Source organism: Xenopus laevis, chromosome 7L (genome assembly GCF_017654675.1).
Source record: "Xenopus laevis strain J_2021 chromosome 7L, Xenopus_laevis_v10.1, whole genome shotgun sequence".
Taxonomy (NCBI): domain Eukaryota; kingdom Metazoa; phylum Chordata; class Amphibia; order Anura; family Pipidae; genus Xenopus; species Xenopus laevis.
In genome coordinates, this window is record NC_054383.1 from 92,026,753 (window position 1) to 92,086,061 (window position 59,309).

The 59,309-nt window shown below is 38.6% G+C and overlaps 1 protein-coding gene and 1 long non-coding RNA gene across 3 annotated transcripts; both read right to left on the bottom strand.

Moving 5' to 3' along the window:
- Window positions 1-2,140: 2,140 nt before the first annotated feature.
- gpr157.L (G protein-coupled receptor 157 L homeolog) lies at window positions 2,141-23,514 on the bottom strand. 2 transcript variants are annotated; one of them, XM_018224469.2, is made up of 5 exons: window positions 23,135-23,456; window positions 18,143-18,543; window positions 6,782-6,995; window positions 5,388-5,579; window positions 2,141-4,581 (listed from the first exon to the last, which is right to left on the bottom strand). In XM_018224469.2, the coding sequence occupies exons 2-5, from the start codon at window positions 18,523-18,525 to the stop codon at window positions 4,399-4,401; spliced, it is 972 nt and encodes a 323-aa protein (XP_018079958.1). In that variant the 5' UTR covers window positions 18,526-18,543; window positions 23,135-23,456; the 3' UTR covers window positions 2,141-4,398.
- A 17,015-nt stretch (window positions 23,515-40,529) lies between these two features.
- LOC121395563 lies at window positions 40,530-45,002 on the bottom strand. Its single transcript, XR_005962554.1, has 2 exons — window positions 41,878-45,002; window positions 40,530-41,771 (listed from the first exon to the last, which is right to left on the bottom strand). It is a non-coding gene; the product is annotated as an uncharacterized LOC121395563 (long non-coding RNA).
- Between the last annotated feature and the right edge of the window lie 14,307 nt (window positions 45,003-59,309).

Below are 59,309 nucleotides of genomic sequence, written 5' to 3' on the forward strand. Positions count from 1 at the left end.
AAACGTACTGCCAGGCCCACGAACCTGCGAGGCTATATATTAACCTTCAAACTGAACATCATGATGTTGGCTCCAGAACCTTAGCATCACTAGACACAACTAAAGCTGAGTGACCATGCGTACGAAAAATGCTTGAGAAATTGGGATATGCCCAGTCTTTATATCATGGATTAAATTACATTACCAATCCCAAACTGCACAGATCAGAGTCAATAATGTCCTCTAAATCCTTCTCCCCATCTCCGAGTACAAGACAGGGTTGCTCTCTGTATCCCCTCCTTTTTTCACTTGCAATAGAGCCATATGCTATATTGGTTTGACAATCTCCAAGGGTTCTTGCTTTCAAATGTGGAAGGCTGGAGGAGAAAATAGCGCTATATGTGGACAATATCCTCCTGTTTTTGGCAGATCCCAATGCCTCTTTGGAGCATGCCCTTGAAGAGTTTGGCACATTTAGTGGGTTTACCATAAATAAGAAGTAACCCCTCTTCTTCTTGGAGGCACACCAAGACGTGGGAGATGTCTAGAGACTAAAATGGGTCACCAAGTTTAAGTACCTGGGTATCAATATTTTGCAAAATGCTAGTGAATATATTACTGATGACATTGAACCAGTACTGCTCCAGTGCATTGATTCAATACTGTTCCACTTCATATCACTCCACAAGCCCCCCATGGTAAATAGACAAACACTACTTTTTATGCCAAAAATATTTGTAGAAATGCACCAACTACCCACCAATGGGTTCAGCTAGTAAATAGCAAACTAACTGACATATCTTTCAAGGAAATGTCCCCAAAAAAAAAATCGATAAGGTCTAGGATCCATGGTTGGAAGCCTGTCCTGAAGCAGACCCCTTGGTTTAGTTGGTACTACACTGACAGTTCTGATACCTATGTTCATAAAGCATTGGTCTACTTTGTACTATTACCATATGTTCCATTACTCTCTGACTTGCTGTAATATTGTAAAGCTGTATGTCTCTTATTTCAATGTCATAGCAATGCCAGTTTTTGTTTTGTTGTTATAAAAATGCATAAATATAAATCTTTTAAATATAAGAACTAGGTGGAAGTGTTCAGGGTACAGGCAAGCAATGGAGTTATGTAGAAGCTATGCATCTGTTTTTGGTTTAAAACTGGGTTAATCATTCAGAAAGGAATAGTACCTTCTATTAAAGTTCTTTAATTAGAAAAAAAGGTATTGGCATATTTAATATAGGCATTTGATTGCCAGAAATACTATCACAGAAAGAAAGGTACCATAGAAAAAACTCACATATACAACGAAAGGCGAAGTAAAGGAACTACAATTTTATTTCAGGCAAGAAGTAGCCTTACGTGTTTCATGCACACAGGCACTTAATCATAGTAGGCTTAGTCAAGGGGGTTAGCACAGAACATATATACCCCTAATGTTAATTTTATATATGGTATATATATGTTCTGTACTACCCCCATTGAATAAGCCTATGATTAAGTGCCTATGTGCATGAAATAAATCAGGCTGTGTAGTTGTATACTTCAGATATATAAATCTGAGCTTTTCGTTTAGAGAAGGGTTGGCCTAAAAGCCAGACACGGCCCTGCAGAGGATTATTCTGGCCCTTGGCCGAACCAAATGCCTCCACAATTTTTAGGTTGACAGTTTATGAATTTATTTACTGTAATAATCTCTATCACATACATGGGATCCATTATCTGGAAATGGAAGACTCCATTTCATGCAAATAATCCAAATCTTTAAAAACGATTTGCTTTTTTCTCTGTAATAATTAAACAGTAACTTGTACTTGATCCAAACTAAGATATAATTAATCCTTATTGGAAGCAAAATCTGCCTATTGGGTTTATTTAATGTTTGCATTATTTTCTAGTAAGACTTAAGGTATGACGATCCAAAGGAAAGATTCGTTATCTGGAAAACTCCAGGTACCAAGCATTCTGGTTAACAGGTCCCATACATGTGAATGATATATCGATCAAGATATCAGGACCTGGGCTGATTCATTTCTTTATCACACCGACGCAAAAAAATTTCAGGTCTTCATGTACATTTTATGGATTTGTATTCAAATAAATAATCAATATTACCTTTAAAAAAACTGAACCCCACTTTAGTAAAGGAACAATACAAAAATCTTTATAAATCACTTTGCTTTAATATTTTTGACGAGTAGACCTTCAGCCAAATATAAACAAGTACAAAAGAACAGGCACTTCATAATTTTAACCCAGTTTAAAGGACATAAAAATGTATTTCCATTTTTCTCCCACCCCTTCAGCTACAACATTGTTTTCTCCTAAACCTTCAATAATGAAGTTGTCCTACAGATCAGGCATACACATATAAAAACAGTTACAGTACTAGTTTGAAAAGACATTACTAGGCAGTCCCTTTGGTACATCTCACCACATAGCGAGCACCTACTGATTCAGTGATTTCAGGGACCATTAAGGGCTTAAAGGCAGTGTGGCCTTTTGTCAGTGACTATAAAATGTAAATGGTAAATGTGTGTTATTGCTGTACTGCATGATAAAATGAGTATGTAGGCCAATGATCAGATCCCAATAAGGGTCTATGCAGACCAATCAGGAGAGAGCTGCATTGACAAGCACATGCAGTCCTTACTTCTATTCTGACCAACAGAAATCCAATTTGCATTCAGCTATTCAGTCGGTCAGGCTGTAAGTAGCCCATACCTGGGCCAATGAGCCAGCTGATTTTATCACCCTGAATATACGCTTAGCTAACAGTCCATTCATTTGTAACATTAACTCCATGACATCTGGGTAAGTGGAGAGAAGCCCTGCAACCTGATTCAAGTAGGTAAAGGCCACTACTGGAAGACATTATAAAAGGCATTATGGCACTAGCAGATACTTTTAGTTAGAGTGGATCTGTAGTGTATTTGTGCACCTTTATCATTTGACACCAATACATAATTTCCACATCATGTTGACACGGCAATATGCAATAAATATATATATTTTTTTAAACATTTTAAAAATTCAGCACTGGAAGCATAATATTTAAACCACAAAGATATAAACTGTAAACAGTACCTGGCATATTGCTGGTTTACATTTGTACAGTATATTTAAATTGATCTGTGGGAGTGCAAATAACTGTGGACCTCTACCTGCATGAAAAAATATTGATATTGATAAACAAAAGTGCACTTAAAAAACACTCAACAAACTTTTCTTATTTCTATGGCAAGACACAACAAAAGGCAGATTTACTAATGTAGCATCTAAATTGCACCAGTAAAGTTACCCATACCAATCAGATCAGAGTTTTTCTTGTACTTAGAAGAAGTCTGGTCAGAGCCAATTGCTACTGGCAACTGCTCTACTGGGATTTACTACTGATATTAGTAAACCAGTCCCTGATAGATGTATTGTATATGGCTAGGTCAGATACTGTCAAACAGATCATTAAAGGTGGCGGGGGACGGAATTGTTTAAAAGATTAATTTTACTAAATATAATGCAAATAGTGCGCATATCAATTTTTAAAAATCCATTGTATGATTATAAGCGCACTGGGCTATAAATAAGTTTTAAGAAGAGGTTTTGGAAGAGTTTCAAAATACCCAGCAACCAATCAAGAGGAAGTATTTACTGGTCATGTGTTAGTCATGATAGGTAGCTATAAATCATGATAAGTGGCTAGGAGTTTGTGGACCTGGGAAAATGTTGTGCCTTTTATTAGCTCATTAGAGAGTGTAATCTGGAACATTTAGGAAAGGGCCAGATGATGTAAGTGATTGCAGTTTCTCTGCTGCCTTGCTGCTTCCCTTTTCTTATGAAGGCAAGGTGGATTTTGGCATAAAATACAAAATGTTGCGTTTCGGTGCCGAAAACTGCTGCAGGCAGAGCAGGAGCGGAACAGCAGTGAGGCAACGGATTCTCGACCTGCAGAGAAAGCAAGCCAAAATCTTCAGTCGTCTGGCCCTAGCCCTAAGGAGGTTAAAAATTCCAATTCTGTGTTTTCTATAAAAACACTACTGCTTGGCCACAAATGTCATACTAGTACAAGCCATTCATTGTGCGCAAATGGCAGGCTATTGCTGTTTATCACATTGTCAACAAAAGTAAATGTACTGTAAACTTACAACAGATGTTTCAATGGAGAACAAATGCATATCATTGCAATGTATCATATACGATTGGGTTTTATGAGCAAAGAACATGAATTGTAACACAGCCAAGAAAGAAATACCAAGAACATCAGGGATTACGGTACTTTTTTCAGTATTGCAATGGACCATGGCAGACAATTTGCATTTGAAAGTGGAAAGATCAAAGCCACCATAACTGAACATATCTGTATTTCTTGGATGCCCAAAGGCCTCACAGAACTGCAAGTCAGTCACTAGCTAGGTGGCTTGATCATGTTTGGTTCCCTTGTGTTCTTTCTGTGGATCCGTATGTTCTTCTAGATGATGTCTCATTGTCTCTGCGAGAGGATCTGTTGCAGACATTCAGACAGGACACTAATCGAGACCTAATGACGGGTGTGCATAAAACAAACATGATGCAGTTGGCGCCTCCCTGAAAAGTATTTCCAATGCCCTGCAATATAAAAAAAAAAAAAAAAGAAAATATTAAGATTATTGTAGAAAGTTTTGGAGCACGACACAAGTTTTTTTTTACCCAGCGAGTAATCTATCCCAAATCTCTACACCTTTGCCAGTTTTTTCTGTAGAAAACCAAACCTGGTTCAAAAACGTAGAAACATGGCAGTGCAATATTATCTCTGGAAGAGAAAATCATTGTGTTTCATTCTTGTAATGCGATACAGATCTCAGTGACTGGCAGTGACAGGTGTAAACTACAGGGATCCTATGGAAAACAATCATCTAATCCCTATTTAACTATAATACACAAGTTTCAGGCAGCATAACAAATCACCATTATAAGGAAATATTTTACAGGTTATTCATGGCTCGTGTGTTATAAACTTAGTATTTACAAAACAGACACTATGAATACACATTTCTTCAGATGTACCATGTCAAAAAATAGGAAATCATAACTAAAGAACTAGTTGACTAGTTGATTAATCTGTGTGGAAGTAGGGCTATCACTAAAACTGGCACTTGGGTATGCCTGGCACTTAAACAGTACTGCTGGTCTGATGCTTCTATTGATATTCCCTACCTATGGTAAAAGCTGAACTGTAAAGTGCTGCTATAGCTCCTGAAAATTCACACTGCTGTATTTCAGAGCATAATCTAATGATCTGCTCACAGAAATATTCATTTGTTACTGGTAAAAGTCCCAAATATCACCTTTCAATTTTAAAATCTTGGACAAATATCAATGGTACATCCATGTCTGTTTCTAACACTAACATGTGTATATGTGGGGCCACTTACATGAAGGGTGACGAGGATGGGATTGTGCACTGCTGGAGAATCACAAAGTGTCAGAATGAATCGTATTGTACTCCAGACACGAAGGAAGATAAAGATAACAGGGATGAAAACAAGCTTCTTATCTGCAATTGTTCTGGGCTGGTTCACTGGTGAAGTAGCCAGTATTGGACGGTATTCGGCCAAAGCAGCATGCTGGGAAAAGAACAACAGAGGTCACAAGACTTGCTTTACAATAGCCATACATTAGCTTGCTAGTGGGAGTAAAAATAAGGATATCTATCAGAGATGAATTACCTTAAAGTACTTATTTACATACTTAACGACAGACATGAACCAAAACTTTTAAAGTCAGGGGGACACCGTGCACTGCCACAAGCCCCCGATGAATATAGTAGTGCCAAGTGCAGGCTGATGCACTGTATTCCATGCCTTAACTTAGGCAATGAATCTCAAAGCATTCAGAAGATGAGAAAGAAAAATTGCCATGTTTAGCCAATGACTTCCACTAGGTTGTGCTGTTCTCACACATAGACCTTTGTTATCCAAAACAAACAGTGATGTTGCAATGAATATTATGAATGATATTTCTCTTTTGAATACTTTTGTAATGTATATGCTTTTTAAGGTGCGAATACCTTGCTTGTAGCATAGCATCTAAGTCTCTCTAGATACTACACCGGACAATTCTCTCCCTCCTCAGATGTCAATCTAAATGAGCTGATCATATACAAAACTATTTTGACCTTTCCAAATCAATTTCTGTTCAGAGGTATGCCTTTCACTGATCCCTGTGTGTTAGGCCAGGGTGTCTTGTATTAGAATAATATTAAAAGAAAGTTGGGAAGGATACACATTGGGCACAGAGCTAATACACAAGGTTGGAGATAATATACAGGAGCGGCCCCTATGCAAAGATCTAAGTCTTCGCCCCAACCTTGGACTATGTCAGACACTAAAGAGTATGTGTGTTCTCTTCACAATACACGGGAAGGAAAATAATGTGTTGCTCAATGGAAAGGACCAGATGAAACATGAAATGTCCCTGTGTTATAAATTTCCCATTTATATTGCGTAGGAAATCATGTGGGTATATAATGTGGGTATAAATGTCAGCTTCCACTTCTATCACCAAGAAAAGTGAACAGCCACAGGCATTCAGCTCCTGTGCAAATTAGGTGCATTCCATTACGAACAGAACAGATTAGGAGGAAATGAACAGGAAACAGACATGAAAAGAGAAAGGCTTTATATATATATATATATATATATATATATATATATATATATATATATATATATATATATATATATATATATATATATATATATATATATATATATATATATATATATATTTATATATTTATATAAAAAACAAAAGAACAGAGTTATACCGCTCTCCCGATGTGTTTTTTGATAAGAATGTATAACACTGGCAGTGTGAGATAGGCCAAAATTTCCCATGCTTTTCCAGCAAGCAGCATCCACAGCAGCTTATCCTCGGCATCTATATCTATCCAGCACCAGCCGACAGACACATAGGAGGCATCGTAACCGATCTTCTTCAGGCAAACTGCAGACAGCGTGATCACTAGAGGCACCCCCCAGCTGTGGAGACAGGGAAACTTGTGTAAGGCATGGGCACAATGTTACACCATAACAGACAATGGCTGGTAATAGTCCAGTTCCTTATTAATCATAAATGGGCTTTAAGAGGTTATTATTATTAACATGCATATTTAGAGCGCCAACATATTGCGCAGCGCTGTAAAATAAATGTGCTTATACAAAGAAATCACATGAATTACATACATAGAACATACAGAGTTACATATGTTACAACCAGTACCAGTAACAAAAGGTGATAAAGGCCCTGTGCAAAAGAGCTTACAATCTAAAGGGGAGAGGAATGAGACACAAGGTGTGGGAGTGGGCAAGATCAGGAAGAGGTCTCCCAAAGACTCCATTATAATCAAATAACCCACATTTTTAAAAATAAATTTTGTTTTCTCTGTAATAATAAAGCAGTAGCTTCTACTTAATCCAAACTAAAATATAATTAATCCTAATTGGAAGCAAAACAAGCCTATTGGGTCTATTTAATGTTTACATGATTTTCTGGTAGACTTAAGGTATGAATATCCAAATTATGGAAAGATCCATTATCTGTAAAACCCCAGGTCCCAGGCATTCTGGATAACAGGCCCCTTACCTGTACTTTGTTTCCTGTGCCTAGTACATGGCATAGCACATGCCATATGTAATTTTATGTTCTTGCTCTCTAGGGACAATAAGGAAATGGCCTTTCCAGGCTGCTCTCTACCACTGCCAAACATTTTGCTTCTCACAAACAAAAAACGCTGCATCGTACACAAAGAAGAATCAGAAATCAGAGGTACAAACGTCCAAACAAAATCTCTCCCTGTTAAATATGCTCCACCAATACTAAATAATACAAAGGTGGGCAGTGTGTGAATAAGAATGGATACATGTAAACCAGTATTTCAGATTAAAGAGTATTAAAGTGGTCAGTTTAGCTGCTGGAGCTCATAGGTCGGCTCTAAGGACTTGTGAGCAGGAACGCAAGATAAATAACAGGAGCAAAGTAGATGCACAGGACTGGAATTAGTAACTCTTGGAAGAATCTCTTCCAGACTAGTTATAACTGCAAGAACAGTAAATTGTGAACTAGGGATGCACCGAATGTAGGATACAGTTCGGGATTTGGCCAGGATTCCGCCTTTTTCAGCAGGATTCGGATTTCGGGCAAATCCTTCTGCCCGAGCGAACCGAATTCTAATTTGCATATGCAAATTAGGGGTGGGGAGGGAAATAACGTGACTGTCACAAAACAAGGAAGTAAAAAATATTTTCCTCTTACCACTCCTAATTTGCATATGCAAATTAGGATCCGGATTCAGTTCAGTATTCAGCCAAATCTTTCGCGGAGGATTCAGGGGTTCGGCCGAATCCAAAATAGTGGATTTGTGCATCCCTATTGTAAACACAGCATATCGTGGATCTCACTGAACAAGGACAGAACCCAATGGAAGAACAGATATGGGAAAGCCAAGGTATTGACTAACCCCCCCCCAAAAAAAACCCTCATATAAGCATAAACGTTACCTATGAGCATCAAGTAATAAGCTGCAGGACAATTCTTCATTATATCCAGTCAAGGTGCTTGCGGAGCATAGGGCACTTTTTTGGGGTATATTTTGGACTTTGTCATGCACACTGGAGACATGGAGAGGAATATGATGCAACTGGGACCATAATATGCCATGCAGAGTGGTTATATCTTAGGACAGTTGTTCCCACACAGAGGTGCCTGAGGTTTCCCAACGGGTGCCCTGAGCAGTAGCTGGGTGGCCTTTCCCCATAAATACTCCTGAAAGAACAGCTTCAGGGGGGAGATTAGCAGGTGAATACTTATTTTACTGGATGTAGGACTTAATGGCTGATACAACAATGTTCATATGTGCAAAAGGCTTTCTAGCTAAAGTGGCCAAGACCAAATGTGGGACCTCAAACAAGAACTGGAAAAAAAAAAAAATCAGAAAGTAACTGCTGTACTAACTTTGGGCACCCCCAAGTAAATACAGCATTTCCCTCTCCTGTACTCTTCCACTCTGAGAGGTAGCACACGCTGTTAGGGTAATTTTGGACAATATAAAACACACGGAAAAAATTATTATTATGGGTCAGCTGATCTGTTAAAGGGTATCAAGCTTCTTGTGATGCAACACGATACATTTTGGAACATGAAATACAGTCCGAATACAGGATGCTGAACAAACCTTGAGAAAATGATTGGAAATGGAAATGCTTTTAAGTCGCAGGGTATTAATAAGGAATATAATCTTGCTTGCTTAATTTATGACTACTATTCCCCTTTGCATCTCAGGAATACATAATAAGAAGATGGGCTTTATCAGCTGCTGTAGAATAAAGGCTTGGTAAGGCACTTTTTGCGTTTAAAGGAACAGTAAAATCAATAATGAAAGTGTTTTAAATTAATAAAAATATAATGCAGTGTTGCCCTGCACTGGTAAACCTGCCGTGTTTGCTTCAGAAACACTACTATAGTTTATATAAATAAGCTACTGTGTAGCAATGGGGCAGATAATCAAAGGAGAAAAGGCTCAGGTTACACAGCAGATAAGCTCTGTAGAACATAATGCGGTTATCTTGTTATCCACTATTTAACCTGTGCCATATAGTCAATTTCTAACATTGATACACAGCTGCTTGTTTATATGGACTATAGTAGTGTTTCTGAAGCAAATAGATCAGTTTTACCAGTGTTGGGCAACAGTACATGATATTTTCATTACTTTAAAACACTTTCATTTTTGGTGTTGCTGTTCCTTTAAATCTGGATGTTGAACTATATAATGTGAGTTGAGCTATTAGGTATATTTACAATTTGAATGCAATGCACCTCTACAAAACTTGAAACATAGCCATATTTGGACTTTTGAAGACTGAAAGGATCTTTTTGGGACTTTTTGATGACATTAATATAATGGCCTTTTTAACCTTGGGAGGCCCCTGAAGAGAGTAGTCATGTGGGATTTTTGGTATAAAAAGGTTGTATGAATTAGTCACTTGTCACATGAAGGTGGTTTATTAAGCCACAATATCTGCACAACCTTTTTCACATTAATATGTCCCTGTGCCTTGCACTTTACTTTTATTTATCGCCCCATTCTTCTTTATATTAATTGGGGACTTATATAAAATGAACCTGGGCAGTTGGAACTGGGAGTAGCAGTAAGAAGTACCAGGGAAGTTAGCACTATACTGTATTTAGGGTATGATTATCCTTTATTCTTGTGATCTGTGGAACAAACTATTCCACCTCCAATTATCAATAAAACTACACAGCTCATGTGCAACATATACTTCAACGTCTGTAGCAGACACAATTAGTATTTTTTATATGGTGCCAACATATTCTGCAGTGCATTGCAATGATTTTACATTATTTAAGGCCAAACTCCAGAGGAGCTTACAATCTAAAGTCCTGATCATATTTACACCACACACTATAGTAAATTTAGCAGGTGTTATTGGATTGCAGGAGAAAACTGGATTACCTAAAAGGAAAACAATGAACGCAACCTCCTTGTAGAATTGCTCTCCGCCACCATTTATGCTAAACATGTTAATATTTTGTTGCAGGGTTTGTACTAGCTCCCAGTTAGCTAAAAATACCCTAAAGACATTAGTAGGGGCTTCTCAGATTTCTGCTCGTGATGAACCTGACTCACTGCTGATTTTCTGCTAGCTCTCCAGCACCAGATACTATAATATACGCCCAGGCAATCTTTCATACTCATCATAATCATTTCATAATCCTGCACATAACTGAGTTGAAGATGTCTGTCTGCAAAACGGAAAATCTAAATGATCGCTGTTTGTATCAGAATCAGAGGCAGGAGATGCTTATAAACCCGCCTCTGTCTTTTTAATCCAAACTGTTTCATTAAAATAGAACTTTGGGAGAAATGTTTTACAAGACAGCAAAGATCTGCAGTATAATCTCCTGTAGGGAATCTGAAACATCATAACCTACTTCAGCAAAGAAAGGAAAAACGTGGGAATTCAAAGTCTTATCGGCCTACAGCAAGCAAACAATTTAGACAATTCAATGTTAAGGTCTAATTATCATCAAGCACAGTGTGGGATTCATTATCGAGAAAACCTGTTATTCAGAATGATCTGAATAACTAGAAGGCCATCTCCCACAGAGGACATTTGAAGCAAAGAATTCTAATTTTGAAAAATGAGAGGACATGAAAAGGGAAACAAGCAATAAAAATAAGACTAGCATTAAAGGAGAAGGAAAGGCCTTTTTACGTGGGGGTAATTTCGGCACCCCCAAGTGATTGTATATACTTACCTGAAACACCGGTCCAGGGGTTCATCCAGCAAGCACCATGGAGCGATCAGCTTCCTTCATCTTTCTTCAAATTTCCCTTGGCAGACACATGCACAATAGAACAAAATAGGCAACTTCTTCATTAAAGTTTGAAGCACGAAGAAGATGGAAGCGGATTGCTCCGAGTTGCTCTGCTGATAAGAGCACCAACACGGGGTTTCAGGTAAGTATATACAATCACTTGGGGGTGCCTAACTTTTGGCACCCCCAAGTAAATACAGCCTTTCCTTCTCCTTTAGGAAGATTAGCATCAAAATGTGAATTTTCTCAGACTTCTAGCTAACAGCTGGATCACATATTGGTCTATGGAGAGCATGCAGCTTTGCACTGCATTCACAGTTTCATGAGGTTCTTGCGAAAAATTTCAGCTTATCTGAATGAGCCTCGATCAGACATTAATTCATCAGGAAGGTTTAGGCCCATGCATGGGCCAACAGGCTGTTGAATTGACGAATGGTGGGCCACTTTTTTCTGCATTGGTCGCAGACACACCTAATGGTTTGTTTTCCAGATTGTCTTTAATAAAGTTAAAAGAACAGTTGCAATGACATGGCTGATATGATAGGTAACAGATGTGTCAAGTCAGCGTCAGTCAGTCAGACAGAGGAGAGAAAGGTAAAATATGGTAAAATAAAAAGGAAAAAAAGGGGATAACTAGAGAAGGGACAGCTTGAGTCAGTTCCGTTTCACAACATAATTAATAGACATGATTGTGAGGGGTTACACAGCATAGTACATATCACAGGGATATTCTAGTGGAGCAAGAGCAGGTGTCACTATTGGACTTGCACAGTGCACAAACATTTGTGTATTTGAAGGTGTGGTGTTGTCTAGAGCCTGCCATTTAGATCAGACTTTATTAAATTTGTCTTGGCAGTTTCTGGATATGTAAAACAGCTTTAATGTGTTCTACGTTGTCACTTGATATCTTTTCAGAGGAGTGATATTAGTGATTCACACACCTAATGCTTTTTTACAAACGTAGGCAACTTGTATTTTTAACAGAAAGTTACAATGTCTTCAGAGGAATCCTGTCCCTACTCATCTTATTTAAGGACATGTAAACAACAAGATACCTGAAAAGCAGGTCTATTTGGTTATGCTCCAGCCAGCAAAAATGCTGCTAGTTGTTTGTGAAAACTAAGCTATTGTACGTATTTAAAAGGAGACGGAATTCTTGTAGTGGAGGGAGCGAGGAACTGCGCAGGCACGGCTGCCTTTATTAGAGGGTTTGATCTGTGAGGAGGAAATCAGATATCAAGCCCATGTGTAAAGAATAGGAGGAAAGGAACACAATGGCTCTTTTCACTCAGAGCAGCATTACTGTGAGTGTTTATGGTTGTATTTACCTGAACCATTCAGATAAAGTTTACTTAGTTTTGAACTTTCTGTCTCCATTACGACTATTCACAAGTGATCCGTTTCACTATCCGATACCATGGCAAATAAAGCCGGTGTATAAAGGTGAGGCTGGACATGTCTTGCCTTGTTCTCCATCACCCTATTCCTCACCAGTTGAAGGGTGCTTGCACCCATACATTCAGCACAGTGGTACACCTGTGATAGCATAGATTTACTTCTCTTATACACAATAAGAAAGCTGTGGGAATTGCCCTTGCTATGGAAACTTCCATTTAGCTGGCCACACCACCAGTTATGTCATGATAAGCTGCCAACACCTAAGCCTACCCTTCTGTTTACAATTAATGGGATTTCAAAACAAAAAGAAGGCCTTTGGGAGGAACTACACCTAAACCTAATACTTCCAGTAAGATGCTGAATAGAAGTCATAAAGTACATGAGAGAAGCAACCCCAAGTTTTAACATGTGAGAGCACGGAGCATTTCCACAAAGCAGCCTTCTATATCAACATGCAGAAAATAAGAAATCTCAGTTAAGTTACCCTGGAGGAACCAGGCATTAATATCCGTTAAATTACAGTTTAGAATAAGTGCCTTTATACTGTATATAAAAGTGCATAACTAACACTGGCCAGACATTATTCAAGAAGAAAGGAATGCAAATGAAATATAAATATATTTTAGATGACTCAAATAACAGCATTACAGTAAACTATATGTATAAACAAGTACATCTTTGTTTGATTTTAACCCTCGGGTCATAGATTGGATCATAATGCAGACAAAGCCCATGCTGTTCTCACCAGATGGGATTATATAAACATATGTAAAGGGCACGTTAGATAATCTTGTCTGGTGAGAACTGCATCGGCCTGATCTGCATTATGATCCAATCACTGGCCAGAGGGTCAATCAGACAAATTTCTGCTTGTTTTCACAAATAGTTTACTATAATGCTGTTACTAATGGCGTGTGTTGGGCAGAAACACGGAATTCTTGCTGTTAATGTACACGATAGGTCAATTCTATATTTAATTTTTTCAATAAAGATAACTTGCAAGAAATTGGTTACTAACAATCAGATATTCAGGAATGACAAGAAGCTAGACAGCAACAGAGTCTACCTCTGTACGGGTTTGAGATTTGTTACCCAGAATGCTCAGGACCTAGGGTTTTCTGGATAAGGGGTCCTTCTGAAATTTGTATATCCATTTACTTCTACTAAAACATTAAATATGAATTAAAGCCAACTGGGTTGTTTTGCCTCGAATAAGGATTAAGAATATCTTAGATGTGATGAAGAACAATATCCTTTTTTTTTTTTTTTACAGAGAAAAAAAAGAAAAATCATTAATAATTTTTTAAGTATTTGATTAAAATGGAGTCTGTGGGAGAATGTCATTTGGAGCTTTCTGGATAACGGTGCCATACCTGTAGATACTACTACTCATTCATTAGAAAATGGCATGAAACCCCCCCCCACATTTCCATATTTTAAAAATTCCACATGTCCAGTGTTAAGCCGAGGATTCTGAGAGTTCAGTAAGAAAAGAGTAACATTCCATTGGCTGTAAAAGAACAGAACGTGTAACTATTCCATGTTCTCAGAGAACAACCATTATTGACATGTGCTGAGGTGTTTACTTGGGGAAGTCTGACACACTCTACAGGGCACTTAACATGCTCCTTTCCAGCCATTGTTGAATCACTTGACTCCTTGACAGCCAAACAGCGCTGATGTATTGTATAAGGTGGAAAACATACAGGCTAAAGAAAGACCAGATATTATATGTCAGTCTTGTCTTTTTTTATATAGAAGGCCATTAAACCACAGCTATACTCCACATAGCTGTGGCCCAGGTTAGAACACCAACCGCAAACATTTAAGATATTTACATAGGGGAGGAAAGCATTTTTGGAGACCTTAACAAAAACAGTAGATATCAAAGGGATTCTGTCATGGTAAAACATGTTTTTTTTTTTAAATGCATCAGTTAATAGAGCAGAACCAGCAGAACTCTGCATTGAAATTCAGTTTTCAAAAGAGAAAACTGATTTTTATAGATTTAATTAAGAAATCTGACATGGGGCTAGACATGTTGTCAATTTCTCATGAGCCCTCAGTCATCTGATAATTTTAAGCGACTCCTTAGGGCAATGGCACACCAGGAGATTAATTGTCAGCGCTAAATATCTGCTTCTGTGAGCAAAAAATCCCCTGTAGGCAATAATGTGAATTGCTGGTGATAAAACCCATGTGTCGCTTTAGTCTCCCAAAATTACTTGAAGTTGCCTCAAGTCACCCACAGAAGCAGGCAAATAATCTCCTGGTTTGCCATTGCCCTTACTGCTGCACAGAAAGTTGGAGTGATATCACCCCTTCCCTTTCCCCCCAGCAGCCTATCAACACAACAATGGGAAGGTAACCAGATATCCCAAATGTCTGCATTGCTTACAATGCTCCAATGGCTCATCTAGTGGTAAATATGAGAACAGTAGTCAATAGTAAAAATCCAAGCCCCCGCTAACCTAAGTTGCAACACCTTCACTTCCATTAAGTAGGAGAAACAATAGCCTATCTGAAAGCAATTTGATTGTGCTGAAAGTACATGACCAGGCATATTGACCAGAGATGGCTGCCAAGTGCCAACACACCAATATTACAACTAAGAAAATACATTTATTGGTTCAAGAATAACATCTTAAATAGTAAAATGAATTACTTGCAACATACCGTCATTTAGTAATACAAATTATACTCTAAAAACCATGACAAAAATCCCTTTCATGAATGATACATGGTGAATGATACATGGTCAAATATAGACCATGGTCTTAGAGTAATCTCTATATAAACAATAATACAGACTCTCGTCTCCAAAATCCAAATGCAGCACATGAGTAACACCTGGATTAATTATAGCACAGAAATTAACAAGATGGCAACCATACATAATGTAGTTCCGAAATATATCCCTACTAACAGTGCTAGGTTAACCTTATATGAAAGACTAGATACTGCAGCTACTGCAATAGTATTACCTACTATCAAAATTGAGTTAGTACAGCAGCTGAACTAGGCATTTATTCCAAATTAAATTAGGGACAGCCAAACGAATTTACTTTCCCAGGCTTGTGCAGCCAAATAGCAATACGTAGCATTTGATTTCCTTGAGAAATTTGGAAGAAATCTTTTGGTTTTTGAGCAGTATTTTAAGTGTTCTAAAAATATTTTTTAACTGGAGAAAACAGGCTCATACAGACAGCTCCTCCTTTATACTGCACAAGAAATCCACTTTTTATTGCAAAGGCTAAGGGAGGGATGTAATACAAGTTGTAAAAGGAAGTAAGAAGCATTGTTCTTATTTATGCAAAATGTTTTTTCCTCATTGTGACTTTTATTACATTTCACCCTCAGAATGAACTCCCCCCTTCTTTAGAATGCAATTCTTGTATAATTTAGCAATCACAGATGTACTAAAGGTTCCATTCCATTTGTCTGCAAATGCAAAATACAATATAGCACTCTCAATGCAGTCGCCAGTATGCTTATGAAAATCACAACTGAAAGAATTTACAGGGCTCACATAAGAAAGATATATTCAAATTCATACAAATTTACTGTATGTTGGCAGAACCAGTATTCCTCTGCACCACTCAGGTTGCCAGGATGTGTTTTACAATAATTAAAACTTGGTCAATCTGACCTGGTACATGGTTGGCAAAACAGAAACAAATACATCCAATATGCTTCTTTTTGCAGGGGGTGTAACCAACTGTATTACATTAGTATATGAAAAACGACACATATGCTGAGGTCATAGATTATACACTGTAGAGGCATGTGGTGTACTCTGTTCTCTGTTGTACTCCGTTACTATGCCAGAGCAGAAGTAAAACCAGACACTGCTGACTTGCTATAACCATTGTGTATTACGATCGGTCAACACTAAGGGAAAGTTGATGGTCTGTGGTTTCAATATTCAGACAAATTAAAGGACAAGGACGACTACTACAAGTTAGTACCCCCGCTGTACTGATTTTCTACCTTTATTTTGCCAGAAATGGCTTATTTAGCCTGTGGTTGCATCTGGTTTGTTTCTAAAAGATTGCTCTGATGCGGGCGCCATGTTTTTTTTTTTAATGATGTAATTAAGATGGCTGGAGTAAACCTAATGCACAAGTGCAAACGTTTCTCCTTGTACATCATCAGTTCTCAGGGTTTCACGTTGATAATTCCTTGTCGCCGCGAACACCAACTGCGCATGCACGGCTTTCTTGCAGAAGAAACTGCACGTGGTCTTGGTGCAGAAGAGGTACACTATGGCTATTTTTTTTAAATTACTCTGCAATTTCTTCTGAACCAAGGGGTTTCAACAGCTAAACGGTTACACAGAAAGGACATTGTACAGCACTGCAGAGCACAAGTTGGAGAAACATTTTTCACTTCCATCTCTGCAACCCTAAGGCAAGAAGCAGAATGCTCTGAGCAGTGAAAGTGGAGTGGGAAGAAGAGGTAAAAAAAGCTGGATCAAGCCATGGGGGAGTGGAGGGCAAGATCACAAGGACAATATTGTGCCCTGCTACACAAATCAATGTTTTGTTTTTTTTGCCCCTGGTAAGTTGCCACAGGTGGGCAGCATTTAACCGTGGTGCTCTCTGCCTTACTCCAACCGTTGGTGAGAAAAGAGTGACGTTATACGTTTTCAAGAGCCAGGTCCACATGGGGAAGGTGGCTGAAAGTGTAAAAGTGCAGCAGAAATCTCCCATTAGCCTTCACAAGACTATGTTGTGCAATGCACACGTGCTCCCAGCTGGTTTGTTATTCACATTTCCTCTGCTTAACCAAGCAGAATTTGACATGGGTGTCAGGGTTTCAGAATAGATTTATTTAAATAGAAAAAGGGAAGGAAGGGCATGTCATTTTTGCTTACTTTGTGCCCTTTAGTGAAGTGTTTCCCTGCAATGCATTTTCCATTTTCAGCAAGTCACAATTTATACATATACATATGCGGCCTAACTTATAAACCTGAAACTTTCAATCTGTGCTGGTGACCACCAAACAGAGATGTGGAAATTAGGATGTGGATAGGACAACAATAGTGTAATATGCAGCTGATTCAAACTCAGGACCTTGGTGTTCTGTGCCTTACTAATCTGTTGCAGAGCCAGGCAGATTAAGACCAGATCCACTGCTGGGACGCTGAATTTAGGAGACCATGTATGCTACATTTTCAAAGTTTAGAAAGATTTCAAAGATTGTTGAAATTGCAAACTGGAGAGCTTACAAAAGCTAAATAACTCAATAACCACAAATAAAAGAAAATGAAAACCAACTACAAATTATCTAAGAATATCAATCTCTACATCATACTAAAAGTTAATTTAAAGGTGAAATGACAAGGTAACAATATACAGAAAATAATTCTCTCCCTGCTTTCACTTACCTGATTAGATGCAGCCAGGGAATAAGCTGGTCAGCGAAGTTCTGCTGAGACTTTACAATGGTAATGTACAGATATACAGCCACAGCAACTGTCCAGAAGAATGAACTGGTATTGGAGAAGGTGGAAATAGCCCCCTGGGTCACGCAGTCCCATGTGGTTTCCTGGAAGTTGCGCAGGACACCATAGAAATAAGAGATGGCAGACAGTAAATCTGCCACAGACAAGAAGAGAAGAAGAAGACGTGGACGACTCCTGAGATCTTGCCAGAAGATGTAAGTTGCAATAATAAGGGCAGAGCCCAGGAAAGACAGAACACAGGACAGGAGTACGATCACCTGCTCAGACAAATACAGGTCTTCCCGAGGAACTACCAGCCAAGCCATGGAAACAAAGCACCAGACCTAAGGGAATGGAACAGAGTTTGTCAGTTAAATAGGAAGGATCAGTGACAATAACCAGGTTCCCATCTGGAATACCAATGGCATACTTAGCTTCAAACTGCTGATATTTAAAGCTACACTATATCAGAAGTATAAAGCTACACTATATCAGAAGTATAAAGCTACACTATATCAGAAGTATAAAGCTACACTATATCAGAAGTATAAAGCTACACTATATCAGAAGTATAAAGCTACACTATATCACAAGTATAAAGCTACACTATATCACAAGTATAAAGCTACACTATATCACAAGTATAAAGCTACACTATATCACAAGTATAAAGCTACACTATATCACAAGTATAAAGCTACACTATACCACAAGTATAAAGCTACACTATACCACAAGTATAAAGCTACACTATATCACAAGTATAAAGCTACACTATATCACAAGTATAAAGCTACACTATATCACAAGTATAAAGCTACACTATATCACAAGTATAAAACTACACTATACCACAAGTATAAAGCTACACTATATCACAAGTATAAAGCTACACTATACCACAAGTATAAAGCTACACTATACCACAAGTATAAAGCTACACTATACCACAAGTATAAAGCTACACTATACCACAAGTATAAAGCTACACTATACCACAAGTATAAAGCTACACTATACCACAAGTATAAAGCTACACTATACCACAAGTATAAAGCTACACTATATCACAAGTATAAAGCTACACTATATCACAAGTATAAAGCTACACTATATCACAAGTATAAAGCTACACTATATCACAAGTATAAAGCTACACTATACCACAAGTATAAAGCTACACTATACCACAAGTATAAAGCTACACTATATCACAAGTATAAAGCTACACTATATCACAAGTATAAAACTACACTATACCACAAGTATAAAACTACACTATACCACAAGTATAAAGCTACACTATACCACAAGTATAAAGCTACACTATATCACAAGTATAAAGCTACACTATATCACAAGTATAAAGCTACACTATATCACAAGTATAAAGCTACACTATATCACAAGTATAAAGCTACACTATATCACAAGTATAAAACTACACTATACCACAAGTATAAAGCTACACTATATCACAAGTATAAAGCTACACTATATCACAAGTATAAAGCTACACTATATCACAAGTATAAAGCTACACTATACCACAAGTATAAAACTACACTATACCACAAGTATAAAGCTACACTATACCACAAGTATAAAGCTACACTATATCACAAGTATAAAGCTACACTATATCACAAGTATAAAGCTACACTATATCACAAGTATAAAGCTACACTATATCACAAGTATAAAGCTACACTATATCACAAGTATAAAGCTACACTATATCACAAGTATAAAGCTACACTATATCACAAGTATAAAGCTACACTATACCACAAGTATAAAACTACACTATACCACAAGTATAAAGCTACACTATATCACAAGTATAAAGCTACACTATATCACAAGTATAAAGCTACACTATATCACAAGTATAAAGCTACACTATATCACAAGTATAAAACTACACTATACCACAAGTATAAAGCTACACTATATCACAAGTATAAAGCTACACTATACCACAAGTATAAAGCTACACTATATCACAAGTATAAAACTACACTATACCACAAGTATAAAACTACACTATATCACAAGTATAAAGCTACACTATACCACAAGTATAAAGCTACACTATACCACAAGTATAAAGCTACACTATACCACAAGTATAAAGCTACACTATACCACAAGTATAAAGCTACACTATATCACAAGTATAAAGCTACACTATATCACAAGTATAAAGCTACACTATATCACAAGTATAAAGCTACACTATACCACAAGTATAAAGCTACACTATATCACAAGTATAAAGCTACACTATATCACAAGTATAAAGCTACACTATACCACAAGTATAAAGCTACACTATACCACAAGTATAAAGCTACACTATACCACAAGTATAAAGCTACACTATACCACAAGTATAAAGCTACACTATATCACAAGTATAAAGCTACACTATACCACAAGTATAAAGCTACACTATATCACAAGTATAAAGCTACACTATATCACAAGTATAAAGCTACACTATATCACAAGTATAAAGCTACACTATATCACAAGTATAAAGCTACACTATATCACAAGTATAAAGCTACACTATATCACAAGTATAAAGCTACACTATATCACAAGTATAAAGCTACACTATATCACAAGTATAAAGCTACACTATATCACAAGTATAAAGCTACACTATATCACAAGTATAAAGCTACACTATATCACAAGTATAAAGCTACACTATATCACAAGTATAAAGCTACACTATATCACAAGTATAAAGCTACACTATACCACAAGTATAAAGCTACACTATACCACAAGTATAAAGCTACACTATACCACAAGTATAAAGCTACACTATATCACAAGTATAAAGCTACACTATATCACAAGTATAAAACTACACTATACCACAAGTATAAAACTACACTATATCACAAGTATAAAGCTACACTATACCACAAGTATAAAGCTACACTATATCACAAGTATAAAGCTACACTATATCACAAGTATAAAGCTACACTATATCACAAGTATAAAGCTACACTATATCACAAGTATAAAGCTACACTATATCACAAGTATAAAGCTACACTATACCACAAGTATAAAGCTACACTATATCACAAGTATAAAGCTACACTATATCACAAGTATAAAGCTACACTATATCACAAGTATAAAGCTACACTATACCACAAGTATAAAACTACACTATACCACAAGTATAAAGCTACACTATATCACAAGTATAAAGCTACACTATATCACAAGTATAAAGCTACACTATATCACAAGTATAAAGCTACACTATATCACAAGTATAAAGCTACACTATATCACAAGTATAAAGCTACACTATACCACAAGTATAAAACTACACTATACCACAAGTATAAAGCTACACTATATCACAAGTATAAAGCTACACTATATCACAAGTATAAAGCTACACTATATCACAAGTATAAAGCTACACTATATCACAAGTATAAAACTACACTATACCACAAGTATAAAGCTACACTATATCACAAGTATAAAGCTACACTATACCACAAGTATAAAGCTACACTATATCACAAGTATAAAACTACACTATACCACAAGTATAAAACTACACTATATCACAAGTATAAAGCTACACTATACCACAAGTATAAAGCTACACTATACCACAAGTATAAAGCTACACTATACCACAAGTATAAAGCTACACTATACCACAAGTATAAAGCTACACTATACCACAAGTATAAAGCTACACTATATCACAAGTATAAAGCTACACTATATCACAAGTATAAAGCTACACTATATCACAAGTATAAAACTACACTATACCACAAGTATAAAGCTACACTATATCACAAGTATAAAGCTACACTATATCACAAGTATAAAGCTACACTATACCACAAGTATAAAGCTACACTATACCACAAGTATAAAGCTACACTATACCACAAGTATAAAGCTACACTATACCACAAGTATAAAGCTACACTATATCACAAGTATAAAGCTACACTATACCACAAGTATAAAGCTACACTATATCACAAGTATAAAGCTACACTATATCACAAGTATAAAGCTACACTATATCACAAGTATAAAGCTACACTATATCACAAGTATAAAGCTACACTATATCACAAGTATAAAGCTACACTATATCACAAGTATAAAGCTACACTATATCACAAGTATAAAGCTACACTATATCACAAGTATAAAGCTACACTATATCACAAGTATAAAGCTACACTATATCACAAGTATAAAGCTACACTATATCACAAGTATAAAACTACACTATACCACAAGTATAAAGCTACACTATATCACAAGTATAAAGCTACACTATATCAGAAGTATAAAGCTACACTATATCACAAGTATAAAGCTACACTATATCACAAGTATAAAGTAAAGCTACACTATATCACAAGTATAAAGCTACACTATATCACAAGTATAAAGCTACACTATATCACAAGTATAAAGCTACACTATATCACAAGTATAAAGCTACACTATATCACAAGTATAAAGCTACACTATATCACAAGTATAAAGCTACACTATATCACAAGTATAAAGCTACACTATATCACAAGTATAAAGCTACACTATATCACAAGTATAAAGCTACACTATATCACAAGTATAAAGCTACACTATATCACAAGTATAAAGCTACACTATATCACAAGTATAAAGCTACACTATATCACAAGTATAAAGCTACACTATATCACAAGTATAAAGCTACACTATATCACAAGTATAAAGCTCCAGCAGCTAGTGTAGTTAACTCTACTCCCTCAAGAGAAGCCCTTCTGGCACCAGCCCAATTAATAGGAGTCCCATATTCTTAATGGTTTGCTGCGTCACTTGAGTGAAGTCGCCATGGGAAAAGCTTGCAGCAGCTGGACATTGGGTTACCTGACCACCAGGAGCAGAGCTGGACCCCTGTAAATAGCAAGGCTGAAGGAATAACAAGGCAAACTAGGCAACGTTTTCCTTATTAGAGACTATTCGGCACAGGCAATGGCAACTACACAAACAACACGTTTCAGTGAAATCGCTCTTGTATAAGCAGCTAACAACGCTCAGAGAATGGTCACTTCCAGGCGGGTATTCATGACCCTAAATCAGTGCAGCTGCCGAGCACTCGTAGGGTCATTAGGGGCTGAGTATGTACTGAACAGACTGCTTATGAGGAGACCGTGTGTAACGTGTAATAACCCCGCTCCACCAGCAGCCACACACCGACTTACCTCTGCCTCTCAGTCGCGGGGACTTTATTCCGTCGGCATTCTCACTCTCTCAACCCGAAGTGTAGGGGGAGGAGCCTCAGCGTGGGACAGCCGGAAGGGGACGGGATGAGCGTATCAGCGGCTGAGATTTGTGCTACTCTATTGGGTAAGGGTCAGACTTGCGGAATGTTGTGTTCACAGCAGCCGAGCATTGGCGGAATTAGAGGGTCCCCTTATGTTATTCCCTATTTTCATGTCATTTTCCCGCTGCCCTTTTTGCTGCTGCATCATCTCCTCAAATAGCAGTAGGGTTAGGCGGACGGAAAGGCAGTAAATACGGCTTGGGAGTCGAGCTGTGCTTGTAACGCACTTCCATCCAATTACGCGCGCGCCGTATTGACGCGGCGGCGCCTGAACTGAACAAAATAAGGGAGTCAAATATGGCGGGTATGTGGCAGGAATAAGGAAAGAAGGGAAAAACAAGTGCAGAGAACAGAATGGGGCAATAAGATTTTTTATGGTGTGGCCTGAGAAGCAGAAAAAAGAAAACTGGCAGCACCCCTGGGTCTGGACTGGGAGTCAAAATAGGCTCTGGCATTTCAGGTACACAGAGGCCCAAACAGCTTCCACCAGCCCAATAAATAGTGAGAGTCTATGGGATTTTACAGCAGCCCCTCTGGCATTTGCCAGAATCCACAGATTACTAGTCCCTGCCTGGCACCCACAGATATGTACCTAGAGATCATGCCCTGGCCCCGCCTATACTGCATCCTCCCACCATTGTTTAAACACAATGCTCATAACTAAAACAAAAAAAAAAACCTTGGATGTAAATAAAACTTAAAGTTCTGTATTGGGCATTCATCTACCCAAAGCCCAAGGAATGGCTGGGAAATGAAATATTGTATAATAGTGCACCCCAGCTAAGTACACCAGTCCTTTTTTTTTTTTTTTTTTTTTTATAGAAAAGGACATGGTGTTGAGTTTTGATGACTGGAGAGAGCCTTTACTTGTCCTTTAAAATATAAAAAGGGGAACCACAAAACAAATGTACAATTGCACAGAGTTTACACCTCTTCTGATGTTTCTCTGCCTTATCACTCAGTTGACAATGAGTAATAGAACTGAGCATAGAAGTGTCAGAAGAGAAATCTCTGCTAAGTAATTTAAAGGAGAAGGAAAGATAGGGGTCAGACCGTCAGGTGAATTCAGTAGCTAAATTAATTCCCCAGGCCCTAGGGAACATCTAAAGCTAAAGAGCTAAAATTGTTTAGTATACTGCATAGGTGTCTAGTGAGGGATGCATGGGAAGTAATGGTAAGATGAAAGCACAGGAGATTTAATTCACTGAGGTGGCTGATAGGCTGGCACCCACAGTGAATTCAGCATTACTTGTCTTGTATGGCTTGTTATTTAGACCACAAGCCATCCTTATAGATATTTTGAACAGTCTCTGATTTATAAATAGCTTTATGTAGATAAGGCCTCCAAATTCATGTAAAGGTAAGGTCCCACCAGTGACCTACAAATGTAAAGTTTAATTTATGAATTTGAAAGGGCACCTTTGGTTCTTTTTCTTATGGGACTAAAGATCCTCAATATCTGTTTATAATGTTCCATAAAGTACTTGTACATTACACCTAGCAAACTCCTTTTGTCCAGAAAAAATAACCCAAACCATGACAGTCTACCCTCATAGTCTTAACTCTAGTCTGAACTCAAATATATTTCTCTATTATGAAAAATGCAATTTGCAGGTAATTTAGAAAGCTTAGGTTGTCCGCATTAAAAATATAAAATTAGCTATAACTGACCTTGAATGAATTTTGCATGCCAGCTGATTAAAATACCTGGATGAGATCTGACTCCTGCTACATTGTTTTTGGAGGCAGATTCAGGGAAGAGAAAGGGCTAAACACATACTGTTTATTATGACCGTTTAATGTAACCTTAATCTCATGGAAATAGTAATATTTAAAAATATGTTTAAACATGTTGCACCATTTGTTAAATAATAAATATTTCTATATTCGAGAGTTAGCTCTAACACTGTCTAGACAAAAGAATCACACACCAGTTAAGTATATGACCGTCTATCAAAATCTGACTCTGACTCATGCATGATGTTTCCTTTTTATTCTGACACAAATTAGTGCATTAATAAGTTATTTGAATGAACAGCTTTCCATATCTTGCCAGTTCTAATCCTCTGGAAAGGTCATGTAATTCCTGGTTATCACAAGCAGGTTCAATGTCCATCTCTGGCCAGTAGGCGTCACTGCAATACTGAGAATAAATTGACATTTTTATTTGATGTGTCAGTTCTGGAAAGTTGCACTATTAGGGATAAACCACAAGACAGATTTTTATCAGATTTTTATCAGATTTTGTGGGTCAGATTTTATCTGATCTTGCCATGCAACAGCTCAAGATTTTGTAGGATCCTACTAAATCTGATACCCATAGCTAGAATGTAAAGTTGGATCAGATAAAGCCAGATGGTGTAGTTCATGCATCTATATCCGACATATACATGTATTTCAATGAGTAAAAAAGTCCGTCAGACACCATCTCGTTGGATGAAGCATACAGCAATTCTTCCATGTAGTTTATACATTTTTCAAGATCTCAGGCAGTAGGTGGGAAAATAATAGGGGTGTAAGTTAGCGGGTTTCGAGTCAGGTTTGATAGGGCTTTTTTTTTGTTTCCAGAAATAAAAACTCCTCTTCCTCCCTTTGTGCATAATCCTGGATGATATCACTTCTAGTTTTTTGGTGGAGGACCCATTTAAACCACTGGTACCTACAAGTGGTTGTTAATATACTTTGCACAGGGTGAAAACATGTTTAAAAAACAACATTACCCCACATGGAGCCTAACGCGGCGAAGACCTACAACTTTCAATTGTAAGGCAATATATGTGAATTGCTACCTGCAAGTCTGTAATAACAGAGAACTTTGAATCAGAGTAATTAATGCACATTGCCGTGGGCTGAAACTAGGTATTCAACAAATCCAGGATTTAGTTACAGTAGAACCCCCATTTTAAATTTTTCAGGGGACCAGAAAAAAATGGTGTAAATCCAGGAAAATGTAAAATCATGCATAATATATACAGTAGGTGGGACCACAAAACAACATGTAAAATGAGGGAAACGTAAAATCGGGGGATGTAAAATTGTGGTTCCACTTTATTTATTCAGCCAGGATTTGGCCTTTTTCAGCAAGATTCAGCTGAATCCTTGTGCCTGGCCAAACCAAATCCTTAAAATCACTTTTCGTCACACCAACAAGGAAGTGAGTGAGCTTCTCTTTCACTCTTCTACCTCTTATTTATTTATTTAAATTTGCATTTGGTTTGGTATTTCGCTGAATGTTTCACCAAGGATTCGGCCTAATCCCAAAATAGTGGATTCAGCGCATCCCTATCTGAAACACATTACAGGGTAAGTGCTTGTCCATACGTTCCCTTGTGTTGGCTGTTTCACACATTCCACCACAAGATAACACAAGTTAACGCAGCCCAATCTTTTCTTTCAGTTTGTACTCAACGTGCTTTCCACCAGCATTCAGTAATATTCTGCTACAAACTGATAGAAAAGACTGGGCTGAGTTAATTTGTGGTGAGACACATAGTTACATAGTTAAGTTGGGTTGAAAAAAATACCAAAGTCAATTAAGTTTAACCCTTCAAAATGAACCCCACTTATATGCACTCATATGCGCATACTTAAGCCCAAAACTCCTTCGATCAGTAAATTGTTAGGAAGCATATGGGGACCTTCCCCATAGGCTAACATTGGCCTCGGTAGGTTTTAGGTGACGAACTAGGGGGTCGAAGAATTTTTTAAAGAGACAGTACTTTGACTATCGAATGGTTGAATAGTCGAACGATTTTTAGTTCGAATCGTTCGATTCGAAGGTCGAAGTAGCCCATTCGATGGTCGAAGTAGCCATATTCGACCATTCGAAATTCTAACTTTTTTTCCTCTATTCCTTCACTCGAACTAAGTAAATGGGCCCCCAAATGCATAACTCACATTTATGTTCTGCACAACCAGCATCCTGCATGGAACTTTTGCATTATTTAGTACCAGCAGCAGCAAAAAAAAAAAACTCCTTCCAATGCCCACCTCGAGGTCATTAACAAGTTATAAATAAGTTAAAAAGCAAAGCGCCAAGAACAGACCCCTGTAATGCTCAGCTAATAAAACTGGTTCAGTTTAACCAGAAATCTGTGTGGTACTGTATCATAGATCATATCTACTGTAATCCCAGAATTTAGGCTTCTGCTCACCTCCTCATAGAAGGCAATTAAATTAGTCTAGCAAGAACTATGTATGACGCATAAAATCATATGACTTTCAATCCCTTATTACCCTTTAAAATGGATCTGTCACCCAGACACAAGAATCTGTATAATACAAGTCCTCCTGACAAAATGGCTCCTGACTGCTTGCTATAATTATGAATTCCCAGACTAAAGGAAACAAGATTCAAATAATTTATGCTGTGTAATTAAAGTTCATTTTTCTTGACTAATGTGAGTATTTTTTTGGGTGACGGTTCCCCTTTAAAGGAGAAGGAAAGGTTAAAACTAAGTAAGCCTTATCAGAAAGGTCCATCTAAATATACCAGTAAACCCCCAAAGTAGTGCTGCTCTGAGTCCCCTGTCAAAAGAAACACTGCATTTCTTTCCTTCTATTGTGTACCCATGGGTTTCTGTATCAGACTTCCTGCCTTCAGCTTAAACCTCATTGCCCTGGGCAAGAGCATGCTCAGTTTGCTCCTCTTCCCCACCCCCTCCCCTTTCTACTGTAATCTGAGCCCAGAGCAGGGAGAGACTCAGGCAGGAAGTGATGTCACACCATGTTAATGCTGCAGCTCCTATCCTAAACAACCATAGAGCTTCTAAAGCTTTTACTCAGGCATGGTAAAACATTCTACAGAATAAATATAGCATTCTAGCTTGCACTATTGCAGCTAATCTATTGGCAATAAAATGCCTCCGTAGCTTTCCTTCTCCTTTAAGGTCAAACTAACAGGCCCATAGTTCTCAAGCTGAGAAATGGATCCCTTTTTGAATGACAGCACTACATTAGCAGTTCACCAATCTTTCAGCACTATGCCAAACCTCAAGGAATCCTGAAAAATTAAGAACTTTCTCTTTAGTCATCCAATCTTCAATAATTATATTATTAGCTACCGCAATGGAATGCACAAGCTTATGAACAAGAGCCCTTAGGACTTCTTGGAGTAAATATGCTGAAAAAAATGATAAAACTTCTTATGCAGACTTCTTATCCTTTTTGCTCTGTAGTAGGGCCCTGCAGCAGCTAGGGTCCTGCGGGTTACCCACAAAAAATCAGGTGACTTGCAGGTTGCAGGTAGGACTTTCGGATGTGGGTATAGATGCGGGTTAACTGGTTGTGGGCCTTATCTATAGCAAGTTTTACTCATTTACACATTTTTTTCTGCCAAATGGGCAGGCTGTGATGTAAAAGGGGGTGGGCTGTGACATAGAGAGGGGCGTGTCATGATGTAAAGGGGCTGAGTCTAACACGCGATTGGCCTAAAGACAGAAAAAACAGTAAATTATGAGTGGATTGGGGGCAGCCGAGGGCTTTTGTTAGGAGTATTACAAATTTACCGGCAGCTACATTGCCGGTAAATTTGTAATACCGGCCCCAGCCTTGGCAGGTGTTTTACGGCTAGGCCGGTAAAATACTGGCCGGGTGGCAACCCTAGTTGCGGATGAGGCAGACCCTGAGATCTGTTTTCATTGTTTTCAAAGCAGCAGTCTGATATGCAGGGGTAATGTACTTTTTCCTGATTTATGATATGTCCTGTCTTTATTGGAGTAAGGCTAAGGCCATACAGGGGGCAGAAAACCTCTAGCAGAAAATCACTGACTGATTTCTATCCTATCACAGGCAAAAATCGTAGCAGAATTAGCTTGGTGACAACAGACTTGGTAGTTTACGCGAAGAACCGCGAGTCTCTGCATTTTGAGCCGAAATCTGCCAAAGTTTGTTTGTGCCGAGCCAATTGAATGAGGAAGAGAAAGGAGGCTACTGCCCGCGGTACAGCAGAAATCAGATTTCTGCTAGCGGTTTTCTGCCCCCGTGTGGCCCTAGCCTTATGCATATAGCAAAGAAGAAGTTATGTAGTCTCGCCAATCACCAAAATCACCATCCGCCCATGATCATACAGATTTAGATTTTTATTCTGGTGCAAGAATGCAGCTGTGTCTTGCACTAATGTTTCTTTTTAATAACTGCCAAAGATCGTGATTTAGTACCCCTTAGTGCCCAGCACATGCATCCAGAGCAGTAATAAATGAGGCTCCTAGCAAGGATCATGCAGGCTGCTAGGCCTCCATATATAGTAGTAGTTATAGGCAACATTAGAAAAGTGCCCAAGCTTGTCATTCAGATTCTTTTGGTAATGATGAACCTGTAATTGTAGTTGACGTTCAGTGGCTGAGGCCTGGTATTGCACAGTATTTATGACACCCCCTGTATGTGTTGTGGAGAAGAGAGCTTATAAGGACGCCACTTAGATAATCTCTATTCATATGAAGTAATATCATCATTTCTACTTTTTATGCTATAATGAATAAGCTATTGATGAAGCAGGAAGGGAAAATCCGAACCACACAGATCGCGAATGTTTGTGATCATACAGAATAAGCCACACATTCTTCTGTTAAAGGGGTTGTTCACCTTCAAACAACTAGTTGTTATCAGATAGATCACCAGAAATAACGACTTTTTCCAATGACTTTCTATTTTCTATGTGTCACGGTTTTTCTAATATTGAAGTATAAAGTGTCATTTCTCTCCTTCTGAAGCAGCTCTGGGAGGGGGGGTCGCCGATCCTGTAAACAGTTCTAAATTGATACATTTAGTTGATACATTTCTTATCTTTGTCCCTGCTGAGCAGAATCTCTGGGTTTCATTACAGGCAGCTGTTAGAATTGATACAATTGTTGCTAATACTCCAGAGATGCTGCTGAGAAATGTATCAACTAAATGTTGCAAAATTGTAACAGTTCAGAATCTGCACCTGAATTACTGAGCTGCCAGACTGAAACACCAGAGACAGGGACATTCAACTTTAAACTTAGATTTTGGAAAAAACGTAAAAAATAAATAATGGAAAGTAATTGGAAAAAGTCATTATTTCTAGGGAACAATCTAAAAACAACTAAATTGAAAAAAGTGTTTGGAAGGTGAACAACCCCTTTAAGAAATTATCCATGAGATGTATCAAGAAATATGTAGAATTATATTACATTGCTATTTTCTCAACTATAAATAGATATTATAAAGCTTCAGGATACCTAATTGCTTAATCACCTAAAAGTTATTTAATTGTGATTTGGCCGGGTACTGTTTACAGAATATCACAGAATCTTAAAAGCATATTGCCATCTTATAAGGAACTGTTGTATTATAATGAGTTGCTCCGTGCAAGCATAAACAGTGACAATAAAAAGTTAAAAAAAGTATAACAAAAAATTTTAACAGTTGCAACTTTTAAATACAATCCTCTTTTTTTATAACTTTTCGGCATACAGGATATGATGTCACAAGATTGAGAAAGATGAAGCTTAATTTTATCAGTTTGCCAGGTCTATGCTGGTGAAGGAAACTCTGGTGAAAAGGGTAGTGAATTTGCAGTGTAATGTACTCTTTCACTAGAGAATTGTCCTTTATGCCTGTTAGTAAATTTCTGATCTCCCTGTGGATTGGAGTTCTAATTAAACATTAAATAATTCTTCTCATCTGTGTATTGTTAAGCAAGGAAGAGAAATTAGGGATTCAAGCAACTGGTCTTGGAATGTAAATGTAAAAACTATTGTCTTTTTAAATAATTTGTATAAGTTTTATGGTCAACAAACACCACTCACCAAGGTGTAAAAGGTCAAGTTTTAATTTAAAACATTTAAGAGGGGCCTGTGATGTATTTTTTTTTTCCAAAATCATTTTTATTGTTTTCGCACAAACAATCACATACATCAACAGTGAAATTGTACTTAAAATTACAGCACAATATGAAATAACAATCACATAGGAGACAAAACATAGGGGGGGGGGTACCGTTTCCCATTACTCTTCCCTAATTTTCTAGATGAGATTAGTCTATGTCCAATCCTTCCTGTGTCAACCATGGCTCCCAAATTTTCGTAAATTTAGTCATGTTACCCCTTTTCTCAAATGTTAGCTTATACAATGGAAGTACCGCATTCACCTGTCTCCGCCACTTGATCATGGTGGGGTTATCCCCACCCATCCAGTGCATAAGAATTGTTTTCCTTCCATAATGATGTAAAATTTTAATCAAAGTACGAGTGCCCCTACTTGTATTGGGAAGATCACCAACGGCATCCAGTAATACCTGCTGCGGGTCTGTCGTCGGTGGTAGTCCCAGATCATTAACCATGTATCTAGCTATCTTATCCCAGTACTTTTTAATAAGTGGACAATCCCACCACATATGCATCCAGTGAGCAGGAGTCTGATGGCATCTATGACAAGCATCATTTTCCCTCCTTCCTATCTGATGTAATCTCTGAGGCGTAATATACACTCTGTGAAGGAGTTTGCATTGAATAAGTTTATCTCTCCCCGAAACCAAATGACAATATGGGTCCTCAGTAACCTCTTCCCAGTTGTCGTCAGTCAAAGTAGGTATATCCGCCTGCCACTTTAAAAACAGTGCCGGATATTTTGAGTCCTGACTACCCATAAGAGCCTTATAGAGTCTGGATACCACTTTTGTAGGGGAAGCATTCCAAGCCTGCTCCTCAATTTTGTAGGAATGTGAGGGCAAAGATAAAGTGCCAAATTGTACCCTGAAGGCATGCCTTAACTGTAAATACCGATATTGCAGGAGTCGGGGTGGTGACATAGTTTGTTGTAATTGAAGGAGAGTGGGGAAGGTATCATTTACTTGTAGCTGTTCCAGATATTTAATACCGTGTTGTGGCCAGTATAAGAAATCTGGAAAATGCCGAAAGTGGGATAAGCTATTGTTGCCCCAAAGTGGTTGTTTAATACTGATATAGGCCGTCTTTTTCCCCATGCGCTTCATCTCCAGCTGCCATATTTTAATCGGGGTAGTTATAGTGAGAGGTTGAGCTGACATATTCACCCCTAATCGGTATGGGTCGTTACGAAGGGATTCCCAGGAGCCTACCGCTGATGCTTGAAGGATCAGTAATGGACTATTCATGTCTGGATTAAACCAGGCATGAAGGTAGGAGATCTGCGAGGCCACATAGTACTGTTGCAGATTCGGGAGCGCCAGACCACCCATATCTGTAGGCAACGTGAGGGTGTGCAGTGCAATCCTAGGGGCCTTATTCGACCATACGAAAGGCCTGACTATAGCATCAATTCTACGAAATACCTTATTGTCAATGTACAGGGGGCAGTTCAGGAGTATGTACAGAAATTTGGGTAAATATATCATCTTGATAACATTGGTTCTCCCCCAGAGTGTTAGTGGTAGGTTGGGGGCCTGTGATGTATTTTGGAAGAGCTACCCTCTACATATCAGTGTAATAGTCAGTTAGCGGATGGTTGAAACAAGAGCATTGTTCATCAAGTCAAATTCCCAGTAGAACGACTGTTATTGTGGTGGCTACTGAACTAATCCTGTTTTCTGCAGAAATCCTACTGAAGTCCAAACTCAGGCTTTCATGGGGATTCACAGGTCATGAGTTACAGATCTCTCTGTACCACAGAGTTTATAGTTAGCCCACTAATGTTTGAATTAGAATGTGTAAATATTCAAGCTTATCACTTTCCAGGCAACGGCTCAGGGCCAGGTCAAATGTAACATTCTGACACAGTGTAGTGTAAAAACACCAAATATGCATTTCTATAGAAATCACTGTAGGACACACTTTACTGATACACCAGGAAAAATAAAAATCTAGTAAAACAAATGAATATGCTTGAATTGCTGGCACATGTGGTGTATAAATATAGCGTATTTGCGGATTGTTGCTGAATTACTTAACAGTGTCATTGTTATGTGCTGTTGTTATAGTATACATGTTACTCACCAACCCCTTGGATGTTGCTCCCCGGGGCCTCAAAACAGATGCTTATTTTTCAATTCCTGGCTTGGAGATAAGTTTTGATTGCATAAAAACCAGATCACTGCCATGCAGAATCTACTGTAGTCTACCAGTCCATATAGGGCTATCAAATAGCCAATCATAGCCCTTATTTGGCATTCCCAGGAACTTTTTGCATGCTTATATTACTCCCAAAAATGTTGGGGACCCTTTCTTTAGAGGACACAAACCTCCCATGGGGGGGGGGGGTTTATTGCAATAAACACCTCTTATCTCATCTGGAGTGCTGCCTGATCTTTGTGCTAAGTGGATATACACAGTGGGGACACTGGTGGCTGAGCACCCGGAGACTTGTGGAGCTGAGTGGAGGGGCACAGGGCTGCCATCAGAAATCACAGTGCCCCGTACAGCAATATTTTCTGGGTCCCCGCCCACCCCCTGGTCCCCACCCACCCCAGGCCCCGCCCACCCCACATCACAGTACAAGGTCCACTCAGACCCAACTGCTAAAAACGGTAAACTTCCTCACTCACACATTCTAAAAAGCCATTGGTTGTCAGGGCCCCCATATAATTTAAAAAACAAAAAAATTAGTGGCAGGGGTCCCCACATAAAATTTTTCAAAAAAAACATTGTTGGTCACGGCCCCTCCTTTAAGTTAAAAAAAACTATTGGTGCCAGGGGCCCCATAAAAGTTTTTTAAAAAAACATCGGTGATAAAAAAAAATTATTGGTGGTCAGGTCCCCCCTTTGAATAAAAAAATGGTGCCAGGCCCCCCCATAAAAGTTTTCAAAAACATTGGTGGTCAGGTGCCCCATAGAATATTTAAAAAATGTATTTGTGGCCAGGGGTTCAATAAATTAAAAAAAAACATTGGTGTTCAGTGGAACTTACATTAGGTTCTTCTTTAGCTTCTTCCGTAGCTTCGGGTATTTTCATGACTTCGGGTATTTTCATGCCTTTGGGTCTTTTTAGTGCGGCTTCAGGTCTTTTCGGTGCTGCTTCTGGTCTTCAGCGCCGCATGATCTTCCAGCACAGTCGGGCCCCATTTAGCCCCAGTACAGGTGTACCCCCTGTGCCCCCCTGATGGCGGCCCTGGAGGGGCACATTCCATTGCTTCCTCTATAGTATAGAAATACCCCCTCCCCAGCCGCTCTCCTACCTGAGAGCATGATGGGAGCCGTGGATGTGAGCTGCCAGGAGTAGTGATATTAACATATATAGAGTATATACTGGGTATGGGTATACTGTCCTTTTAAATTATTTAAAGCACTCCTTTGGTATCTAAGGAGCACTGGAATTTTGTTCTCTGCTTGTTGTTCCATGTGGGACTGTTCAGCAACCCAACTTCCTGAAGTGCTCCGTAACAAGTCCCATTTTTTTTTTAAGGGTATTGGGTCCCGCGCATAGAACCACTGTATTATTGATCAGTTGTACTTTTAAGCTTTCCATTTAGGATCCCACTTACCTTACCAACCAGGTGCATGAAAGAGTAGAAAACAAATTGAATAAGGCCTGAACAGAAGGAAAATAGAAATAAAATTGTTACTGTATCTGTATTAGTACAGGCAGGGGGGCTACTCATGCTGTATAAAAACAGTGATAAAATTAGCGACACATCACCAGACATTGCCATGTAAAAACATCATACTTATGAAGTTTTGTACAAATCCTGCGTATGGGAAAATACAGTGATCATCCATTGCGGCTTTTTATGCATCTTTTTCTAGAGCAACTTCCGGTGGAACTGACTTGCCTCTTGAATTTTTCCCATTGACTTTAAAGGTGTTATTTACTTTTAAAGTAAGTGTTATTTTGAAGCAATTTCAGAATTCATTCAACAATTTTCAGTTATTCATTTTTTATTTGTGTTTTTTGAGTTATATACTGTAAATTTTGATTCAGCTGCTCTCCAGTTTGTAGTTTCGGCACTCTGGATGCTAGGGTCCAAATTACCCTAGCAACCATGCAATGATTTACATAACAGACGAGAATATGAATAGTAGAGGGACTGAATAGAAAGGTGAGTAAGAAAATGCATCAATAAAAAAAAATTCAAAACTATAAAAAAAGAAATTGAAAAGTTGCTTAGAATTAGCTATTCTATAACCTACTAAAAGTTAACTTAAAGGGATTCTGTCAATAATTTTATGTTTTTATTTTTTCTAAATTACAATGTTTACATTGCAATTCATTCAGAACTTCAAAATGTAACTACTTTGAGATTTGTACTTCAATGCGACCCAAGTCATACTTCCACCTAGTGGAAGACATGAGAATAGCACCCACGCAGGAAAGTTAAAGGGTTTTCACTTTTAGTAATGCAAACGAATCCTTCAGCACAAGTGCAAGGTAGTTGCTGTCTGGTTAGATGCCCATTGTTCTGTTGATAGACTGGTTATGGGATGCGGGGGGGGGGGGGGAGGGAGAGGGGTGTTATCACTTCAACTTGCAGTGCAGAAGTAAAGTGTGACAAGTTTATCAGAGCACAAGTCACATGACTGGGGACACCTGGAAAATGGACATCATGTCTAGCTCCATGCCAAATTTCAAAATTAAATTAAAAAAATCTGTTTGCAGTGCAGAATTCTGCTGGAACAGCACTATTAACTGATGCGTTTTGAAAAAACACTATCCATTTAAAGGTGATCCACCCCTTTAATGGCATTCAAATGTTTATTCTACAGAGCTTTATACATGTTTCTTTCATTTACACAGCAAAATAAATAGCCCCTAAGTGTACAGGGCAAATACATACCAAGGTAATAAACAGATCAGTATTAGCTTCCACCTGTCTAGTCAGTAAAATGAAAACTTAATTGATACTGGTGACTCTTTTCAGTATCTACAGGATGTTATTAAGTGTCAGTGCCACACCCAGACTGTTTAGCTGTTCGAATGAGTACATGACACAATGGACAGAATTGGACAATTGGACAGAAATATGTAATTGTTTACTGAACAGTGAAGATCGGAACAGATTGTTATTAATGAATGTCACACATGGGACTTTTCAGTCCAGTGTCTTTGAGTTGGTTTAAAAAGCACCTGTCTTCTCCGTCATAACTCTTATTCACTTGAACGGGATAAGCCCAGAAGCACAAGTAGGATCACTTTTCAGCTTTGACTATTGTTACATCTTTTGGGTAGTACCACACGCAGGGCCGCCATTAGAAATCACGGGGCCCCGTACAAAAAAATTTTCGGGGCCCCGCCCCCCAAGCCCCACCCCAGATCCCACCCACTCCACACTACAGTTAAAAGAACACATAGACATCAGTGCTAAAAAAGGTAACCCCCCCACACACAAGTTATAAAAAACTATTGACTTATAAGTTAAAAAAAACTGTGGTGCCAGGGCCCCCCATAAATTTTTTTTTAAAAAAAAAATTGGTGGTCAGGGCCCCCCTACAAGTTATTAAAAATAATTGGTGATCAGGGCCCCCTATAAGTTAAAAAAAAAAAAACATTGGCGCCAGGGCCCCCCCCTAAACGTTTTTTTTTAAAAAGAAACATTGGTGGCAGGGCCCCCCTTACAAGTAAAAAAAAATTATGGCTCCCCCCCCACAAGTTATAAAAAGCCATTGGTGATCAGGGGCCCCCCCTGCAAGTAAAAAAAAATGGTGGCCTGGTAAGAGAAGCATGGCTGGGCCCCCCATTAGACATAAAATCCTGCGGGCCCGGGACAACTGTCCCCCCTGTGACCCCCTGATGGCAGCCCTGACCACACGGGCTGATTATCCACAGGTCGAGAACCATGTGATCTCCAGGTCTCCACTCACTTGAGTCTGCACTCTCAGGCACTGGATCAGCTTGGGTACAGATGGAGCAGCTTTCAACGCATACATTTGCAGGTCAAAATCTTCTCCATGTGTCTGCACCAAGGCTAAAAATCAGCCCTGTGTGGCATTACCCTTAGATTGATATATCTAGCCAGTAGATTAAAACAAAATAAAAGTTGTTCTTTTGATTCACAGGCATACAATTCATGTGATTAGCATGGGCATAGCTAGTAGACCATGCAGCCCAACTACAGTTACAGCCCTTGCAAACTCTGTAACTTCTGGTGATTGTGGAGGCTGCATTAAGGTTTCAATTCTGATAAAAATATGTGCTGCATTATGGGAAAACTATAGGATGGATTGAGCCTTTGTTTTGATTTTTTTTCTCTTACAGAACACGAGGTCCATACATTTAGTCTATGCTTTGATCATTTCTAGAAAAGATATTTGTATTTACAAATAATGCATTAATTGCCAAACCTCACACTATGCCCAATATGTCTATGCACTGATTTCATAGCGTGTGTACAAGCAACCATCTTTATTTTTTTATTTATTTTTTACTATTTGATCCACTGTGCTTATTTAAGGCACTATAAATACATCTGCATAAATCGCATTCACAGGAAATACATTTGCTTCTTGCCACAGGATTACTGCTCTAATAAGACAAAACCAGTGGCATTGTTCACAAAGAATGGCTTGATCCTAAAGAAACGATTACAGTAAGAGGAAAAGAATGGGTGTTTTAGTATTACCGGGACATTTTACTATCTGCATTTCACAAATGTAAATGAATAGGAGCTTCTGTCTATTCATTATATACAGTCTCTAGTACTGATAAGTATAAGCAGTGGTTCCAAAAACATGGGACTGCGCTTCCAGGGGTGGGGTTGGCACCACGGCATGGAAGGCTCCCCATTTAGTCAGCTTTAGTGACTGCACTTTGTTGCCTCTACAGAAAGAAAACATTCAGGATAAAAATTCCCCCCCTGCCTGCAGCCAGATACTTTATATGATGATTCTTTAAAAATGGCCTGTGTAGTTTATCATAGTAATAAGCCTGCAATATAAATTATGACATACACTAGTGATTCTAATATGAGGTAAATTATTAATTCTTTTAGATTTATTCAGTACATTTTCATACCTCCCAACATTATGGAAATAAAAAGAGGGACAAAAAAAGTTGGCAAAATGTTTTTGACCAAGCCCATTTTGTGGCCACACGCCAATTATTACAGTTTTGCTAATGAAGGTGAATTACCCTTTAAAGGACCAGTAACATCATACTTTTTTAAAATTCGTTGGTAAAGAAAGAAAAAAACCCCACAAAAACAAATTAAACTTTTAAATCGCTAAGTCTTTATTAAGAAATAACTTACCGAAACTCCGTTTATGCTCCTCTTCAGAAAAGCGATCCGGTGATCCATCATGCTACGCTCGATTTCTCCTCCCTGCCTTCCTTATAGGAGATAGCCAGGGAGGAGAAATCAAGCGCCACATGATGGATCGTTGCCTTTTCTGACGAGGAGCGCAAGCGGCGTTTCAGTAAGTAATTTCTTAATAAAGACTTAGCGATTGAAAAGTTTAATTTGTCTTTGTGGTTTTTTTTTCCGTTCTATACTAAGGAATTAAAAAAAAAATGATGATACTAGTCCTTTAAGCTGTGAGTCTAACTTCTCCCAAGAGACTTGTTTATCTAAATTGTTACAATTACTTATTTGCTTATCTCAAAATTGCTACAAAAGTATCTTAGTTGCACCTGGTGGCTGTTCTAGGCTTTCTGCCAAAAGACAATTAAGTTAGAAACTTTGTATCTTTTTCTGGCTGTCCAGTGCAGAGAAAGTTGTGACTTTGTAGTACTAATGCGGGACTGCGGGTTGAGCTGTCAAAAGCAGGACTGTCTCGCTGAAAACGGGACATTTGGGAGGTATGCATTTTTGTCACCCGTTTTACATATTCTTTAATTAACAAATGAAGCAAATGTTCCAAGCTGAACTCTAAGGCCCGGATGTTCCCTTTGCAATCTAACTTCCCTATACAGAACAAAAGATCACTCTACATTTTTTAATGTTTAGGCTCATGGCACACAAGGCATATTTTGGGTGTTTTATTAACCTTGTCTTTGGCTTTCCACTGAAAAACGTTGGGCAAAATACCCAAAATCCACCCTATGAGGCACAACTGCTTTCTCCTTGCACAAAGTAAGCTGCAAACAGCTTTCTATTATAATTATTTGAAAACCACCTGTAACATTTCTTAAAGTTTTGTCGCTACAGAGAAGGGTACATATTTATTACTTAAATCACCCCTGATCTGCTTTTCTAATCAAACTCTTCATCTTCACACATGGGCTGTCATGGGCACACATGGGCTGTCTAAAAATCTGTTAGAATCTGGCATCATCAAGAATTACTGTTGCCTAGTTTTAATTAGCAGGTAAGTCAACAGGATCACCAGCTATGAAGTGCAGAAGACCACTGTATACTAACCTATTAAAGGAGAACTAAAGCTTAACTAAAGAAGTAGGCTAGAAATGTTTTACAATATGTGTTGGGCTTCTATACCAGCACAAGGCAACCATGGTGCTTTAGCAGAGAAGATCTTTGCCTCTAAAGATGTCCCAGTAGCTCCTCATCTTCTTATCTGCTTATTTACTGCACACACTCTGTGTTGCTGTCAGTTACTGAGCTTAGGGACCGATGCACAATATGCTGTATATATAGAATATAAATGTCACAATATAAGGCTGATTAATAATTAATACAGAAAAATTACTACATGGCAGCACAGAAACCAGTGCAATTAGCATCAGAATTTACTAATCAGCCTTGTAGCATCAGTTTATATTACAGACAAACCTCATTTTCTACTTAATAATTTGTGACGACCACTAAGCATATTTTCTCAACAGCTGTTCAGAGCCCACTGAGCATGTGAGTGTTGCACTCACTTTCCAAGATGGTGACCCCCTGGGATAAGTTGGAAGTCTGAAACTTTAGGCTGGTGAAATAAGTTTAGTATATAAAATATGGCATTTTTAGCCATATTCATTTTTAGGGTTTAGTTCTCCTTTAAGAGAGTTAACTTTGTAAACATAGAAGCAAGAATTATAATGCGAGGCAATCAACAACTAACCCTGCTGTTTATTTGCCTTTGTTTTTCCAAACAAAAAAGAAAACACCAAATCTGAGAATACACATAGATGTGGAAGATTTTATTGACTCAAGGCAGATTTAATTTACAGATCAAAATAAACATAAAATTGTGCACAGCAGCTCTGGTGTAGAAAAGCCTTCTTGCTGGTATGTTTTGTTTGTCTTGAAGTCCACATCTGGGATTTTGTGGGCCACACAATGTGTAGAACTTCTAGGGCAGTATATTTGCTGATTGCTATTCTATAACGTCTCACAACAACCAGCTAAGACACTGCCAAAGAAACACTCACAGACAGCACACACACGTCATCTACTTCTTCCTTCCTTGTGTGTCCTCTTCCGGAGAGATGAATCTAAAACAGAGAAATGACCAATGCCCTCTACTTCTATCTGGCAGCCAGAAAGTGAGTCATGTGGTTAACCAGGGATGACTCTAATGGCAGATCATTGTTCAATTTGGTACAAAGGGGAAACAAATACAATGAATATGCAACAAAATATGCCCTATAAAATCCCAGAGGTATCTTCAAACCAAAGGAAAACAAAATGAGTAGATGAGGGTGATGAAACTGGCTGTCTAAGCGGGATTCACTCTGACTTGTATGGCCACTATTGTAATCATAAAACTATGTCAATGTAAACTTTTACAAAGAGACATTGGACTTCCTATTGGGTGAGGCTACAATGATCCGTGTCTTTAAAATACACTTGTTTTCAACCCATTATAATGACAGATGGAGCACCATAAAAATACTTTCCAGAGCTAAGTGATGCCAGACAACTAAACTAGAGAAGTACTATTCCCAGTGTCCTCAAGTGTAGTTCAAAACAGACGTTGGCCTGAAAACTGATCAATGTGTGGCCCACATAAGTATTTGTAAATTAATATTTTTGTGCCATCTTTTCCATCAAGCTTTTTACAATCTTCTAAACTCAAAGTCTATAGTTTATGTACAGTATATAAATATTATGTTACGTGTCCCTGTAGTCCTATAAAAATAAAACATATACATATATACACTTTTGTAAAATGTAAATATTTTTTTCATGTCGCCATAAATTTACTAAAAAAAAAAATATGCATCAGAAAAATGAACAAATCACTTAGGAGCTGAGCGATTGTAACATACACTACTGTATGTTGCCTTTGCCATTCTCTAACTAGTGGAAAACCATCTCATCAAGTGTCAGGCACCAGCAGAAATAAAGTCTATTTTGGCTGTGCAGTTTGGCTCTCAGGTTGCGGAAAGTATAATAGAGAGAGAGGTTTTCTTCACCAATCAACCCTAAAAGAAGAGCAACAGAATATAATATCAGCAATAAATTTAATAAAACAGTGGCAGATTTGCAGGAAAATAAAGGTTTTATTGTGGCTAGTAAAATCCAACTTACTAAAATCACCTGCTTTTACTAGTGTCTGTTCATGGCCATTTTAATTCATACACTTGGAAGTACCGAATCCACGAACGGTTGATTCGGCCAAATCCTGCTGAAAAAGGCAGAATAACAAACCGAATCCTGGATTTGGTGCATACCTACTTGAAATTTAGATATATTTAAAAAGAATTTCAATACATATAAGGGGTCATTTACGTTGCAGAACGCAGTTCCAAACTACATAAAAAGATGCCATTTGGTCACATTTTTGCACTTTCCATAGTGTTCTGCTATTGCTGAATGGCTGCAGGCCTCTGAGCTCCATTTCAAATCACAGAGACTTGCTTTCAGACCCTTTTCAATGTGAAATTGTGTGAGGGTGAGCACATTAGTGCATGCTGTTGCAACTCTAGCAGTCTGATATTGTGGACTATTTTTTACGTGTTGTCCACTGGACAGACCTATGATAAAGGAAAGTTGCATTTTCCAGCACAAAGCAAACTGGTGCCGACTGTGGGAAAAAAACAGTGTATGTAACATTATCCGTCTTTAGTTCTGTTCTACTTAGTGAATAGTCACAGTGACACACACCTTTAAGAATTAAACTCAACACATTATTCACAGGTATAAAGAGGGATTGCAATGTATGTATATTTAACTAAGGCACAATTAAGGTACAGTTCTCTCTTAATCCATAAACTGCTGGAAACTAACTACAATCCCTGAGTGCATGGATGATTTTTCCTTTTATGACCTTCAGACTTCATGTTTTCTTTTTTTTTTAAAAAGGGAAAGTCAGTAAGACAAATGTAGCATAGAACCTTCCAGAATGGGCCATTGGGAAGCAACTGAAGATGGTGGTGTGACTGTTAGTAGTACACCCTGATGCATTTTTCAGCAAAAGACTTATTCTGGAGAACAAGGCACAAAAAGAAAAGGCCTCACTGGCTAAATGCCACACAACAATCTGAAGTCTGTATAAGGTTTTTTTTTTGTGTTTTTTACTTAATGTTACTGTGTTAATAAAGTCACATTTAGAAGTGGGCCAAGGAGCTTTGGCACCCAGAGTGAGGATGACAATGTGTTCTTCACCATGGTGCTATCACATCATTATTGTTTTATAGCAGACACAGGTTTAGGGCCTTGGGGAACATGAATTTTTCCTCTGATGTCCTACAGCAGCAGTGAAAAAGTCCCTGTCCACCTGTCACCATTCCTGCTGGAAAAGAATGAAAAACAATGTACTTAAAGGGGACCTGTCACCCACACATAAAAAGCTGTATAATACAATTATAATACAAGTCCTTTGCAAATTAACATGAGACACAAACTTTATTGTATTAAAACACCCATACCTGTTATAAATGTATTTAAATATCTGAGCTGTCAATCATATATTGCTTGCCCCAGAACTAAAGCCTTTGGCATAGAGGCAGGAGAGCAATTACTTTCCATTTAGCATTTCCCAAATATCATGGCACTCTTCTGCTAGCATTTCCTTGTTATCACTACGAATTTCCCCTCCTTTCATATACTCTATAATTGTTTAACCTGGGCATGGGCATTGGTCCCCCTTTCTGTGTCCACAAAATGACACCTGCCTTCTTACTGTGATTGTGAATTCCAAGACTAATGGAAACAGTATGTAGATAATTTATTTTGCTCAACTGACATGATAGAAAAGGATTTGGAATAATTTCTTAGGGTGACAGCTCCCTGTTAACACACCTGTGACAGGCAGACCTAAACCCAAAAACAATTTCTTGAGGTCTTTGCCACACACGTGCATCCAATATGGAGCTTTTCATGCATTTCTATAAGAGTGGTGATAGGAGGGTATGTTTTGCATACCACTGTTTTCTACAATAAAACATCCCGTATGATATAGCGCTTACTTACACAGAAAGGTAAAGGAGACACAAGGAGCTGATGTTCACTGGATTAGGACAATCAAACTTCAATACAATGCAATAAACAACTGCACCCAAAGACCCCCTTTTGCTGCTTACCCCTAGCTCTGGCAGAAAGATGAGTTAAAGGGATAGTATTTGATGATGGAATAAAATAACATTTAGAGGCACATTTAATAAAGGTAAAATTTTGAATTCATTTTTTAAAACTCTATTAAATTCGAATATACTTAAAATTCGACTGGGGGGGTTATTTATAAAAAAAAAACGAATATCTAAAACTCAGACGAATATTCCCGAATATTAGCGTTTTTCTGTGAAAAAAACTCGAGAGTCAGGAAGACTACTAATGTCCAAATTGGTCCCTGTACCTCTCCCATTGACTTATTCGTGAACTCGGCAGGTTTTAGGTGGCAAATAGTCGAATTCAAGTTCTTAAGGGCCAGAGTGTTATAAATCTCAAAATTCTTCACAATTTGAATTTCAAAGTTTTAACCATAAAAAAAATTCGACCCTTAACCCCTTAACTTGATTTAACTTCCAATTTAACACAAATAATTCCAACCTAAGAGGCAGATAAAAGTTGATCAATACAAAATATCCTTTTGTTGTGTGTAAATGTGACTTTAAAGTATGAACTATAACACATAAGAAGAATGAAGTCGTGAAAAAGTGTTTTTGGTTTGGGAAGCACAAAGTAAAATATTTCAGAAAAATGTTGAAAAGTTTGTTCCAACTACTTTCTAGTACAAACGGGTTGGTGTGTGTCCTAATACAGTTACAGAAGCTGTGCTGGGGTAAAAGTTACCATTACAGACTGTGGAGCATATTTACTAAAATGTGAAATGTCCTCTTTTGTCCAAGATAAAAATTTGCCATTATATTGTCTGCTGGCAAATACCATTATAAATCAAATTCAAATGCATCAAATTCACATATGTCATTGCTTTATGGCATTAAGTCGCCAGCGTTATTACATATTACAATGGAGTGCTGAAATTTTATGTGGGCAACTGTATGCTGCCCTAGCTTTGTTTAATTATATATTTACAGCAGTGTTTTCCAATTGCTGGAACCATTTTAGCTATTCACCGATATTTCAGCACATTACACTTGTGAAGGGGTAATATTAAAGGGATCCTGTCATCGGAAAACATGTTTTTTTCAAAAGGCACCAGTTAATAGTGCTACTCCAGCAGAATTCTGCACTGAAATCCATTTCTCAGAAGAGCAAACAGATTTTTTTATATTCAATTTTGAAATCTGACATGGGGCTAGACATTTTGTCAATTTCCCAGCTGTCCCTGGTCATGTGACTTGTGCCTGCACTTTAGGAGAGAAATGCTTTCTGGCAGGCTGCTGTTTTTCCTTCTCAATGTTACTGAATGTGTCTCAGTGGGACATGGGTTTTTACTATTGAGTGTTGTTCTTAGATCTACCAGGCAGCTGTTATCTTGTGTTAGGGAGCTGTTATCTGGTTACCTTCCCATTGTTCTTTTGTTTGGCTGCTGGGGGGGAAAAGGGAGGGGGGTGATATCACTCCAACTTGCAGTACAGCAGTAAAGAGTGATTGAAGTTTATCAAAGCACAAGTCAGATGACTTGGGGCAGCTGGGAAATTGACAATATGTCTAGCCCCATGTCAGATTTCAAAATTGAATATAAAAAAATCTGTTTGCTCTTTTGCAAAATGGATTTCAGCGCATAATTCTGCTGGAGCAGCACTATTAGCTGATTCATTTTTCCCCATGACAGTATCCCTTTAAGTAAATACAAGATGTTGCCCCAAAAATACAAACTTTAGCACAAAAATTTGCCTTTGATGATTGTTTCTCCCTGACATGGGTATGCGCCTGGAAATGAAAAACACATTGTTAGTGGTATGCAGCTGCCTACCCATTTTACTTTGGTCACATAGAAATGACAGACTATTGTTTAAAACGAGACAAGACCTTTGTTCTCTATACATGACTGAACCTATGCCTTTAACGGGGCCTCTGAGCAGGAGCTGAAGAATTCAGATATAACCAGTTCCTGTGCCACTAAAAGCTTGGAAGAGTTAAAGTCAGACACGATTGTTCTCCCTACAGTTAAAGGGATAGAACATAAGTCTACATAAGGTACTAAAGAAGAAAATTCAGGTACACAGAATGTTTTTCTAAAGGCTGATGCCACAAGGGAACTATTGTGCACCCAGTGTATTCTAGCTGGCAGAAAAAACGGACATTGTCACCTACCATTTACTCAGGAAACTGGCTGGTGACGTGACTGGTGCAGGTACTAGCGCTTTTCAATTCAATTTCAGGCTGAAAAGCACCATTAAAATTTTTTATGCATTTCCTATTTAAACAAATAGGGCAATTTTCCTAATTGTTTTCCTAAGTGGAGTGCTGCCCCAAACAAGGCACTGGGCCTCCCAAGCAGGACAACCCCACAGTTTGGGAGCCACTTCTGCAAGGGAAAGAATTTTATGTGGGTTACAACATGACCCGTATGCCGGTACCCAAAACCGTTGAAATAGAATTTAAAGGTACTGTGTACTTCAAAAGCCTATTTATGGCAGATGCACTGAGAAATTATACTGCTTGTGGTAGCTTTGGGATGTAAGTGTTCTGCCCCATGGGTGGAAACAAAAGGCTGGGGTGGGGGGGAATATATGACAGTGAAAATAAATGGAAAATAAAGTTTTTTTTTCTTTGAGGTAACAAGGGCTGCAGTTGCAATTTCTTTCACTGTGAGCCAACTGTTTAGGCTGCAGTTGTGTGCAGGTCCGGACTGAGAATTAAATTAGGCCCTGGCATTTGAGGTACACAGAGGCCCACTCAGCCCACATAGAGGCCCAAACAGCCCCACCAGCCCACTAAATACTGACTTTCAATGGGACCTTATTGCAGCCCCTCTGGCATTTGCCAGAACCCACAGATTGCCAGTCCGGGCCTGGTTGTGTGCAGTGTTGCACTGAAAAAGAATTGTGGTTGCAATTCTTGCCTAGTGAGTTAATACAGGGAGGCTTACATAAGGTTAACCGTGTGCGCTTCTGAAAGTGCACAAGCATGTGCCATGATGTCACACGGGGGGGGGGGGGAAGAGCAGAGGGGAGAGAACAGGTACCTTCCCAGCGCTCCCCTATTGTTGCACCCTAAGCAGGTGCCTTTTCTGCCTACCCCTAGTTCCAGCCCTGCTAACATCTATTAAAAAGAGTCGAGACTGTTATAGTAGTGACAGAGGACCATATAATGCCTAAGTGAATGTTTTTACGCTCTGCCTGTGATTTCCAGTGTAGAGTGCATCAATCCTCATTCAGGGCACCGCTTCCCCTTAGGCAAATCTTTAAACAATTGGTTCAAGGAGAGCACCTCAAAGCAAAATGCTGTGAAAAAGTATTTATTCACTGACTACCATACACTACCATACACCATATAATGCCCTTGATTTTGGACTAAAATGTTGGACAGTCAGCTGGACACTTTTGGCAAAGTTTCATTGACAACTGTGCAAGGGCGCAGCGCCATTGGGGCGGCAGCACATCACAGGGCACCGGGGACAGCAAAAAGCCACTCCTGGTAAAAACCAAATTTCCGTTTTTTAAACTGGAAATTTGGCTCTTCTAGTGCGAGAGAGAGAGTGCAATTGCACACTAGCAATGCGGCATTAAAGGAGCAAGAAACAGCCTTGCAGCTGTGAGTGAGAGACCTGTGGAAGTCTAATAGGACAGACCTGCACATAACCTACTGACCCTTTTCTCTAAGCAGTGATCTTCTCTAGTCCCCAAACTTTCCTCTCCTGTGATACTTTGGCAAAAAAAAAACATTTTGCAGAAAATCCTAATCATGTGATTTTACATTTAGAAGCAAAAGTGAAAAGTGATACAAACAGCTTTACATATCATTTCAACATAACCGACTGTTCTGCACTTATTCCAACTTTCTGGAGCCGGACTTCAGCGTGATAATATTGGTACAAATCAGCTGATCCACTGTGGCTCCATAGGAAATGATTTCATGGCTGAGTCATAAATCCTTCAGCTTCAGCTGGAATATAACTGCTTGTAAAATGTTTAAATACAGTGTCTATTTCTGTATGTTTCCCATTGTCATATATTGTCATAACTAGGTGGAAATACATTGCTAGCTTATACATGAGTATAAACCATTCCCCAGGCTGTTAAAAATATGGTTATGGCAGAGGAAAATAAAAAAACAAACAAAATTGTTTATTATTAATAAGAAAATTCACCTGTATGGTGTCAAGGCTGGTATAGAAAAGAAGACTTACACCCATATGTAATAAAAGGCACTGGGGTTTATTTATCAACACTAGGCAAATTTGCCCATGGGCAGTAACCCATGGCAACCAATCAAATTGCTGAATTCATTCTTCTACTTGCAGCTGGCTTTAAAAAGCTAATCATCGATTGGTTGCTATAGGTAACTGCCCATGGGCAAATTTGCCCTGTGTTGATAAATGAGTCCCACTAAGTTTGCCCAGGAGCAGTAACCCATCGCAACCAATAAGATGTTTGCTTTTAAACAAGTGACCACTAAATGCTCCCTGCGGATTGATTGCTATGGATTACTGCCATTGGACAAACTTAGTGCCTTTTATTACATAAGTCCCTTAGTTTGCAATCCATCTGACTCCATGTGTGGCCAGCTAAGACCTATGCCAAACAAGGCATTTTAACACAAACCACATAGAACAAATTGCCTGGTTGCAGTTGCTTCCCTTTTAAATGAATAATGAATTCTCAAAAATAATTGCTTTGGAACAAGTAATTGTTGCCATATTTACAGTAGGATAACATGATATAGTGCCAGCACTGCATTTCGGTCTGGTGGCTATGCAACTATATGCTGTACTGTGTGCCGATCAATGATGCTCAGGTACCCCCCCCCACCACTCAAATTGTAATCTACTGTACAGACCAAATTCCTATATGGTAAATGGCTTACTGCTGAAGCAAAATCAGCTACTTCTTTCTGTGACCTATGGCAAATGTATGTGTAATCCCATAGTCAAATAGGAGGAATGAATATATAAATATATATATGAATATATGAATATAACTGAGATCTTGCTAAGTAAACAAGAATTTGTTACAGTAAATACCTATGCAGCACACTATAGAACTGGTAGCTCAAATCAACCCCTCAATACACCGATTTGACACAGACCACCGTTTACAAAGCCATCATTTTTGTATTCAACAAAAATGGAATCTTCCTCTAAATATTATGTTGCCCACAGCTACAAGGTCACAAGTAACATACTGGCACCCCCCCCCCAGGAAATCAGTCTTCCCCCGTACTTGCAGCACATGGATGCAAATCAACCATTTCTCCCCCTAAAACATACCTCCCAACATTTTGGAAATAAAAAAAGGGACAAAAAAAGTTGCCGGGCGTAGCGTGGCGAAATTTTTTGGCAGGTTATGAAAATGTTGCTAATGAAGGTGAATTGCCCTTTAAACTGTGAGTCTAACTTTTCCCAAGGGACCTGTTATCTTATATTGTTACAATAACTTATTTACTTATCTATATTGATCTACATACATTTGAATTGTTACAAATGTATCTTATCTTCTGTTGTGGCTGTTCTGGGCTCTCTGCCAAAATCCAATTAAGTTAGAAACTTTGTTTCTTTTTCTGGCTGTTCAGTGCAGAGACTTTCCAGTACAAATGAGGGACTGCAGGTTGAGCTGTCAAAAGAGGGACTTTCCCTCTAAAAACGGGACAGTTGGGAGGTATGCTACAATGCAGTGCTTCTTCCCAAAATGAACCAGCATAATGTGTGCTAATCTTGCGCCAGTTGCAACCAACAGACTATGAATTAGTATCACTTATAGTGCACCTTATCATAATGGCATAAATATGCTTTTTACTTGGTGCTAGCCAGTTGTGGATATTGAAGCAACTTGTTCAGGGAAGCAATAACTCTAAATTTCCTTTGCATCAATGCGTCAACTTATGTATAATTTCATCACAGCAGGCTGTGCAGTGTCACTGATTCTCTCGCAAGTAGCTGGAAGTGCAAGGAACATGTCTGGGCAAAATTACATTTCACATGCAATACATACACAACTTTGCATCCATTTTTGAGCATCTATTAAGCCTAATTCTATCCCAAATCCTGGAAATGTTGTATCCCCAGTTTGCTGTACAGGATACCTTTAAAAGGGCTGTTGACCTTTAAATTAACTACAGTAGTATGTTACTAGTAAGTATGATGTAGAGACTGATATTCTGTGACAATCTGAAACTGATTACATCTTTTTAATATTTGTGGTTTTTAGCTTTTTATGCAGCAGGACTCCAGTTTTCAATTTCAGCAATGTTTTTTTTAGATGGGGTCAGTGACCCCCATTGAAAGCTGGAAAGCCAGAAGAAGAAGGCAAATGATAAAAAAAACTCTAAAAAATTAAGGATTTTATTCTTACTGAAATGAAAGACATATAGCTGAAGTATAATAAAACTTAATTAAAACAAAATTACTTACCTAAGCTGTAACTTAAGTATATAAAGTGGCAGACCACATTACCTGCTACCAAGAGACTTCACACAATATGACTTGCCCTGATTATTCAGTCCTTCCTGTCAGTCGTTATCCCTGAGAAGGAAATATATGTCACTATCAGCTGAGGTAACGTATATATAACCTGACTGTGCATATCCATTAGCGTTTGTCACTGCCACCTTGCACTAACCACACCCAGGAAGCAAGCCGTACACCCACAGGTAAATGGGAACAGAAAATTAACCAAGTGAGTCACCTGCAAACTGAAAGCAAAGAACAAATGTTTATCAGAAGGTGCAGAGAGATAGCTCTTGTCATAAACCGAATGACAAACAAGTTGTGGTCAGGTGGGAACTGAGTTTTAATCGGCATTCCTGAGCTGCCATGTTGGGACAGCCTGTCAGCCTCAATGTGAACTGTGGGGAAAAATCATCACTTCTGTCTAAGTTGCCAGGCCATTCAGTTTCTTTATTTATTTCTCTGATATTTATTGTAATATCAAATTAAAACAAAAGAAAACAATGTAGAGAGCTATACAAGAATTCTGCTAATGTCAAGGAGACAAGGAGAATATGGCGAGTTTAATGAGTGTACCTCCAAATCATGGCCAAAAAAACACACCGAAAAAGCAATTTCTAGGCAGAAAGGAAAAGTCTGCATGGCCAAGGATAAAGGTTTATGGATCAGATGGCAAATGCGAAGAGTATACAAAATGGTGGGTCACCTAAGGTAAAGTAAAGAGACAAGCAGGATACGGGGAAGACAGACATGGGGAGTTAAAACAAGTTATACTAAGGGGTGGCTGGATAAACATGTAAGGTGAACCTTATAGAAAAATAATATATATGAAAGAACCAGGGAAGGATGGCTGGGGTCAGATTCCAGTCACTGTCACATGACATCCCCTCCCTTGTGGCTATTTTCAGCTGTTTCGCTCATTAACAGCCACATACACAGAGGTATGAGGAAGCGCTCCAGTGTCCCAGCACAGCAGAGAGGGTGTGTGCCTGAGTTTCAGCAGGTGCTCTTTCCAGTAGGGTAGCACCCTGATCATATACTGTATATAGAATGAGTACAGATTAACCCTCTTGTGTATTTTGTTCAGGGAAATATTCTCTGCTGTGTAAGAGACAGGTATGGGACCTGTTATCCAGCTTGCTCTTGGGGTTTTCCGGATAATGGATCTTTCCGTAATTTGGATCTTCATACCTTAAGTCTACTAAAAAATCATGTAAACATTAAATAAACTGAATAGGCTTGTGCCAGTGCAAGGTACTGTTTTATTATTACAGAGAAAAAATAAATAATTAAAAAAAAAAAAAATTTGATTAAAATGGAGTCTATGGAGGACAGCTTTCTGGATAATGAGTAAAACATATCCCTTGTTCTTACTGGGCAGGGTCCTCATGATGTGTAGAGTAGATCTCCATTATCCCCTTTAAAAATGTGATGTTTCTTCCTACAGTAGAAAATAGTAATTATAATAATGGCATGAACGGGTCTAAACCAGTTTTGGGTGACAAAGCTGATTCAGTGACTTAACTTGGGTCACCTCAGCAAAATGCTAAGAATCATGGTTAAAGGGTCTCTCCATGGGATATCACTTGTTTTATGCAAAATAACAACCCACTTCTCAGATGGAATAAAGTGTAATGTAAGTGTAATGAATTCCAGAGTTAATCTCATTCTAGAAAAATATATTTCCTAAAAATTCTTGAGCCTGTGAAGTTTTGACAATTTGTTTATAGCAATTAAGCACCACAACACCAAAAAATAATAAGTTGCTTGGTTTGGTTTACAAAGATCCACTGTAAAACATTTACAGACTTCCTGTCAATCTATTGAATATTATCAGAAAAAACTACTATGCTTGTGTGGGGTCATCTGATGGTCTGTATGTATGTATGGGCCTGTAGTTAAGATTGCTCAAAAGGTTTAGTTGTGTTCAATATCTCGTTTTTATTTTGCCTCACCAGAATATTTTGGGACAGTGGAAAGATATCAAGTCAGGTCAAGTCACAATCTAAAAAACTAATGTGATATAAAAGTTCCTCACTGCGTATATTGTAGAAGGTACAGCATCCCTACAAGAAACAGCTACTAGGTTGCCCACTAAGGCACTATAACATCAACTTGCAACACTCCAATTCTGAATGGTGACTAAAGTCTGAAGGAAGATGCTCAAAATGTAACTATTCTCCACCAATGAAATACTGCACATGAATGTCCTGGAAGAATCACATTGGAACACTTGAATCACCTGAATGATAACTGCTTGTAGAACACACACTCTGTGGGCCTGTTGAAACATCTCTAATGATATTCGTAGGGTTTGAAGGCTGCCAGCTTTCTGAAAGAAGAGAGCCCCCAAGGGTTCCTGGTACACTGGTTCCTACCAGTTGATGGACTAGGAGTTGTCTCTATTTAAAAGAAGCCACTCAACTATGCTGCTTTATGTCTCATAACCTCATTTTTCTGGCAGTTATAGGTCAGTAAGTTTGACACCTGTGGTGGGCAAATTATTTGAAGGCTTGTTAAGGGATCACATTCAAAATGTTGTCCAGGTGAAGGGCATTATGAGCAGCAATCAGCATGGCTTTATGAAGAATAGGTCATGTCAGACAAATTTGATTGCTTTTTATGATAAGGTAAGTAAAATGCTGGACAGTGGGGGGGGGGGCAGTAGATGTGATCTATTTGGATTTTTCCAAAGCGTTTGATACTGTGCCCCACAAACGACTGCTTTCTAAACTAAGGTCTGTTGGGCTTAATGAAGTCGTTTGCACATGGATAGGAAACTGGCTACAGGATCGGGTACAGAGGGTGGTTGTTAATGGTACATTCTCTACTTGGAGTAAGGTTCTTAGTGGGGTCCCTTAGGGCTCGGTATTGGGTCCACTTTTATTTAACTTGTTCATTAATGACTTAGGGGAGGGAGGGTAAGTAATGTATCAGTGTTTGCAGATGACACAAAACTATCCAGCCCAATTAATTCCATCCAGGATGTGGCATCCTTGCAACACGATCTTGACAAACTGGCAATCTGGGCAGCTAAGTGGCAATTGAGATTCAATGTTGATAAATGTAAAGTCATGCACCTGGGATGTAAAAATATCCAAGCCACTTATACCCTTAATGGGACTGCACTAGGCAAATCCATTATGGAAAAAGACCTTGGAGTCCTTGTAGATGATAAACTTGGCTGTAGCAAGCAATGCCAGTCAGCAGCATCAAGGGCAAATAAGGTCTTGAGCTGTATTAAATGGGGCATAGAGTCACGGAAGGAGGGGGTCATTCTTCCACTGTTTAGAGCACTTGTAAGGCCCCATCTAGAATATACCATACAGTTTTGTTCTCCATCACTCAAACAGGACATTATTGTATTAGAGAGGGTACAGAGAAGGGCAACTAAGCTGGTAAAAGGTATGGAAAATCTTAGCTATGAGGAAAGACTGGCCAAATTGGGGATGTTCACGCTGGAGAAGAGGTGCTTAAGGGGAGATATGATAACTATGTATAAATATATTACTCCAATGTAATATGACTTAATAAGCAGACAGGGGGATCTTTAAATCCCTACTGTAGAGTCCTGCGCTGGTTCATTTTTTGGGACCTGTACCCGACCCGTACCCGCAACATGCAATCCGCAACCCGCATTCTTACCCACTTGGACCCGCTACCCGACCAGCAAGTACCTTATACGCAACCCGGACCCACGACCCGCTGACCATCAAGAATCAGGAAGTGCTGTCATTGTAAACCGGAAGTGACATCAACGGCAGTAGACGTGATCAGAAAAAAAAGGAGTGAAACACGAAGTGCTGTCATTGTAAACCGGAAGTGGCGTAATCTATAGTAAACGTGACCAGAAAAAAGGAGTAAATATCGCTATTGAGAAGACCCACGCAAACCCGCAGAACCGCTGACCTGCGTCTATAACCGCACCCAGGAACTTCTACCCGCAACCCGCAGGGTACAGCAGGTTTTTGCGGGTAACCCATGGGTACCCGCAGGTACCAGACCCCCTGCGGGACTCTACCCTACTGCTAACTTGGCTAGGGTTGCCTGACCTGGCTGGAAAAAAGAATGCTCAATGCCAATATTTTTAATAGGAAAGAACCATAAAAATATAGGAAGGACATTTTTTTATCCAAATGGCAACAGCATGGGGTGCTTATCTCCAGCCACCCATCTTGGCCCAGGCTGTGGTCTGATCCTGTATATGCTCTAGGTTGGGCATAATGTAATGATATATTTTTTTCAAAAGTTTTTGACCCTGTTTGCAGTTGTGACTATAAAGAAGGGGTAGATTTCTTTGGCCAGTGGTCTAAAAACAGAATGGAATAATACGTACATTGCAAAAGTGCAATGTGGATTATTTCTAGCACAAACTCATTACTGCAAAAATACCTCCACTCGGTGATATTGATGTATATTTTATTTTAAATATGAATACTGATCATTTTGTGCTCAATTTTCTCCAACTGCACTATATGCTTCTCTTTCAAAGCATGCCTGGAACAATTATCGATAAACAATGAATATAAATTAATATCTTTTAAATATCTGTGCAAAGTTTTTTCTTTATGGGCCAAAGGAATATTTGTGTGTACCAATGCAGCAGAGATTCATACAAGAGGGAAAACTGGCACAAACGAAATCACACTTAAAATGGTTAGATTACAGTGAATGTACTCCTAGACCCCCTAGAGACAGACTTGAGTGTAATAATGTCATTATGGTGCCTTCCTGAAGCAATGCTACATTACATGCCAACAAGCAACTATATTAGTCTAGTGGAAAAGCTGCCGTTGATTTCTGCATTGCACTGGCAGGGGTTAGTCAGGGAAAGCAATACAACAAACATATAGGGCCTTCCTATATCTTTTATCTTTCCTCTGTATTAATAACATTGGCATCAAGCATTGTTTTTACCATCATGTAAGTTTCCATGCTACTGTAAGTATATGTTAAAATACTATTGTCTTATACGAAATGTAATCAATGTAATCAATAGAATATAATCTGGCAACGCTGTACAGTTGCACTGCTGCATTGCTGCAATGTGGTGCATTGAGTGACCTGAGGTTGTGCAGTGGGAGGGGCTAGTCACACGTGATCCCATAAGGGCCCTTACTTAGCAAATCAGTACTGCATTATTGCAGATATATGTGCCTGATCAGGAAAAGGAGGGGTGCATGCAAGAAAAGCAAAAGCATGTGGTAAAGTGAGCAGCAAGATGTGTCATTAAAGGGATGTGTAGAAAAGACATTTTATATATATATATATATATATATATATATATATATATATATATATATATATATATATATATATATATATATATGCATATATTTATAGGAAATAGTTGCAGCGTGAAGGCATCTTCATTAGTGTTCTAAGCCTGTGAGCAATGGGAAAATCCTACAATATGAGACTCCAGATGTCTCCCTTCCCCCTTGACAGGCAGGGCAGGCAAGCCTAGACAAGCCCAGGCACATCAAGGAAATCCCCATTGCTACATTTCAGTAGTCCAAACAGGAGGTGATTTCTGCAGTGACCAACAAAGAGAGTCACCTTGTCCCCTGTTTACTTGCCCTATGATAAAGCAGAAACAGCATTGCAGATAATTCATCCCAAGCAAGGGACTGCAATCTGCCGTATATGTGCAGAGTTCTCTTTCTGTTATTGGCAGCTGTGGTAGCTATGAGAAGGTACCCAGAAGCAAGTTAGCATGTGCATGTGTCTACAACTGTGTGTATGAGTCTGTCTGTGTGTTTGTTTGCGTGTGGTTGTGTGTGGTAACGCTCTAATGCTAAAGGAAGGCAAGCCATTAATCCTGGGAAGTCAATAGCAGGTCAATCGATTTGTGATCTATTCTGACAGTGATAGAAATGTGAAAGGAAAATAAATACTTAGCATTAAATGTAAATAAACAAATCAAAATACAAAAGTACACAGGAGGCAGCAGCAGTGCATTTGCTTATGAGCAGTATTCCGCAGTTCTCTTTAAATGACCAGTCATTTTTCAGCCGGATGAATGATCTGCCATAAGTATCGCTTATGCTTGCACCTTTGGGTTAGAAACAGCTCAGTTACCTCTGTTATAACTTGGGATCCATCTCATACCCCCTCACTATTGAGTTTCCTACCTTTCTACCCTGGCTTTCATGTTCATATACTGCTGTGTGCACGTGTGATATGGCTACTGCTAGAACAGGGCAGAGAATATTTAGATCTGAAAGCATTTTTATCAAAGCAGTTTGTATGGGTTTAGTACTTTACATAGGCCACAGAGTAGGGGTTAAAAAAGAATTAAACATATCTGAGTAATATTACAGTAAAAATGCTAATCAATAATAATCCCATAATAGAATATACATATTTATATGGGAGATCACCCATAGAGAGAGAGAGAGAGCCAGGCAAAGAGTATAACCAACTCCACGACTTGCCAAACTTATACAAAGTGACAGGGCAATGTTTTCCTTTATAGCTAGAAGAAAAGCTATGACACAGTCAGCCTCAGATAGAATACATTTTACTTATACCAGCAACACACCTACACCTGAAAGGGCTCCTACATTCCCCAAGAGGGAAATATTAAAATATAGGCCCAGTTATATAGTACACCTGGCCTAGGGATTGCCATACTTATGTTATTTTTAAAAATTCTGTTCTGTGAATAGTAAGGCTAGTTTCACCTTTTCCTACAAGTGAGCTTCCACTGACTGGTCCCCAATGGTTTACTGACCCTATCTCACATTTACAATGTATTCTAGATTTAAATTTGTTCAATACATTAGCATTTTTAAATACATACTACTAATAATAAAATGACATATATATTTTTTGTTTTTGAAAGAAAAGTTATGTGCAGTAAGTTGAATATGCCATAATATATCCTAGCAAACACCTAATGGTAAATATAACTCAGTCAGTACAGAATATATAGGAATGATCTCTCTAAGATTGTAAACTCTAATGAATGAGATTAAAGAAACCAAGACATGAGGTTGCCTATATATTTATAACAGGACACTATGACAATCTGTTTAGTAAAGAAATATTATGAAAATAGCATTGCATTTTGGACTGTAGCAAGAGACTCCCCCCCGTTAACAACATTCACGTTTACAGCTGGTGCTCCGGTCATACTTAAAATTTTTCCAAAGATAAATTACATTAAAATCAGAAAGAGAAAACATTATGCAGAGATACGTGCACACCTGAAAAAGGGTTAAAGAAATGCAGCTCTGTGCCCACTGCAGTATGACACACAGAGGTTAAGCAGCGCTGCAGCAGCCTAAAAGGCTAAAATGATTTTATAGGAAGCCGGGCATGAAGCATGCATGAGGTCAGACTGCAAGGGAGAACAGTGCTATTACTTACGTGCAATCTGTGGGCACAGGCCAGAGAGATAGGCATGAGAGAAGCTGAGTTGCCTTCCCAGCGTAGAAAGTTGAGTGCTGCAGTGCCTTGTCAGAGCAGAATGACATTGTTAAAAGGGATCTCTGGCAGCTTAAACTGCACAGCTCAGCAGCCTCTCCCGTTGTCGCAAGCTGAGCCTGCAGTAGATCTGCATGCTAGCATGTGTTGGGACTTTTAAAGGGGGAAGCCAACCTCCAGTGGGAGGGCAGCAAAGTAAGGGGGAAAAAGATGTCAGGCTTTATCCTAAAGTCCCCCTACAGTAGATGAAGGGCAAAGGGTGAGCAGGAGAATGACTAGAGAGCATTACCTACTTCTGTGGGACTATAAAGTCAAAGAAAAGGAAATGTTACACATTGTTGAGTAAAATCCATCCTACTGAAGAGCTAGCATTTCGGAATAAAATATCATCCCTTGCTTTAGCTTATCATCTGTATCCCTACAAACAGTGCATAATCCTCCGACAAGTAAATTGTTAAACCGGCTTGGAATACATACCTCAAGCCTAGCAGCCTTTCTCAAATCAGTGGTCATTCATCTGCCAAAAACCTTCAGCCCCATGCCCATCTGGATACAATATTAGAGAAGGTCAGAGCACAGAAGAGCATAAAGTGTATCAGGCAGAAAAAGAAGGCAGAATCTTTTAACCCTTTCCCTGCTGGCTGACATCTAGGCAGTGAAGGTTTCTTCAGATAAGAGTGCAATAGTGCTGCCTCTGACTGCTGCAATATGTTACTAACAGGGAGGGGGATTCACTTGCTAAGCAAAATGCCGTAGGTACTGCACATTGCTGAAAATCAAGCTTTTCCAAAGGATGCAGGTCATAAGATTTATACTACATTTGTTTGTTCATCTATGTCCCAAAGTGAGCTCTACTTGATGAAAATGACAGCTATGCTGATATTTGATTTTTAACCACGATATGACCCTAATCAATGTTGGCATCCAAACCGCAAAAAGGTCTGCCAATCTATTACATCACCTTTATACAATCTGGTATTTCTGCACTAGAAGAGCTATCAGAGTTTGCATGAATATTCTAAACGATATGGAAAGTTAGTAAATACTGTTGCTATTGATAAAGGTTTTAAGGTATAAGATACTTAGGAAAAAATGCAGAAGAAGTCCATCCCACAATTCTCCAAATAAACATGAACTACAACTCCCAGAATCCTTCGATGACTAGCTGTTGGCTGACAAGTCATGCTAAAAGTTGTAGAAAATCAAGGGACAAAGAGAGTGCTTGGTGTTGAAGCTTATATACCATTACATCTGATTGAACTTCCGCAGATAAATTGTACAACAAAAGTCGGATTCCATATTTGAAATGGTTAAGATTCTTGCACTTCATGACGTTCCTGTTCAATCCAGGCCTTAGTCCTCAATCATGTCATGTACTTTTAGTTTATTGAATTTTCTGGGCTATATCAAAGGTAGCACTTCCGGACACAGCACCTGAAAATACTTTATAATCTAAAAGACTGGGGGATTACTGTATGCCAAATAGTTTACATGCAGCAATGCCTATTCTGGGTTATAAGGTATTTTTTGATGCTTTGTTGTATCATTGTAATGCATACCTCCCCACTGTCCCTTT

Bases quoted from the DNA above. Each gene is read 5' to 3' on its own strand.
- gpr157.L (XM_018224469.2), bottom strand. From the start codon at position 18,525: ATGGCTTGGCTGGTAGTTCCTCGGGAAGACCTGTATTTGTCTGAGCAG. The intron at 5,580-6,781 runs GTATAACTCTGT...TTCTTTTCCCAG, and splicing joins AAAAACACATCGGGAGAGCG to CATGCTGCTTTGGCCGAATA. The intron at 4,582-5,387 runs GTAAGTGGCCCC...TTTATATTGCAG, and splicing joins CCATCCTCGTCACCCTTCAT to GGCATTGGAAATACTTTTCA.